General features: G+C 32.8%; 1 protein-coding gene across 3 annotated transcripts; it reads left to right on the forward strand.

Moving 5' to 3' along the window:
• Window positions 1-25,501: 25,501 nt before the first annotated feature.
• On the forward strand, window positions 25,502-59,526 carry LOC118189233 (uncharacterized). Of its 3 annotated transcripts, none has more exons than XM_085815861.1 (8): window positions 25,502-25,640; window positions 30,820-30,929; window positions 35,574-35,726; window positions 47,915-48,178; window positions 50,210-50,335; window positions 50,729-51,058; window positions 52,836-52,979; window positions 58,732-59,526. In XM_085815861.1, exons 2-7 carry the CDS (start codon window positions 30,836-30,838, stop codon window positions 52,949-52,951), a joined length of 1,083 nt encoding a protein of 360 aa, XP_085671987.1. In that variant the 5' UTR covers window positions 25,502-25,640; window positions 30,820-30,835; the 3' UTR covers window positions 52,952-52,979; window positions 58,732-59,526. The 3 variants fall into 3 exon arrangements, with proteins under 3 accessions (XP_085671987.1, XP_085671994.1, XP_085671982.1); XM_085815868.1 differs by having other exon boundaries at window positions 25,585-25,640; window positions 30,823-30,929; XM_085815856.1 differs by having other exon boundaries at window positions 25,620-25,759.
• Window positions 59,527-61,388: the final 1,862 nt, after the last annotated feature.

The following is a 61,388-nucleotide window of genomic DNA, read 5'->3' on the forward strand; positions in this document are numbered from 1 at the left end:
TTTTCCATATGTGAAACATGTATGCAAGCCAATTTCCGTTAGGCAGTCGTCGAACGAAGGCGTCCTTCACCTTAGGCAAATAACCATCGAGTACTTTGCCATAATCAAATAAACCTTTATCCATAACATGCTTCAAATATTTTTATGTTGAAAAAATTTATGCGCCAAAGTTGGGCCCCGTTAAATGAAGTATGTTGTTTATTTTTTCTTTGTTTTTTATAACAACAATGTTCTTGTTTTCAGAATCTAAAATATCAATAAAATTCTTTTAATAATATGCGATTCTATTTTGTTTTTTTGTTTAATGAAAAATTAATTTAAGCGACAAATCTCTTACATTTAGAAAAATTTTCGATTTTCGAAACGAGTTGCTGTCAAAAGCGCATCTTCTCGTTGCTGCAAGCATTTATTTAAAGCAAACTGCTTGGCGCGTGTGCTTTTATATTTGAAAAGATTCAGAGAATTTTCAACAGGGAAATAAAGTTATTAATTTTACTGAATTTTGTGGATTCTTTGTGTTTTGAGGTAAAAGTCAAACCATCAGATATGTGACAACCTTAAAATAAGGGTATATATATAATCAGGATTTTGCGGCCAGACTTTCGAAGCGAAATAGATTACAAAAAATTATCTATGTAGAATTAATGTATATTCCGTTTAGTATTTTAATTTATCAGTGTTATTACACATTAGTTTATCAGTGTAAGTTATATCAAGTTTTAGTTGTGTTCGATATAAGAATTTTATTTGGTTTATATAAATCCGATTCGTTTAATAATATTATATTTATTAAATACTATTTATTAGGTTTCCAAATCTGTCAAACCCAATCAATGGCCTCCTGGCTAAGATATCTGATTATCGCTATTTCGACTCATATTCGAACCCAAACAAACGAACTGGTTGAATTTTGTGATTTCCCCTATGTGTAACATGAACATGAGTACGTTTTACTTAGAAAGTCGTCCATGGAGACATTCATTGCCTTCGGCTGATAGGTCTCGTTTCCTTTGCCATACTCAAAAAAATCTAAAAATTTTTCAAAAAGACTAACAGATGCATATAACAAAATAAAATTAAGTAAATGCATATAAGAAAATAAAATTAAGTAAATGCATATAAAAAAACTGAAGTAAATGTATATAACGAAAAAAAAATGAGGTAAAAACAAATTTTCAATAATTTTTCAATACAGTAGTTTTTAAATTGCTTGTTTTCAAATTTTATTTCATTTTTATGTATGTACTAATATACAGTGTATGTGTGAGAAAGTGTGCTTTTTCGGCATATCCATATATATTAATTAAATAAATCTGATTTGAAAATGCATGCACTAACGCACTATTCTCGTAATTTGAAAAACACTAAAGTATTGTCTGAGAAAAATATTTATAAAGAAAATTAAATTTCGTCTCCTTACTCGGTGCTGTGTAAAAAATTTAAATAAGCTTATTAATTTTTTTCTTCTTTATTAAAAACAAATTAGTTTCTTTTCATCTATATATGAAAAATAACAAAATCTTGCTGTCAGAACGAAAATTCTTAAAAATATAAAACTCGTTTTTCTCGAACAAAAGTTTCTGAGAAATTTCTCTAGGTCAGCAGGTAGTAACAGGACCACTGACTGCTTTCTTTGAAAAACCCGATGATTTTACCCCCAAAACGTTTGCTTTAACAAAGCAGATGCGGTCCAAATGGCTTTACTGAGAAGCGTTCGTATCTTAACAGCTTGAAGCTTGAAAGCTTGAGTTGGAAGACGTTTCCGAAGCAATCAGTCAGACAGCAATAAAATTTGTTATAGACATTTCTCTCTCTCTCTCTGTGAGTTCTTGAAATCTTGGAATGGGTGAAAGTTTATTTTGTTTTACATATATAAGGAAACTGCATGTAAAGCAAAATAATTCAAAGCACCCAATGTATGTTAATCATTGTACGTCCCCTCAGCTCTTCGGTTGGGTATTAAGAAAAGAAATTCCTATACTGCTTTTGTATTACTTGTATAGTGAAAGATTTGAAAAAAATAGCTTCATATGAAAAGTTTTTCTCCGATGAACGAATACAGCTGAAACATGTTTCTGTCTTCAAGTATATCCACAAAACATGAAATAGTATTGTACTCTTTTGTATTCTATTGCATTTTTATATTACTTCGTGGTAAATTTTTTGATTCTTAAATTTCTCTCTCTCTTTTCTTATAATACACAAGTATTCTTTCAAATATGGCTGACCTATGAACCTAAATTTTTATACTATAAAATTTTATATAAAAATTAGCCGTAATCATTAGACACAGCTTTGTGTATATTATATTCTTGAATACATGCCTGCAATTAATACTAAGAATACTATTGATAAAATTCGTGATATAATTAATAATGAAAATACTGTTTAAGCTAAAAACCGATTTGAATCTTTTTTTTCATTATAGGGTAACATGAGCCAAACAATTTTCGTTAGAAATATACAATTATGCTAACTTGACACATCATATAGAAAATATTTTATCGTCATCATCGGCTATGATAAAAGATTTATACCCTTAAGATTTAGGATTATAATAAAGCACATAGGACCTATTTGTCTAAGGGAAAGGAAGTCTTCAGGGTAGTTTTTTTTTTTTTTTTTTTTTGTGGGAAACAAACTGTTAATTCACAATCAATTGTACTTATGAAAAACCCCTAAGCCTCCCATGCAGCCGCTAGAATTTACCGGTGCTCAGCTATCTTTACCGCTTGGAGACTAGTTGGCTTTCTGAACTTACGCAATATCTATCTGAATTTGAATATTTGCATAAAAAACGAGCAAAATAAAATGACACATTGTAAATAGTACATTTTACTGAAATCAAACGTTCTTTGAAAAACGAAAATTAATTGTAAGGAATAAGATGGATGCATTTAATTAAACGGCGCGCAATAACAGCGCTGATCATATGTTTCGTATAGGAAATAATTTTCTTCGTGTTATCGTATAACGGAAAATATCCACAGATTATATTTTACAGTTTTTAAGAAGTCATGGGTTATCTGCTTTAAGAGAACACCTTCGTGGGCAATTTTCTAAATAAAATTAGCTTGAATTCACGTTACGCATCGGGAAAATCATAAAGACCACAAGCAGCTAAACTGTTCGGTTGCCAACAACAAACTACCGACATCCAGCAATCCTATTCACTGAACTATAGTGAACTTAACCTAATGTTTGTATATTATTAGTAGTATTAAAATAACGAAAATATTTATTCTAATAAAAATTTTGTTTGAATATCCTCCCTAGTAAGGTATTTCCTTTGGTTGGAGATTTGTCAACAATAAATGCTATGTTCAAACAAGACATTTATTTAGAGAATAATGCTTCAAAAATGTATGCTGGGATCCCTAGAAAAAAATAACCCCGGAAAATATATCTCCGAAAAAATATTTAATTATTCATATTCTTATGATTAATTATTAAATAATTAATAACTTTTATAATTATTAAATGAAATGCTTTTTTTTTACTTTACCAAATGTACAGCAACACTCTTTCTTTACAAAAATACCATATTGAATAAATTATATTGTAAGCTAATAAGTAACAACATTGCTTTGTTTAATTAAGATACAACAACAAGCCAAACAAACATTAAATTGGAAGTCAAACAACAAAAATCAGCGTTATATTTTCAAATTTTCACAATCTAATTTTCATTATATCTTATCTCGTTCATTTGCGCTTTTGCAGCTGAAGATGATGGTTCGGTAAAACCATCGAAACTAGTCCTGTTAAAATTTGAAAATATAACGCTGATTTTTGTTCTTTGACTTCCAAATTAATTGCTTTGTTTGTTATTAATATGTCTCATCTTTCCTATTTCAGATAAAATTTACTAGTGTTTCTTGGACAGGAAAGCAAGAATTTTTATTTTGAATCAATGAATTTATGATACACTGAAAACGGTTTCAAGTTATAATTCCCTTTCTGAATATCTTGAATGTATATGAAAAAGTAAAATGCAAATTTAATATTAATATTATCACCCTTAAAAAACATCCAAATGTTTCGCTTATTACTCTCTTAAAACTACGTAATAATTAAGGAAAAAAGAAATTATTTAAAATAATTATTAGTTGCATGCAGTTGAAGAATTTAGGAAAATGCTGAAGATTTTAAAGATTTTTAATTAATGACAAAATTACAGAAAATCGGAAATAATACGAAATGTTTCAGCAATATCTCAGAAAGAATGAAAGTTGCACCAGATATTTGTCAGAATATAATTTTAGTGATAGCAGTTTAATCAGTCTGCATTGAAATTCCGGTGATAATCAGTGACATACAGATTTAGGTTACTTAGGTTAAAAATGCGTAATAATTTAAAATATAACCAGGTAAATTTTAAAACCAATTTATTTGAAAACTAGCAGCTTCGCTGCGAGCCTTCGTCTGGCTTTTAAATGTACCGAAAAAATGGCTGAAGGGAACTCCAAACGTTAAATTTAAAAACTGCGTAGGATTTTACTCTGCAGATCAACTTCATAAAAAAAGTTATTACGTATAACAAAATTACAATGAAATAAGCAATATCCCTTAATACAAATATTAATTATCCTAATAAATAAATTAACCAAATACCCTTTGCAAAATCTTAAGAACTCAAATGGTATAAAGGAGGTTAAGAACTTTTGTTTCCTAAAAAAATCAGTCAAAACTTTTCAATATCTTAAAAACAGTGAAATGAGCAATAAATAAAATAAAGGAATGCAAAAAACAAAAAATTCTGAAAAGCAAAGTATAATTAATGATATTTTATCTTATGTTTTCAAGGGAAAAAATTACAATGAAATAAGCTATATCTCTTAATACAAATATTAATTATCCTAATTAAAAAATTAACCAACTTTCCGTAGAACAAAAATCATGCAAAACTTTTCAATATCTTATAAACAGGGAAGTAAGCAAAAAATAACATGAAAGCAACTCAAAAAACATAAAATTCCGCGCAGAATTTTACTCCACAGAACAACTTTATCAGGAAAGAAAAAAAAAAAAGAAAAAAAAAAAAATCCAATAAAAATATATTATATTTATATAAAAATGAAAATGAAATATACCAAGATCTTAAAAACAGTGACATAAGAAATACGATGAGAAATTGTTGCCAAACCCATATTTCTAAAAGAATGAAACTATTCAAAATGATGCGATTTCATCAAAAATCTATCAACAACAATAAGACAGGAAAATTGTTGCCAAAATCACATTTTTAAAGACGTGAGATGTGAGAAGTGTACTCGGAAGCTTCATTTAAAAAATCTTTTAAAAATACAAAATATTATCATTTTTCCAAAATTCTTTTTGTAAAAGCATTCACAAGGATGAAAGGTTAACGTGTCCAAAAATCAAAGAAAAATAAACTGTACATATTTAAAAATAAACTTTTTTAGAAAAAATCCCATTGAAAAAGTGTTAAGCTCCCTTTGTTAAATAAATTCGTATTTAATCGATTTATTGAAACACGAAATTTATTTTAAGTTCGTAATAGAGCTAAGTGCCTACGTTTCATGACGATGTAAAAATGGAGTGTGTAGAGTAAAATCTCGCTTTCCTATAGCCCATTAGGTTTCAAAATGACACGATTTCGTCACAAAACATGAAATAAAAAAAATTCGAATTCGAATTTCGAAAAAATCGCTTCGAAGTGCACTGGCTCTTGTGTAGATGTACCTATGTACCAAATTTCGTAGCCGTGAGTCTATTAGCTTACGCGCAGCGCGAACGAAAGGCACACACACAGACAGACTCTTTCTTTTATTATATGTAGAGAAGATATGTAGAGATAAGATTGTTTAAGGGAAGGAAACTTTTAAGTTTCGCAGCTGTACCCTGATCCTTAAGACGGTCATCATGGAGAGTCTAGCCTTTTGCAATTCTCTTGAGAGCTCACATCTACCGAACAATATCTAGTGTAATCAATCTCACTTAGCGAAATCATTGAAATAAAATTCTGGGAGGGATGGGAAATAACAAAAGAACTGCTTGACAATTTTCAGAGGTTTAGGGTTATTTTCGCGACATTTTACGGGAAGTTCGGTCCAAAACTAGCGACAGTTTTAAAGGGATTCGCAGAAAATCACTCGACAGGCTAAGGGTTAAAAATAACGAATCGCATTCTACATCTGAGGACATAGCGTTATTTGGAGTCAATGATGAAGTTAAATCTGTCCATAAAATCATAGCACAAGACAATATCACAATACCGGCAAGAACAGAAATTTTACTTCCTGGATCCATAGCCGAAAACAGAAATTTCCGCTACGGCATCATAGAATATCCCAATAACTGTAATAGCCCAAAAGGAGTACTAGTAGCCTCAACACTCGTCGACCTATCCAGAACGGTTATCCCGGTGAGAGTCGCCAATGTAACTGAGAAGGGGAGAATTATTAAGAAAGGTGAAGTGGTTGCAGCATGTACTCCAGTAACCACCGTTGAAAGAAAGAGTAACATCCAAGAATCCGTGTCCTCAGAGAGAATTACATTGGAGTTATTGCAGAATGCGCAATTAAACGATAAAGAGAGGAATGCTGCCGATCGCGTCATTAAAGATCTTCAAGTTGTTTTCTCCCGCTCGTCTTCTGACGTGGGTCGAACTAGTTTGACACAACATAGAATAGATACCGGCGATCATTCCCCGATCAAGCAACATCCAAGACGTCTACCGTTTGCTAAACAGGAAGAGGTGCGAACACTGTTAAAAGATATGGAAGAAAGCGATGTCATCGAGCCTTCAGTAAGTCCATGGGCATCTCCCATCGTCCTAGTCAGAAAGAAAGACGGCTCAACAAGATTTTGCGTCGACTATCGCCGGTTGAATGAGGTTACGAAGAAAGACAGTTACCCTCTTCCTAGAATTGACGACATTCTAGACACTCTTTCTGGCAGCAAGTGGTTCTCAACACTTGATTTAAAGAGTGGGTATTGGCAGGTAGAAATACAGCCTGAAGACTGAGAAAAGACGGCATTTACTACGGGACAAGGGCTTTGGCAATTCAAGGTGATGCCGTTTGGACTGTGTAATGCGCCGTCAACATTCGAACGTCTTATGGAAACTGTTTTGAAAGGCCTTTCCTACGAAGCCTGCCTCATGGATGATGATGGACGACATCATCATCGTCGGAAAGAGTTTTGAAGAACATTTAGAAAATCTTAGGAAGGTGCTTCAGAAACTGAAAGAAGCCAATCTGAAGCTGAGTCCCGCTAAATGCAAATTGTTCCGAAAGGAAGTGACTTACCTGGGACATGTCATCTCTGCAGAAGGTGTGCGCACGGATCCTGAAAAGGTATCAGCCGTTAAATCCTGGAAACGTCCCGAAAATGTCCATCAGCTGAGAAGCTTCCTAGGGCTTTGCACCTACTATAGGAAATTCGTGAAGGACTTCCATCGCAAGACCCCTACACAAGCTGACAGAGAGCAACCAAAAGTTCTTGTGGACAAAAGAATGCGAGGATGCATTTAACAACTTAAAGGAGGCTTTAACATCTGCTCCAATCCTGACGTATCCTCAGCTTGACCGACCATTTATTCTCGACACCGACGCGAGTAATGAAAGTGTTGGTGCTGTTTTGTCCCAAGAAATAGACGGCCAAGAACGTGTAGTGGCATACTGGAGCAAGTGCCTGTCTAAACCGGAGAGGAATTATTGTGTCACCAGGAAAGAGTTGCTCGCCATAGTCAAAGCTGTAGAACAGTTCCATCACTATCTATACGGCAGAAAATTCCTGATCCGCACCGATCATGCATCATTGACCTGGCTTTTAAATTTCAAGAATCCTGAGGGTCAAATAGCCAGGTGGATACAGAGACTCCAAGAATATGACATCACTATCCGTCATCGTAAGGGATCATCACACGGAAACGCCGACGCCCTGTCTAGAAGACCTTGCCAAGAAAGCTGCCGATATTGTTCCAGGGTGGAAGCGAAATACGAGCTGCTGACTCCGGTCGCAAGACAAATTACAACATCAACATCGGCTGATCGAGAACCGTGGAGTGATGATGAAGTCAGGAAAGACCAGCTGGAAGACCGCGACATTAAACCCATAATTGATTTAATGGAGTCATCAAACAGAAAACCTACCTGGCAGGACATTTCTATCTGTAGTCCTACAACCAAACAATATTGGGCACTCTGGGATTCACTTCACATTCGAAACGGCGTCTTATACCGGAAATTCGAATCGGATGATGGGAAGACGTTCCGATGGCAACTTATACTTCCAAGATCCCGCATTCCTGATGTCCTTAAAGAGTTACATAGCACCCCTACTGGAGGTCACTTTGGAATAATGAAGACCTTGCAGAGAGTTCGTGAGCGCTTTTACTGGAATAATGCAAAGGATGACGTGCAAAAGTGGTGCCGATCTTGCGATGCCTGTGCAGGTCGGAAAGGACCGAGGAGACGCAGCCGAGGCAAGCTGCAACGTTACAACGTAGGGGCGCCTTTTGAACGTATCGCCTTTGACATCCTGGGACCTCTGCCACGAACTGCTGATGGCAACAAATACATACTCGTTGTCATTGATTACTTCACCAAGTGGCCTGAAGCTTATCCTATTCCTGATCAAGAGGCTGTCACAGTAACTGAGGTAATGATACAGCACTGGATTTCCAGGTTCGGAGTGCCTCTTCAGTTACATTCCGATCAGGGAAGGAATTTTGCCTCGGCAGTAATCAAAGAACTATGCAAACTACTCGGCATTGACAAAACTCAAACGACGCCATTGTATCCCCAGTCGGACGGCATGGTAGAGAGGTTCAATCGAACCATCCTCAATAACCTCTCATTAGTGGTTTCCAGAAACCAACAGGACTGGGACAAGAAATTACCACTCTTTTTACTGGCTTACCGCAGTGCTGTCCACGAGACTACCGGCTATTCTCCATCACAGATGCTCTTCGGTCGTGACCTTCGTCTGCCTTGTGATCTATTGTTTGGCCGCCCTCCGGATGCTCCTTCATCGTCTGAGGAATATATTCAAGATCTCCAGGCCCGGTTTGAAGTGATGCACAACTTTGCACGAGAGCGAGTCAACTTGGCGACGGAGAAGATGAAGACCCGCTACGACACAAGAGCTACTGAACATCAGTTCCACGAAGGAGACAAGGTGTGGTTGTGGAATCCGACTCGACGGAAAGGACTTTGTCCGAAATTACAGTCACCTTGGGATGGCCCGTATACAGTCCTAAAAAGGCTGAATGACGTCGTGGTTCGGATTCGTAAGTCTTCGAACTCTAAACCTAAAGTCGTTCATTACGACAGGTTAGCTCATTACTATGGCCATAGTACGTAATGTAAATAATTGTAAATAGTATCAGACCATGGTCCTTTTTGTTTATAAATGTGTATTTGATTTGATTTGTATTTATTATTTGATTTGCATTTAGTAGTTGATTTGTATTTAGTATTTGATTTGCATTTAGTATTTGATTTGTGTTTAGTATTTGTTTTGTATTTAGTATTTGATAGCATTTGATTTGTTTAAGTTAGTTATTGCATTTATTGTTTATATTGTTTGATATTGTAATGTAATGTTTATGCCTCAGTTGCATTTATGCCACAGTTGTAAGTTTAGCTTCCTGTCCAGGGATTGTACTGTCCGGGACGTGCAGTCCTTGGGAAGGGGGCAGTGTTACGAATTTGGTATTTAAAAAGCTAATGTTAGTTCAATTATAAATTAAATGGTTTTATTTCTCGCGCAGTTCAGCGCGTGACGAATATTAAAAGAAAGCTAAGCCGGAAAAATTAGAAATACAAGAGCGCGTGCGTTAAATAAATATCTCTTTTTGATTTGGAGAAAATGCTGGAAAATTCTAGCGCGTGATTTTAAAATCTTATAAAAGGAGGAAAACATCTCAGTTTGTAGTAGTTGCTTAGTTTGTTGTTGTTTAGAAAACTGCCGTTGTTGATTATAGCGAATTCGCGGATTAGCGTTCTTTAGCTGTTTTGAATTACGTTCTATTGTACATTTAAGTAGTTAAAAGATAACTACTGTGAAATATAGTGATACTGCATGATAATTTGAGAAAATTTAAGAATTTCTGTTGTGATAATAATACATTTTTGTTCAATTTTCATCGGACTTGTGCATTCATTTCATAACGAACCCGTACGCACGCAACAATATGCTAAAGAACGAGAGGGAAAAATTCTGATGTAGAAATCACATGATTTCCTCGTTCGGCCTGTTAAACTATACACATTTTTTTCTCTGCTTCAATTCTCCGAATTGTTCTAAATTGAATAACCGATTCCTCAAGGCAAATTGAAAATGGCATCTGAAACTGCAAATTTTGAAATTAAATATCCCGGTCAGTTTTTGTCATATGGGAGTCAAATTTCCTCTTATGTTATTTTTCATAACTAGTATAAAATTTTCGAAACATAAGCATATGAAACTGGAGACTGCACTTAAAGTTAGATTTCGTTATTTGTTGAAATTTTTTTAAAATTTGACATTGCCAAAGCTTGAATATTTTTGTTATTTAAAACATTTGTGTATTTGGAAGTATATGACTACGACCAACAATTACGAAAATAAAGACCGGCTAAGGGGCTGGGTATATATACTCGTATATATATAATGTTGTATGATCTTAAATTCACTTAAATATATATATATATATATATATTACACGTTCGGTAATGCCTATTGCAATGAAAAAGAGAAGTTCAGTATTAAATTTTATAGCATTCCATATTCAAAATTTCAACGTTCTACGACTAATCGTTTCTAAATTATGTGAGATACATACGTACGTACCTATGTATAAATAGCAGAGAAAAATCCCTTTTGAATCCATTTTACAATCCGTTTTGAAAAAAATCTCATGTGGACGTCACAGGATTTGCTTGTACAGCCTATTAAATTATATACAATTTTTTTACTGCACTTGATTATATTTATTTCCTCAAATTTCATCAGAAATATATTTCTCATTCAATCAATTCAGATCGCACTCCGCGGCAAGGCTACATAAAAATTCAAAAGATCTTCATTAAAAATTGTAAAATACACAACAATCTAAAACATCAAATACAGTTAAAAACAGTTAGCAAACAATTTTTGCAGCTATAATTAAAGTCTCTAAGGGAAAACAAGCAATTTCACCAACGTAGACAAAGTTTTCGGTGCACAAAATTGAAAGATAACTTTGGCTACCGCTGGCCAAAAAGGCACTGAAGTGCTGGACCAGCTGAATTAATTCTCTATTCTACTAAGAGTTTCAAATATAAACAAATGGCAGATTCGTTAGGCCTAGTGCCATTTGAACTTTTAAATTGTCGATAATTTTACAGTTATTGCGTTTTAACTTACTCTTTACAATTTTATAAAACCATTTAATAGTTTGCATCGTATAAATTCAAATTCTCTACCCTGCTCTCCAGCACTGTAATGCGCGAAAGTGCATGTAAAATCATGCAAAGTTTCAACAACTATCTGTAAACCAAACTCCTACATTGTTAATATAAATTGTTAATCCTACCCCAACAACATCCTATTTGCATACCTAATCTTCTAAGCTCAGTTTTTATTAAATCTATAAGGGTTGGCCGGACAGCCTAACTTTTAAGTAAACTCAATAACACTATGATAGCGTTTATTTTAATTCAAGTCATTATCATTTCCTAGCTGGTACTTTAAATTTACCACACACACACACCAGAACACTTACCATTTTCAAACAGATGACATGACATACTTCATGGAAAACATTGAAATTCATTTACATTCCAAAAGTTTCTCAGTTTCAGCTTCACATCACAAAGCACAGAAACTGTTAATATCTATTCTGCAATCCTTCCAAAATTTTACTCATTACAATCTCATTCAATCACAAAATCATGTTCAACCCTTAAAATAAATATCTTTCAAGATAGATACATAACTGAACTGAAAAATATCTTGCTGATTAAAATTAGGATGTCCTTGCCAAAGCGAAACTAAAGAAAATATAACAATCGTTACACTAAAAACCTAAAATAAATTATAAATAAAATAACGTTTAACATTATCTTTGTTTCTGTGGAAATCTTGCATTCATTTCCAAAGAAATTTCTCTTAAGATGTTAAAGCACTGATGTGATAAATACTGATTTTCCTACTCAGCTGCTGATTCCTCTGCTCCTCCACTGGTCGCTTGCGTTTCTGTGGCCGATCCCTCATATATACAGGTTTCCGCTAGGGCTACGGCAACACCTCCTTACAGAAGGGAGGGGTTGGCTACGGAAACTCCGGCATAGCAGGCCACTTCTTGGTTAATTTATGCTTCGTCGGAGATCTCCTCTGGATGGTCTGGAACTTCGACTGCTGGTCTGGTTCTTTTTCATAGACGGAGATCTGCTCTGGTTCATTGAAGATCTCCTTTCGTTGGTCTGGAACCTTCGTCGGAGATCTCCTCTGGTTTTTCTAAAGCTCAGACTGCTGCTTTGGCTCCTTCGACTCCAGCGTAGGTTCTGGCTTTGCTGACCTGAATTTCTCTGTAACTGTAAGTTTCATTCGTAGCTGGGCTTCTCGTTTGTGGACATCCCAACAGTCTCTGCTTAGGCTGGTCTGAGCATCTGAGAGTTTTTGTACTTTTCTTTAACTTCTAGGTAAATTCCATGTTCTTTTCTTTCTTCATGGCCCCGCTTTCTCAGTAGCTTTGTTGTATGAAGGCTCGTCGATCTTCTGCTTTTTGTTTTCCTTTCGGATCTTGTCTGGATGTTGACGCTGTGTCCACCGCATTCCTGGATGGCCTTCCATCGATCACAATAGGTGATTCTTGCAAAGCTTCTCTTAACAATGACATATCAGCTCGCTCATAATAGCGCCTGATCTCGTCTGCATTTGCTTTCGTATGTTCACCACTCTGATCTTTCAGAAACACACTGCTTCCCTAATCCGCGCAATTAAAAATGGGTCTTCGAACTTACTGCAGAACTTCCCAACTTTTCTTTCTAGTGCACGAGAAAGGGAATGCTTAATTTTCAAGACTTTATTTTCCATCTTAAAATTATCTCCTTCCCCCTGACTTGATCTCCTTCCTTCCTGTTCTTGTGACAATAATATTTTCCTCTCAAGCCATATTAGAATTTCTATTTGCCTCCTCCATTAATTTCTGAATGTCTGCCATCTTAAATTCTGTAGACCTCTTTTAAATCGAAAAATTTCGAGGTCGTAATTAATTTTCTGCCAAGAAATAATGCAGGCGGTTTCTACAGTTGCATCATGTCTGGCCGATCTCAAAGCAAATATGAGTTCACTTGCGTAGTCATCCCGATGTTGGTAGTAATTTCTTACATAATTTCGGATAATTTCAACTAAATTTGCATTCAACTTCTTTGCAGTATTCGACTGTAGTCGTTAAGGAACATCTTAAAATGTTTTTATGTCAAGACCTGTAGACGTATCCGCAAAAGTGTAAATTGTTTTCCATTGTCTGAGATTATTTTAACTGAAGCTCCACACTTTAATATAAATTCATTTAGAAATTAAACTGCATCAGTTTTAGCGGAAGCTCTTTTGAGAGGTATTACCTCATCTCACGCTGAGAAATGATCAGCGATCACGATCAAATACCTGTTTTTATTTTTTCACTATGAGTAATTTACAAATTTTGTAGCCGTGGAAAGTAAACAGCTTCCTTTATTTTCAGGACTGTTTTTATTACTCCCAGAGGGCCTGAAATTATGGCCCCATGCAATTCCCGTAGAATACTTAATCTTAAACGTGCTTGTATAACCGGTTTTAATTCATCATTACTATTTGTTACTAGGAATAAAACAAATCGTGTGCAATGATTTCTTAATTTGCAGCTGTGTTTCAAATATCCTTCATATCATAGTGTTCAAAGTGGTCGGGAACTTTCAAAGACACATAAATATTTTAAAATTCCGAGTCTGTTTGTAGTTTTGCTATAACTGTTTCTAGAGAGTCCAAAATTTTGATTTTAACATTGCACGTTTCATCTTGCTTTTCTCATCATCTACTTTAATTTCTTGCAATCTAAGAGCCCATCGTATGAGTCCGGGTGATAATTCTTCCGGGCATGCAGGCAAACGATGATCATATTGCCCGCATATGCGGTAACCGAAGCTTTCCCAGATTCAAAAGTTTAGATTAATATGTTATAAATAGTTACTATTTTTAAAGAAAGGAAGGACACAAAGTAAAATGAAGAATAAAATGGACTATTGCAAATTAAAATTAAAACTTTGCTTTACGTATTCTTATTTTACGCACACACATTTGTTAAATTAAAGTTTTTCCGCTTCCATTTATTATTTACTAAGAACTTTGCTCGCTAATTTGTTTGTGCATGGAGGAATTCCTGGATCAAGAATTCATTCCACTTTTAAGGTAAAAACATTTTAACTCTTCTATATCTAACTGCATTAAATGTATTTATATTTACTAAATATATAGTATGTTGGCTTGAACATTATTAAAAATTTTAGGTCGATTAACACTAAATGATTAATACTTAGTCACTAAAATAAATATGTACAAATAATTCAACCCTAACAATTTGCATATGTTAGGGTTACAGTAAGACCCCGCTTAACGCTGTTTCGTTTAGCGCTGTTTCGGTTTAGCGCTCTTTTATTTCAACCCGGGGATTCTCCGAAATTGTGCGCAGCGCTAGGTTTCCAAATAACATATCCGAAACAAAATTTGTATAATACTATAACGATTAATACAGTGACAAATATTATGATCTTTAGTTTTTATCATGGGTGATAATAAAAAACAAGAAAAGAAAGCAACCAGAAAAAGCATTTCACTGGAAACTCAAATGCAAGTGATTAGAAGATTAGATTTTGGTGAACGTCAATTTCAAATTAGTGCTGCATTGATTTTGGCAACTTCAACAATAAGGACAATTCTTAAGAATAAAGAAAAAATACTGTCGTCGGCAACTGCAACTACGTCAAGCTCTGCAACTAGAATTACCCGTTCTAGAAATAACATTATAGAGGAGATGGAAAAACGACTGTCTATATGGATTGACGACGAAATTGAACGCAATATGCCATTAAGCCAATCTATCATAATGCCTTCTTGACAAAAAGGCAGAAAATTGGAAACCCAGAATAGACTGAATGATCTGACTGAGAATTTTATTTGTTTTTAAAAGTATATGCGTTTATATTGTTTTTATTTTTGTAAGAAATAAATGTTTGATTTTATTTTTATTAAAAAAACATTATTAAATTTAATGCCTAACCATTTTTTATCCGTCTTCCCCTAACCCCATTATTTACATGTTAAGATAGCCTCGCTTAGCGCTGTTTCGCATTACGCTCTACTTCGATGGAACGTATCCCCCGCGTTAAGCGGGGTCTTACTGTATATTATTTTTACAGATTTATTCCTGTTTTCGAATACTTTTTAATTATTAGATTTATAACTCAAAATCTTTTTCTTAATTTACATGATTTGTTTGCACTTTTCATGCTCATGTAAATTAAATTTAGTATTTTAGTATTATTATACATTAATTTATTATTGTCAATACGAAATATTAGTTCCTTGATTATAGTTTACTATGTTCTACTCGGCATCGAAGTGTTAAAGAAGCTCAGCACAGTAGTTAGACCTAAGTTCGATTCCAAGTGAACGAACTGTCTGGATGGACGTTTTCATGGATTTCCATTTTGTATAAAGTAGATACAAGACATCTCTCCCCTTAGGCAGTCTCGCATGCTTTGCCTTAATCAAATGAACCAAGATAAACGTACTATTAAAAATTACTTATATTATTTTTTAAAAATACAGCTTTGTATTTCCAAACACATTATTATTCATTTTTTATTTTAAAATATTCATTTTTACTTCCTTGTACGAAGTAAAAAGGAAGTATTGTAGTCGCGAAAAGTTTCAGGCAGCATATTTCATCGAAAATATCCATTTTGACCGCTATCGAATGCAATTTAACGATGTTTTCGCTTGACATCTGTGCGTAAGGACAGAATAAAAGACTCTTTACCTCCAAAAAAATTATAAACTGCTTTAAAATGAATTCTGAAGATAACTTTTCGTGGTGTCTGTACGTACGTACGTACGTATCTCGTATAACTCAAAAACGAGTACCCTCAGAACGTTGAAATTTTGCATATAGGACTGCTATAACATGTAGATGTGCACCTCGTATTTTTGAATGCAATCGGCTGCACCAAACGTATATAAAACCCGGCTCAGTAATTTCAGTTTCTTTAATTTTATACGTATGTCTGTAATTTGTGCATTTTTTTCAAGAACAACATAAAAATGATTGAATTATGTTGTTCTTATCTTCCGATTAAGGTTTTTATGCCTTTCGTAATTCTGGAAGCAATATTTGTAGAATTATCAACAATTTAAAAGCTGTTTAAGTGCGGTTAAGCCTAATTTTTAAATAATATGGCGGACATGCTTGTTTACATTTGAAACAGCAGAATAGTAGATTTCTTGCCGATCTATAGAGACTAAGCTTCACAACAACAAAGATAACGCCTTCATTTATTATTGCGAATTAAGTCATGCTTAATTCTTTCCGGAATTTTTTCGAGGAAATAAGTGTTTAAGATTTACTTCGTAATTTTTTATATAGATATTATGAGTTTTTATATATTTTAGCCCTGAAGTGAGGACTGAATTAATTGAATGAGAAATACTGAATCGTCTTTGAAAAAAACTGTTTTAGAACATGTGGCAATTATTAGATAATTCTTCAAGTGATATGAATTTTGCGCATTCTGAGTTATAATATGAACGAAATATAATGCTGTTAAGTGAACTTAACGCCAGAGTGTCGCTATGGTAAACAAATACAGAGAATTTTAAAGAGTGCATTTATTCTATTGTGGTTTATGCACTTTTGACGAAGTAGATTTAATTCAATCCAATAAGTTTAAATGAAATTTAATATTCCGTACAAGGAACTCATGTGGTGTACATATCAGATTTTTTAATTTTAAATTAACCTTCAAACTACATATTTTTATATATTTAACTTCAGATCCTTTTTTTCGTTTGTTTCATTATTTTAATTAAATTCAAGCAAAATTCTTCTTCGATTTCAGAATGTCGGGGCTGCGTTAGTAAACGCACAGTTTGGTTTCATTATATTATTTCCTGTAGTTTATTTAATTTTCTGAATTGCGAATTTGTTAGCTCAGAAACAGACCATTCACTTTGACATTTCTCGATACCCAAACCCCTTGATGAAGATGGATCGAACAGTGCAAAATCCATTTGATTTTATTTTTTGCATTTTTCATGCATTTGAAGAGATAATTTATTCGAATTTCTTTTAATAACGCTTTGGTGTATCTGGTAATTTTGGAACTGCTCTCGTTTTTTTTTTTTTTATTTTAAAATTATAATAAAAGTAAATTTTCCACAAAATTTTGATTTTTACAGTTTTCTGTATCGTGTCAATTGATACGGTAACTATTTACACTTTTTGCAATTTTGCAGTTTACATGGCATTTCATTTCCTGCTTTGCGAAACTAAATATGATATTTGAATCTTTGATTTTGTCTTAATTTTAATGATCATTACCACTTAATTATTGCAGCTTACAACGCGTGATTAGCATTAGGTTTTTGAAGTTAATTTTTGTTTGTAGCAAGTTATTATTTTGTATTTAAGTTTTTTATATATGTGTGTAATATTTCTTTGGTAAAAATTGCTAGTTTTGAGAAACATTTGCATGGACAGATACGTAAGAAATATTGAAACATCAACAAAATAAAAAAGCGTTACCATAAATTTCTGCTATGACATCAGGGAGCATGAGAATATCATATGTCTACTCTATTCTTGATTTAAAAATATTTTTTCAGATTAGTTTAGTTCTGAAATGTATAAAAGCAACACTACTATCATGTATTGAAGATTGACTTTAAAAGAAATATTTCTGATGCTCGTGTATTTAAAACATATAACAGCTGGTTAATAAATATTTAGAGCAAGCAGAAATTCTAACATCCTGTAATGTAAATCATGTTCAAAACTGAAGTGAGAGGACTCTTCGATCTATGAGTAAACGGGACGTAATAATCGTGAATAAACGTTCGATCGTGAGTAAACGCTGACGTTGTTGTGTGACGTATATAAAAATGTTTCAAAACCTAGAATAAAAATGTAAAATATCAAAGAGCTGGATCACTTCCAAGCAAATGTGAATGGTTATGATTAGGTTCTGACTGATTCAAAAAAGCACAAAAGCACAGAAGTAAAACAAATTTCGAATTTAAGAATTCTATAGAGGATGTTTAGGACAATCTGATCAAAAGCTGTTCAGTTATCGATTTTTTTGAGTTAAAAAAGTTCAGCATGTTGAGAAGATTTACCACGAATTTTTAATATGTTTCATCTTCGGTTCGATTTAACTAAAATTTTGAATTTTCGAAGTTTGTTTAATGGACGTTATATCGTATTATCGAATCTTCCTTAAAATTTTAAATCATTGTTGTTTCTTTTACTTCAATAAATTAAATCCAGCTCTTTTTAAAGTTTGTTAAAAATGTTTGTTAAATTTAGCAATTTCTAGCATAATAAAACTAAGACAAAACTGGATATCTGAGTTCTTTTTCATTGCTAAAAATCTCTATCCTCATTTACATGTTGCAAAATTTCATTCATGAATGTAATATGACACCTTCTGGAATAATTTTCTGAACTTTAAGTTCCTTATCCGTTCTTGTTCAAGATATCTGAAAGCATAATTTTACATCTTTGATGCTGTCATTTATCTAATTATCTCACAGGTAGACCTAGAAGTGTCGGAAGAAGCTTTCGATGCAAACTATAATCCTTCCAGCTCTGAGGTCACACTTCCTATTGCTACAGCTGTAGAAGAAGCCTCAACCGCAGTTAGGTCAGAGTACATTACGCAGCTTCTTCCAGGATTGACACAGAACCCTAGTACTCCATTATTAGAATGTTGTCTGAAGGCGTAAGTAAAATTCGACGAAATGAGGTCGAAATTATGCAGATGATTCTTCAGCAGATTTTTTTTTTTTTTTTTTTTTTTTTTTTTTTTTTTTTTTTTGGTATCCAGATCGATGACTAGCGTATGGGTGGGTTGCGTTAATACGGAACTGTCTCTCAATCTATCTGCATGATGTTCTCAGCTGTCATCATTGCCGACACGCACGCAAAGGCGTTATGAAAAATGAGGAATTGGTAAAAAATAAGTAAGAAAAGAGTAATATAATGACTTCCTTTACGCTGCATAAATTTCGATGAATGGTACTATTGTAGGTCACTGTGTTTTGGAGACGACTGTCTGTCTTCATACTCTTTAAGGACGTGTTATTTTACTTGCTGTGTTTCATTAACGCTGATAAATTCTATTTGAGTTGAAACTTTTACGCTTTAAGAGGATGCCTCCACTAGTGCTAATAAATGTCGTAATAACTGACAGGCAGAGACACACACGTCTTAGTATCCATTAATTATTTATTATTTTTCGTACTTTAAGTAACATGACAAATAATAAGCATATTGGCAATGGAAAGAAAGAATCTTCTTTAGAATTACCTAGGGAGGAGAACATTCTGAAGAAAACTGGCTACACTTTACTTTCCCTATGTAATAAAATCATAAAAATAATTCTATCTCCAATTGTTAAAATAGAAAACGAGGATTACAGTGCTCGATGACTAATAGTTATTGAAATTTGAGAAAATTACCGAAATTATTACAGCCCACGTAGAATAAAACTTATCACTTTTTATGCGAAAATACGTAGATTATTTTATTATTTATTCTCACTTCATTTTTCATATCTCTATTAAATTATTTTTTGAAATTAAACAATGGAACCTTGAAATTTAAGAATCTATTCATTCTTATAAAAAATACACGAAAACTATGTCATGGAAAACAATATATTAAAGAAGTATCACAACTTTCCAGCAAGAGAATGTCGAGAATTCAGGCAACACATATTAGTACATGGGAGCGCATTAACTAACAAAAGTAATAAACTAACGAGAATGGAAATCACGGTGAAAGGTCAAGTATGTAAATCAATGAAACGGAGAAACCTCAGACCACTTCATATTGGAAAACCTCACAAAAAGAGGAAATTTCTGCTTTAGCGAAATACGAGAGAGAGGCTGTGATAGAGTCTCACTCATACCGCGTGACAGATATACCAAGTGAATTGTAAATCCTGCAAGAAAGCATAACAAATCCGTAAAACTAAAGAAAGGATCCGTAAAACTCTGAAAGCGTTATGCATGTATTTTAAACTTTGTTATATGTTTCGGAAATTGCTCAAAACTCAACAGAAAGGCGACCGACGGAAAAAGCGATCAGTGTCTCAAAAAGATTGATAGATATTTTGAAATATTTAACATCGTAGTTACAAATAGAAAACAAATATTCAAGGAAGATAACTCAATTAGTTTCTTCCATATTATTGCAGTATTTTATCTGATTATTGTATGTTCAAGAAGCACTGCTTTTTGGTATTTTTTCACAGATTTATTCATTTGTTTCCAATAACATCGAAATTTTCCTTTTTGACGTTTTTATTTTTAAGAAAGATACCATTGTTTAATATGAAAATTACGCATCTCTGATAACTCGTATCATAGTTCAAGCTACCATAATAATTACAATTTTAAATTTATATCATATTAAAAGCAAAAGCAACATTTTGTAAATAAATTAAACAATAATATTAGGGTATGCAGTAGGGATTATGTTAAATAAAACTCAATTAATTTTTTTAGCATGATATAAATTTTGTTTAAAAGATAAAAAATATTAAATTTTTAATATTTATTATTTAAAATATAAAAATATTATTAATTTTAATTAACGAATAAATAAAATGAAATATAAGCTTACGAATCAAACCATTTCTGAGATATTTACATTTAAAATTCAAATCCGAACTATTTTATATTTTAATATATTTTCATAAATTTTGAAAATTTAATATATTTTATCACTTTAATGAACTTTTTATATAATATAGAAATTTTCAGAAAACGCTATTGAGTCATTTATAATTTCTCAAACTATTAATCAAAATTAATACGATATCTAATCATATTACTACAGAAACTTCGTCAAAATTTCTGCAACAATAACAGTTTAATTGAAGTAATAAATTACGAATCATGTATTATGAATCACTTCAAAGAATTTGTCCTGAAGCGGAAAAAGGGATTCACAGTCGGGCAAAAGGCAAAACTCTCAACTTGTGATTGCTATCTTTAATACGATAACTGAGACTGATCTGCATTGATGACGTAGCATAAAATGCTCCTAAAATACAAATGATAAGTTTCCCTATTTACTTGTACATAACGCTTGCAATTCTGACGCCAAGCAGCCTCCAACGTAAGAAAACTATTAGATCCAATTCTACTTAATGTTACTCTTTTTATTCAGGTAAAACACTTATAACAGGGTTATTAACAGTTGTTCAGTTTAATAATATGATAAATTAAGATGTGATATTACGAAAATTTCACACTACGAAACACGATATGTAACATAATTAGCAAAACAACAAACGCGATTTTGAAATTTTAAGAAAGATTTAAAAAAAGGAAAAAAAAATAAGGAATGTAAATTATTGAGAAAAATTTACTCTATAATTTTCATAAACGGCTTCTAAAAATGAAAAGATAAATCGTTTAATTAAAAAGAATATATTTAAACTATTCGAAAGGCCCTTTTTCAGCATTAATTCTTTAAATTATGCCTGTCGGCCATTTAAAATCAGTTCAAGTTGAGACATGAAGCTCAAAATTAGACAAACCTGACTTCGGGTTGGCATTCATTTCAGAACAGATCTCTGTGCTTTTCTAAAGAAGATGACTCAAATTATTTTCTTCAAAGAACAAATCATTTTAAGCTGCTCTGTCTGTTTTTCTTCTTTAAATAAATGAAATTTAAAAATAAATAAATAAATAAGGTTAATATTGTTGAGAAAGGTAAAAAGGAATACAGAATTTGTGATATTTTATATTAGAAAAGGCAAAAAAATGTGTGCGTCATGGCCCAGTCAACTTATCTCTGTTTATACAGAATATTAAGTGTTGCCATACCTTTTTACATAATCAAATTACAAAGCAAGAACAGCTGGTTTATTAAATGAAAGAGACTGAAAATATGAACATTAGATTAAAATGAACTAAATGAACATTACATTGCTATACAATTTATATAGGGATTCAAATTAATGAACATATAAAAATTTGTTCATGTTTCTGTCGTCAGTTGTAATTGCGCCAAACTTAGCAATCTTGCACTTCGAATTTGAAAAAAAATTGCTATCGCTTGGTTAGAAAAGGCTTAAAACTCTTGGTTAATTTATTTTTTATTTATTTATTTATTTATTTATTTTATTTTATTTATTTATTTATTTAATTCATTATTTTATTTATTTATTTATTTTTCCTAGCATGTTTATTCACAAAATTTACACGAACTATTAACACAAAAAAAATGCTCATTCGATATCTAAAAACTCTGAAAAATGTCAAAATGTTCAATTTAATTTTTTTGTTTGTTTTGGAGTGGAGTATGGCAACGATTTGCAAGAAAGTTTAAAATGGAATTCTATGTTTTAAGACATTCGTTTTCTGAAACAGGTAAGATGTTATTTTTATATACTTAAAAGGATACTCTTTATATACTTTAAAGAGTCTAATACTACAATCAATTGGATGTCATAAACCTTATCATTATAATTTGATTTCATGATTTGAAATGTGCAAACTGTTTGGATTTTAGTTTTAAAATATTATGAAATGAACGAAGTTTAAGATATGAGTTACCTATTTTAGTTATTATCTTCATTATTATCTGTTGTTACTTTTGTTATCATTTCTAGCGTTAACGATAGTATCAGAGCATCTTGTTTAATATGATTCAGAAAGGCAAAAAGAAAAAATACCGAATTAAAAAGAAAGGCAACAAGAAAAAAATGTATATGGCATGGACGCACTCAGCTGATCACCGTTTACGTTTGCAATTAATGCTTTTGAAAGTGAGAGTAATCAAAAACAATCTGAAAGAGATCACTGCAATTTTAGTTCGCTCCGTGCTCTGAAGAATTTAATATCAACACTGGTTAGATATGAATCTTTTTTTTTCCTCTTAAAATTAACATGAATCTCACAAATTTAAAAGTTACTTATTTATCTTTTAAATTTTTGTGGCTCATGTTTAATTATTGGGTTGTTTCTTGCCTAGTGTTACCTCTTAATAATAACCATACGCCTCTGCACTTAAATGTAATTCCTAACAAAAGTGCACATCTTCAGCAGATTTCTCATTGCAAAATAATATGAATTAATCAAAAAGCAAATTAGAGCTGATTTTAATATTTCCTTTCCTTTCAAACAAGATTTAATTCATTCTTTTCTTAACTAGGTGTATTTCCTTTCGAACTGAGTGGCCCAACCATTATCCGAGGGGTTTGAGAAAGTTGAAAGTTGGGTCGATTCCAGTCAGAACGGTTTGGATTTTGTGGTTTGCTTAGTATGTACCGTGAATACGATCCAGTTTCCTTTAGAAAGCCTTACATGAAAGCATTCTCCAAGGCAGATAGTCCTTTGTGTGCTTCTCCATACTCAAACTAACTTCCTTTCGAATCGCTACGTTTATATATTGGATGCTGTAAATAGCGTTACAAAATTTGAATCACGATTTATATTGAAAGCATTTTTACAATAACAAGAAATTCAACATGATTTAGTAATAAAATCACATGCATTCGATTTTCATTTTGCTAAAAGATATGTAAGTAAAATATTATAAAATTACAGAGCAAGAAAAGCTAGTTTAATAATTGAAAGCGACTGAAAATATGAGCATTAGTTTAAAGTGAACTGAATGAACGTTAGATACTTTCAAGTTAAGATTCATTAAAGTTCATAAAAATGACTTAAATAAAGGTGATTTAAAAGAGTTTAAAACATGTAAATTAGAATTTTCAAATTATGTGCATTTTTTTTTTCTTTCCTTTCTCTAATATATTGTCGACCACACAGAAAATAAGCCATATATTAAAATTATCTCCTGTTTATTATAACAATTGGCAGCAGAGTAACGAAACTTTATATAAAGATAATTAGAGAATCGTAAAGGGAAGTACTTAAAGTAATTAACATTAGATATATAATGTTTTTACATAATTTAATCGCATAAATAAGTAGCACAGACATGTAAGTAAACACTGCAAGCGTTATATAAGTATCGTCCCCCATATCAAAATAGCAATTTTATAAATGAAAGTATGATATGGGAAAAAAAAAAAAAAAAGACATCATAAAGGCAAAAATATTCTGATCTGACTTATCTAGGGTTTTAAAATTTAATTCGTTCGGGAGTATAGAAAGGGGAAAAAAAAAAAAAAAAAAAAACTTTTCTAAAAAAGAAGCAGTAATTGATTCCACGCATTCGAACCACTTACTGTCGTAATACATTTAATGAAGTAAGGTGTTATTTTAAAAACAAATATTCTTTAGGTTTGGAATATATATTGGCTCTGAAAAAATATTCAACATAAATTTCATAAACAGTTCTGTTTTGAATTTTTATTGCCATTTTAGTTGCTTATTTATTTTTGAGGAACAGTAATCAGTTATTTATAAGATATTTTTAATATTAATTATTTTGTAATGAAAAGATAGGAGAAACAAAAGTTTAGAAATCCGAAATATATTAATTAACTTCCGGAAGTACTCCACGAGAAGGGCTTATTCCTTACGGTTTCAGGGGTTTTCCTTTTTTTCATTTGATTCACCAAGAAAGCTATTCAAACGCAAGATGCCCTTTCTTTTTACGGCGATTCAAAAATATTCCTCGTTAAAGCATGCTCTGTTTTCCTATAATCACGATGGAAAGTACAAAGCAAAAACCAAATGAAAATAAGGTCTTTCACTTAATCAGTTTCCGAGATAGACGAAAGGCAAGAAAGCGTAAACAAGCTCAGAAAGTGTTAAAAAATAAGAAAATTGAGAGAATAATAACATGAACAGCCAAAAAAAAAAAAAAAAAAAAAAAAAAAAAATGACGGACAAGGCGTCAAGTAGGCTAGACATAATACGAGAGGGGAATCGAAAAATAAAAAGTAAAAAAGGCATTATTCAATCTTCCTCCCTTCGGATTGTCACTAAGAGTTGAAAACTTCGAACGCGCCGCCATATTTTTGAAAAGTGACGTCTGTCATGAAAATAAATAAGTAAATAAACAGAATGAAAAGTAGCTGACATCTATTTCGAAATAAACACCCTCCGAAATGTGGGCTATAGTGCTTCCGAAAAAAATACCTACCTACCAGCTGGCTTTCCCTGGATTCATGCAGCCAGCCCATCCTTGCTCAAGGTGAAGGAAAGACTGGAGGTCACGAGGCAGCCGGAGGGGGCTTACCTGACCCCGACGGGGCCAATGACCGAGATGGTTCGTTGAAGATACCGCAACCCAACTCCAGCGGTATGGTGGGAGGGGTGGCAGATTCAGCATCCAACCTGCTTTAGGCGAAGTATAAAGCAAGGTCAGGTCATACTTCCGGATTTCGAATACTCTACGACTGCTTGACGTGTGGCCCACACACCTTCACATCGACTTGAAGCAGAAGGATCTTTTCTGTTAGGTGAGTAGGCATATCTTCAATTGAAGTTCTTCAACGATTTCGGTAATCGTGTCGCTTGAATACTGGGTAATCATACCAATTGTAAGTTTCATTTTTTCGTGAGCGTCTCATAAAAGCAAGTAAGTGCCTTTTTTATATCGGCCGTTTTATGAAATCACATCAAAATACTGTTACCTGACTTTTTGATCTTTTCTCTCATTTATACGAAAGTGGGTACAGTTTTAAAAATTGTGATCCTTTCTAGAAGTCTAACTCAATTTCTGTTAATGTTAAGTAAGATATAAATTATATAATAAAATTTCAAATGCAACTAAGATATTAATGTATTTTTTATTTTTTCTAGTTTGTTAAGTGTTGTTAATTTATTTTTTCCTCTGTTAGATGATAAATATGTGTATGAAGTATGTGTTAATTTCATCAAAAACATGTAACAATTAAACGAAATTAAAATTTAAATATCGTAATAATAAATTATAAAATTGCAATTAGAGAATTTTCAGTTTTTGCAAAATATTACACCTGATAATAGAATGCTTTGCCGACGGGGAAAGTGTCGAAAAAATATTATGTCGTTTAATTGAAAAATACGGTTATCTGTATGAAAAAAAAATGAAATTTTATGTTAACTAGAGATGCATCAAAGAGTAACTTTTTACTTGCTAGAAAAAATTAATGAGTTTAAGAATTATTAGTTGTCATTAATTATTCTTCAATTAAAACAGTCACGCTGAAAAGAATTGTGAAGGGAAGACTGTTGAAAAAAAAATCGTAACTGAAAAAAATATTCTTTTCACTATAATTTTATATAAATATTTTTTTAATTGCATAAAACATAAATCTTTATTTAAAACGCTAAACCTTAATTCCTGCAAAAGTTTTATACTTATAATAAATATTAATTTTATAGTCTCGAAGGAATACAGAAAAAAATCGCTCTCACAGATTCTATTGATATTTTAATGCATTATTACAATAGCTTGGGAATAAATTGTTAAGTTCTGTTATTTCTGCTGAAAGTAGCTTTCATTTTCAAGCAACTGATTCATTTCTAATACTTGTCTTCTGATTATTATAATGGCTCAAATATAAAATATCACTAGTTTTAAAACATAGCCATTCAGAAAATAGTTTCATCTTAAAAATTATTACCGAATGCTTTGAAGTAAACACCCATTATTTTTCTTCTCTAGCTTCCTTAAAAACATTAATTTAGGCTTTTAATATTGGCAACTTCTTGAAACGTGAAAAATTGCTTTCTAGTTAGACGATGAAACGAAGAATTTTTCTTCTAACCGGTTACAACCAGTGTTAAAAAATATTCCCTTCGGCACACGTGACTTAAGCTTCAGCTTCCGTAATCAATGAGGCATTCCTGGCCTTGAAGGAAAAAAAAAAATCTGATGTTTTCGGTCAACGATTCCTGGCTTTTCTGCCTGCGTTACCACAAGAGTTAATAACCTCAGTTTTCTCAAAAAGTTTTCAAATTTTATTTCGTTTATGGCAGTAATAATGGTAATGAATCTAAGATAAATCTTTCTTCTCTCCCTCCGAATAATGTTTCAAAGATCTCCCTGCAAGTCCTTTCTGAAATGTTACACATTTATTTAATTATATAGTGCCACAACTGGGAAAAATCGTGATTCATGAAACGTGAAAATACTGTTGTTCTGTGCTTAAACAAATAAATTATGAACACTAGTGAAAGTACTCTCGTCTTGAACACTAATTTAAAAAGCCGGAATTAAAATTACTGCATGTTTATTTTTATGCAGATAAGCAAAAGGGCTCAAGCTTTTCGGTATCCTGCCCCCAAAATAAAATTTAACATTTTACTTGAGAGATGATAGATAGATATAAATGAAATTATCGGCATTAATATAAAAAACTTGTATAAACTGCAGAATAGGATACAAAAGATTATCGGATTCAAAAAGTGCTTTCATATTATCTTTAGGAAAGTCTAAATAAGTAAAGATAAGGGTAACGTAGCTCCTCCTTCCTGGTAAAATTTAAATTTTAATGTCTTGGGTTTATATACTTTGTTTTTGAAGTTTTCAGATAAAATTTTATTTGTTTTAAAATTTAAACTCCCTTGCGGACATTTTTCTAATATTTTTAAGTTTTAGAAAACCAGTTAGTAATCCAACAAATATTTTAAGTAATCAGTCACGTTAAAATTTTCAACAAATTTAAAGACAGAGTGCTTGCATTTAAATTTTTCCTAATCAAGGTCTTCTGTATTTCTAACTGACAGTCTGAATGATACTAAATTATTCAAGATTAGCATCAACAGTTGGGAGGACAATAATCAACAATGATGGAAAGAGTTGTTTTTCATAAATCGTGCTATTCGATGGAAAACGTACAGAAGCATAAATAACTCTGATAACGAAATATTAAATTTTCATTTTATGAAATTGAGAAAAAAAATTATTTCTGCAAGAAGTAGCTTCGCAGTTTCAAATGCGTTCATTCTCAATTCATATTCTTCGAACAAATTGCAAACATTTAGAAGAGCTTCAGTGTGATTGTCCTTGTTTTGGCCAAGAACTGCAAGCAACCGTTACAAAGTGTACTCAATTGTACAGCAAAATGTAGAAACTCCAGGAGAAATGTTCATCATCTGGTAAATTATGTTGTTTTTAAAAGTATCGGATGAAAAACATAGGCAGACACTGATTCCGAGGTGGCCACACTGGCAAAACTCGCTCGGTGTAAACAAAGTATCCCTGGTGTCCCATACAATGAGAAATTACAGCCATATCATGGTGACTGATGTCAGGAAAACTGCTGCGCTGACCTCATGACTTGAAACTAACTGTTAAAATAAACTCATCCAGGCATCTTGCGCTTTAGTGTTAAGATGATATTTTTGTTGTTGTAAAAGCAAGTTATTTCAATTAATAGTTGTATCTTCATAAAAGACACCGTGGAACAAACATGAAATCTTATTTTCAAGCCGCAACGAAAAAGGATTTCCAGAGACTAGAATAGAACTAGAGGAACAATATGATATAAAGCCCAAATTCGGCAATTTTAAATGCTGAATGCATTGTTAATATAAAAGAAAACTAAACCAACAAGCAGACAAAGAAAGTATCCTTCAAAACATTTTGCAGAAAAGAAGAAGCATCTTTTTCACAGAAGGCATCTTTAATTTCTGTCAAATACTATCTTTCATGAAAGGCAATGTACTGTTCTGATTTAGAAAAAGCCATTAGAATAATAATTGTTTCTTTTCGGCATCACTTCTTTGCATTTGCTGCTGGTGAATAATTTTCTGAAAATAAAAGTAAACTAAATTCCAAGAAATGTGTCCTGAATTTGAATGTAGCATTTAAGTACTTCACAGCTTGATTCAACTCTCTTATTCAATGACGAATACACAATAACGAAAGAAAATTCTCTTTTTCTAATGTAAGATACATAATTTTAGATTTAGCAAGAAAGGCTCCATTCATCTTAGGATTTTTGGTCATTTGTGTAACATCAAAGAGTATATCTATAAATACTGTTTATGCGCCGAATGTAAGTGAGGCATCTGCCACACTCCATTTACTACCTTATTATGATTTAACAATCAGAGAACAGTCGCCCAGACGGTATAGCGGTTAGTGGAGCCTGACTGCAATACCAAAGGGTCCGGGTTCGAATCCCGGAGAAGGCGTGGATGCAAAATTGTCTGTCCCTTCATAGGAGGTAACGGTGGCCGCCCATTAGGTGCATCCACAGTAAAATGGTCGCCGCTTCTGCCAATGCCGTTATAGGCAAGTGCTCGCCATTCGTAAAAAAAAGAATCAGAGAACGCGTTCAGGCATTTTAATGTGGAATTATGACCAAAAAAGGCCTGTGGTAACATTTTGCAACTTTATAGCTATTTCTTCAAAGTTTTGCAAACTTTCTTTCTAGCGCTTTAAAAACAGATCTAGAAAGTGCTTTTTCCCCCTCATTTGTTATCTTTTCTCATTTACTTTTCTCTGAGTGGCCCTTTTACTTGTTACGTGTGTGACAACGCCATTTTTTTCTGATTAGCATATTATAAATCTATTTAGTGCATTTCTTCTTTTAATCCTTTGAATATTATAGTCTGAATAAATTTTAATATCAGTCCGTGGATTAGTAGCGCTATTTTCTCTGAATAAAGAAATTTTACTGAGCTTTAATTACCTTCTGACAAATGGTTAATGCTTGAACATTTTTCATGCATATTTGTTTCATATTCTGGATCATTACGTTAAAATGATAACTTAAATTATCATAATGGTAGATTACAAAATCACTCTGTTAAGCTATTCTTTTATAGTGTAATTTTTGCAATGCTTTAAACTAATGCAAAAATTCTATACTCATTAAAAGAATAAGCAATCTTGAACAACTATACGCATCGGCTTTTATTAAAAACAAGTGTATTTGTGCTTCCAAATTATAGTCACATTGTATCTATGGCCTTCTTTATCAGATAGCGAGGGTTTTCCTAACATCTTGCCTACAATAGTTATTTGAAACTCTAAATGAGAAATTCCATTTTGAAAGTACAAGAAATGTTTCTGTCCTTGCTGCGTACTTTTGCTGTATGACGGAAAGGACGTCCGCATCAGCATTGAGAATTCCGGAGTTTGAATCCTGGTGTTGATTATTCCTGTTTTCTGCTTTAGAAAGCGTAAATAGACTATAGATGTGTTTCTGTTAGATCCGTTTTACAAAATTTTAAAAAAAGTAGTAATAATATTGATTCGTAAGTGCTGCTATGTCGATTCTTTCTATAATAGATTTCCGTTCAAATTATCCTGGTATTTAGCTTTAGAAGTAAAAAGAATAAACAAAATATTTTACACAGTGAAACGCAGTCTAACAGTCTCTTTTCCAATCCTTTACAACATACATTATTCTTTTATGTCATTGGGACGGAGACAGGTGTTCTGAAATAAGAAGAATTCTTAAAATCACCGCATATACTTATCAGCATGCAGACGTTTTAAACTTTTCATGACTTTTAATAAAACGTTGAATAGCTTGCAAATAACATTCAAATACCATAATGTTAGAGAAAGCTCACAACGCAAATGATCTCATCAAATTTCTAGAATAAATATATTTTACCACTAGAGAGCTTTTATATTTGTTCTTTTTAATTTCTGAAATGCATTTTACTTTAGCAGCATTAATTTTTCTTTTCTAGCAGACATCTTCATAGGATGTGGAGGCAACTCGTTGTTAGGGTGGTCTTCACCCTGGTGGCTTTTCTGATTCTAGAATCAGTTGAAGCACAAAACAGGCCAGCGAATCTTGGTAAGTTGGTATCAATATTAATCTTCATTTTCAACATCTTTTACTTCCCAAACTTAAAACAATGTTATTAACCTAAGTATATCATGGATTTTGTTTCATTTTTGAAAGCAATTATTTTACAGGTACTGAAGTTTCTTCCTCTAAACAGCGTAATATTTAAATTAGAAAGTAACACAAAGAAGTCTTTTAAATACTCAGAGGCTTTGGGCGCATATAATAAACTGTTGGAAATAGTCACGAGATAATTATTGCATAGTGTATAATATGTTATTTATTGCAAAATATAATAGAATGTTATCAGAACTTCATATTTGAATCTGTACATTCTTTCGTTTCAAGCTATCTATAATAGCTATTTGAAAAATAACATCTGAAACTGAACTAAACAACATTTTGATCAGTTTTTTTCCCCCGAATAAGAGGCTCTTCAGTTACAGAGGAGCTAAATTCACGAAACGCTAATGATCAGCCTCCTGTGACAGAACGAAACGGAGGATCTCGTGTTTCTCTTGTATGCAATGAAGTTACTACTCTCCTGAAAGAATCTCATACAATATTTCTCTTCTTGCACATTTGAATACTTTGCTGTAAATCAATTTGAGCTATGGAGTCACTGTATTGTTTTTGTGTGATTTTAATTAATTACAGCGATATCCCCCTACCATTCCATAATGATTTTGCAAGTTTTACTTGTTCTACTTCATCTGCTGTCTGATAACTTGTTTAGGTTCCAAGTTGCAGAACTTATCAAATTCTGTTTAAACAAAGGGATCCAGAAAACGTCGATGAGTTTTATTTCGACCTAACTTCGGAAGACTTTTGTGCCGAATTAATTAGTAGTGTTTGAAAACGATCCTGTAAAGGTTTACAAATCCGAATATCGCGAAAAATAGACACCAACATTTCAAATAACTGTTACTGGAATTATTTGCTTTAAATCTTCTATACGAATCTACACTCATGTCCATAAATTAAGGATAATTCGGAGTCACGCAGAAATCGAACTCTAAAATAAATATATCCTCTGTAAAATCACTACATACATCTTCAAGAATCATATGCGAATTTCAGGAAGTAACCAGATGACACCGATGGTACGTCACAATGACGAGAGTGTAAGAGAGTGATATATAAGGAGTACAGGCAAAGAAGTAAAATTGTTCGCAGGTGCTTTATAAGCATTTCAGTGCAATAACCGAATAGTTATGACACAAAGGACGCATTTGGATGATTTTTTACTTGGTAGAATTATCGGCCGTCTGGAATGTGGGCGTATCCAACTGGAAGTATCAGACGAACTTGTAATTGCGCAGAGTGTCATCTCCAGGCTTTGGCAACGATTCCAAGATGATGGTAATGTGGTGGTGTAGTGGTGTATTTAATTATGGCAAAGCACACGAGGGCTATCTGCCTAAAGGGAGGGATGCCTTTCGTGGAGGACTTTCTAAGGGAAACTGGCTCGTATACACGTTACACATGGGGAACACCACGAAAACGCCCATGCAGCCAGCCCGTTCGCGGGATTCGAACCTCAGACCGAACTACCAGTGTTCAGCGTCTTTACCGCTCGGCCGCTGGTGGGCCTGATGGTAATGTGAATAGACGTTACAGCACAGGTCGCCTCAGAGTTACAACGCCGAATGAGGACCGGTATTTGGCAGTTACTGCCAAAAGAAACAGGCGTAGCACAGCCTCAGACCTGTCTCGTCAGCTCTCTTCAGCTAGCGGTACGACAATTTCAAGGCAGACCGTGTACAGACGCTTAGGGCAGATTGGTCTACATGCTCGTAGACCTGTCAAATGCGTTCCACTTACTGCAACCCAATATCGCCTGCGGTTAGCCTGGAGTAGAGAGCATGCATTGTGGATACCGCAACAGTGGGCTTGTGTGATGTTTTCCGAAGAGTCCAGGTTTAGCTTGCAGTCTGATTCTTGCCGGACTTTTCATATGGAAAGCTCCAGGTACCCGCTACCACCAAAAAAACATCATTCAACGACACCGTTACGGTGGTGCAGGAGTGATCGTTTGGGGTGGAATTATTCTGGGTTCCAGAACTGACCTGCATGTTCAAATTGGAACCATGACTAGCCAAGTCTATCGGGACGTCATTCTGGAACAACTTGTACGTTTGTTTCGGGGCGCCATGGGCGCACAATTTGTGTTTATGAATGATAACGCCCATCCTCACCGTGCAAACATCGTAAGCGAATGCCTTCAATCGGAGGATATCACCCGTATGGACTGGTCAGCATTCTCACCGGAATTGAATCCAGTAGAGTACGTGTGGGACATGTTTGGCCGACGAGTTGCAGCCCGTCAACCTCCTCCTACATGTCTACCGGAACTTCGGAGTTCTGCGTTTTGAGTGGTGTAATATCCCCCAAGATCAGATCGATAATTTGATACTCAGCATGCCTAGGCGTTGTAAGGACTGTATTGCATCGTCTGGGAGACATACAATGTATTAACAATCATACCAACCATGTAATATTGTTTTGTTGTAAATAGGTTTTTTTTTGTAATTTGCTCCAGGGAGAAAAAATCGCTAATTTTTTTAATAATATCAAACATATACCATCTTTTTTTTTTTTTTTTTGCTCTTTACCTTTTGTTTAATAAATAAGTTTTACAAATATGTCAAATTTGTTTTGGTTCTAACTCTTCCTTTGCCTGATTTTGCATTATCCTTAATTTATGGACGAGTGTAATTCAAGTTTGCACAAATTACGAAGTATGCATAATGCAATAATAAATCAATGACAGAAATAAAGCTACTAGCAAAAAAATAACATGTGGATTTAGTATTAATGATTAATGCAGTGGGATATGTGTAATTGGTGTAAAATGTTGGGTAAATGATGAAAATTTATCATTAGCTTTTCAGGTACTATCATCGAAACTTAAAATTTGTAAATGAGTAACAACAACAACAGTGTTGTTGCTTAATCTTGTGTAGACAACTACTGATTTTTATTCCTAAAAGTATTTAAAAGTATGCGCAATAAAAGCATTTAATATTTTCAGATAGCCAAAATATATTATCCTTCGAAAAGGAAGGATATAAGTTTCAAATGAAAAAAAAGTGTCATATTAAAACGTACACCCAAACAGCTTTTCAGGAAATGACACTCGTCATCTAGCATTAATTTCCTTACGGTCCGGATATAACCACGATGGTTGTTCCAGACATATCTCATTGGTAAATTAAAACCGCAGAACGAATTCTATTGTGCTACTTTTATGGGAGATGAAAGGTAATTTTTTTCTTCTAATCAGTACGTTTAACATTGCCTTTCTGTGCATATTATTATCTCATGCTTTTATTTCACATTCGTTATGAAGTCTGAATAAAATAGCCGCTTTTAATTTTAACGTTTCATTCAGATTTACTTTCATTGCAATAATAAAGCTTATTTCGAATATTTGCATTTTCTTTGCTATCTAAAAGCGCAATAAAACTTACGCACATCTAATTTCAATAGAGTTTAAATTCAACGCAATTTTTCTGAAGCATATCTAATTTCAATAGAGTTTAAATGTGCTTAATGAAATTGCAGCATACAGCGGTAAGAAACATTTTCCTAGAATTATATATTCAATAAGGCCTCATATGGAGCAAAATCTAATTTTCTTATATTATAAAACTCTCCTGCTGTGAACAACTAATCAAATTTCCCCATCATCCAGTCTAATAATAAATATCCAGTTCTAATTTACATATTTTTGAAAAGAGCGATGGAAAAATTCGATGAAGAGCGGACATGATGGGGAAGGAAATGGCTAATTGTTAGCGAAGAATAAAATCTTAAAGTTTATTTTGCAAATTTATTTCAATTCATTACCAGTAAAGTTGCCAAATATAAATTAGTGACAATGATTTTTCACGAATTTGCGTGTTTAAAATATCGTCTCCGTATAGAAAATATATTAAATAGAATACTTTTGTTTATGCAACCGATCAGCATTTACCTTTACGGATTCGAAAGTTGGGGGGGGAAAAGGATTAAGAGATCCATGGGTAAGAAAAAATTTATCTCGGCAAGTGAACTTTCGCTTCTAGACGCTAGAGAGAGTAATCAAAAGAAATATTTGCTTAAAGATCAAGGCAAGAAGCAATAAATCTAAAATCTTAAAAGAATTCATCATGGTATTAGGCTAGAATATCGATTCGATTAGTAGATGGATGCTTCTGTCGCTTTCGCACATTGCAATAAGCGATAAGCTCATGATTGAGAAGAATAAAATAGTCTATATTAATAATTTTTATATTTTCCAGAATTTGCATTTCGAACTATTTTTTGCTCTATAAAATAAAATCTTACATTGATAGATATCATTCTGACAGGATTTCAAAACGGTTCTCTAACATCCAATCATATATTGAAAGATATTTTGACAGCAATCCAAAAGTTAGGAAAATGTTAAGAGGATGATAAAGCATTCCAATAGTTAGCATCTATCTGTAAAAGCATCCAGATGTTCTGTGAACTTACCGAGAGATATACAGCATTAAATCGAATGTGTATAAAAGGAATAACAGTGTTGAAGTTTTCAAATACATTTTATTTGTGAATCTTAAAATTTTGAAGATGCATCACGTATTATGTAAAAGCAATATCAGAATATTCTTCTTTTCTTTTCAGGTGATCTCATAACAATTATTCGATATCAAAATTCTCCTTGCAAAGGCATATCTGGGGACGAAGGTATCTGCTTAAGCGATGCCAATGATTGCGAACGTCGTAAGGGAACAAATATCGGGACATGTGCACGTGGATTAAGTACCTGCTGTTTGTGTAAGTATGCAAAGTACTAGTGTAGTTTATAATTAATAAATTTAAATATATTTAATTTTTTTCAAATTTATTTAGTAAAAAGTACTAACTTTTCTCTAGTATAGCTTAAGATAATAGTAGTTTTTAACCGAACGCAAACTGTCTCAGTTGACTTCGAGGACAATTTTTGCATTTCCCACATGAAATCCCAAATTTATTTCATGAAATACCAACCGATTATAAATATTTTACTGTTCTGATATCTAACATTCAGTAATTTTTTATATAGCTTTACTTCATTTTATTATATTTCGTTAACGCATACGGTTGAAGTATTCCCTGAAATTTAACAAATCTACAAAGCTTCTTTTTTACATTTCTTCGGTTTTTGAAGCTTTAGTATTTTTCTGACATTCATATAACCATTCTGTCTTTCAGATTTGAAGAAGCATTTTATTTAATAGAATCTAAAATTTGCCGTTAACATGTGTAATTAATCTTTCATCGCTTTTTGATCTGCTGTAAAGTCTTCCAAAATTTCGGAAACTTTTATTCTATCACGTGAAACTACTGTTTTTCCATAATGTATTCCTTACGAGAGTAATTCTCAACCTTTATTGCTTCCTTTTCCTTCCTTTTCAGCAGGTGGCAGATTATCTTTTTCCTGAAACATTTTGATAACAATGTAATAATTTTTCGATGGTGGGTGAGTCTACATGCTTGAGAATATAGCGGAATAGGATAGGAAAAAATGGGCGGGATACCAAAATTTTACCAGTGGCATTACAGGTATAATTCTCATCGCACTGACTGTACAGCTCCGTCTCACTGTTGATGGAGAACACCCTGAGGGACTGATACGAAAGTCACCCATCCCGCTTCATCTATCGCTGTGCATGTCTACATAACTTTCGCTCAGTATTTTAAATGTCCCTTTCCCGTACGGACACTGTACACTTACAAATATCCAAGCTTTATCCGGGATTCGAAACAGGTCCAACAGAACGGCAACTAGCATTGCTAACTTATTTACTACTCAAGGTTAGTGAGGATGTAGCAAGACAAGACAGAAAAAGGTGGAACTATATTTTAATTTTTTCTATGCAGTACAATTTTAATAGTAGGTAAAAATGAAAATTTTTAGTTTAGCATGTCATAAATATCCAAATAAGTTTAAGGCTTTTTTATATTTGATAAATATATACTTTTATATATTTATTAATAATATATAAATTATTTCTAAGCTTTACAAATTTAATAATTAAAGAAATATTTCTATTGATTTCGCTCAACTTACACAACACCTAAATTTAACTTTTTTCCAAGCCCTTCTGAGTGGATTTATCTGTTCGCTTACCAACGCCAGAGTGGTGAGGTCAACGAACACTGCAGATTCAACAGACCTGATAAATGGATCTGATAAAGAGACCTGATAAATGGACTGGTTGCAATGTAGCTTTACGAACAATATTCTCTAAAAAGGCCTGCACGAAGTCTTCTCTTCCTATAGGCAGACAGCCCACTAGTTACTTTGCTTTAATGAGTCAAGTAATTTAACCTGTCTTGCTGTTAATCTATGAGTTTTTTTACAGTTTGAATCCATCAGTTTAAGTTCTAATAATCCGAGACCATGAAATTCACTACCGTTGGGGGGCGGAGAGAAGAAAGAGACTTCCTGACCGGTTGAGAATTCCTGTTTTGCATTTTCAGTAATGAAAAGAATTTGCAGCTTTCTGCTTTCGTTACGCTCACACTCTCCCAATATTTCTCAGACATTGCAGCGGGCACCCTTTAGGCATCAGGCATTTGTTCCGATAGATTACTGCAGTGAAACGTCGGTTTACGTATTTAATTTGTTTCCAAAGGCCGTTTGTAAACCAAAATGTTCATAAACCAAAACATTTTTTCCAGTTGGAATAAATGTAAAATGCATTAATTCGTTTCCGAGCCATATACGATTGGTTAACCTTTCAGCAGTACTTCGTAAACACGATCGTAACCCGAAATGAAAGGAAATCATTAAATCTAAAGCAAAAGAATATAAATACAATATAAACGCAGATAAATTAGACAAAAACTTATTTTATTTTTATTGTACCTGTACGAAGAAAAGTAGACATCATAAATGGAAAAACATGATGAAAATTGTTTGGATACAAAAGTCTCTCCCATTAAAAAATAAATAAATAAATAAATAAAAATCATTCTCTAAGCGCCGCTCCATTGTGCTTAAGACCCAATGGACTCTGCTTCCATCGAAATTTGTCCAATGTCATTTCTTGCTGCCTGCGTTTTAAAATCTTACTGAAACGAGACATGGTGTTGTCATTGATGCTGTAGTTTACTGCTTTATCAGGGCCATTTCCTATGTGAAAACTTTGCAATTTATCTAATTTTACACAAATTTCACAGATCAGAAAACTAGGATTATATTATCTCTATTCCTCCTTTTCTGAAGAAGAAATTTCTTCCACAACCGCCTTTCGTTGCTGCTTCTGATGTTGTTGTAATTCTTTCTCATTGAGCTCATTCTGATGATCCTCTAGCTCATTCACATCATTCTTGTCAATTTCCTAGTCCATGGTTTTACCTAAGGAAGTGTATGTGTGTGATGTCTCTCTTCATGAGTCATAAGTTCAAAGATCGTTTCGTTTCAGGAGTCAAGGTTGGGAGAGCATTAGAATTTCAAAGCAAAACTTCAAGATTTCTTAGAACATAGAAATAACATTTATTAACGATAAACTTATATTACTTATATTACTTCCGCCTATAGCGGCCATGAAACATAATCAAGCATCAAATAAATATGACATGCGTCATTCTTCATGTTCAAGCGTCAAGTGATATATTTTTCATCGGCGCGCATCAAGAGCGCCACCTATCTACCAAAAAGACGGAACATACTCCACCCCGATGAACATTGGTTCATTACAACATTATTATAAAAATCTTCAATTTTAGATTCAAACAAGTTTTCCAAAGTTCAACAGTATATCATATAAAATAAAAATGCATAATGACAAATTTAAATTGAATAACAACATTAAATTTAGCACAAAATTTTACAAATAAAACATACTTACAATCTCTAGAAGGAAAACAAAATAATGAAACTGCTAAATTACCATAATCCACAATTGTGGTCCATTCTCTGAATCTGAAACATAATTAAATTATTAATAATAATAAAGACACAAATTATGAATATACAATTAATGGTTTTTTTTTTTTTTAGAGTCTTATTCACTCAATGGTAAGCGGGAAAGTTTATGTATAGGACGCTTCATTTCGCCCAATAAAGTTTTTAGTTTCACAACACGAACTTTTCCATCAGCACCAGGATATAGTTCAATTACTCGTCCAAGTCGCCACTTTAATGGAGGCAAATTTTCGTCCTTTATCAAGACTAAGTCATTGAGGGCTAGATTTGGTTTATCCCTCAACCATTTGGTACGCCCTTGTAATTGCGAAAGATAATCTCTAGACCAACGTTTCCAAAAGCTCTGGAAAATTTGCTGTGTCAATTTCTATCTTTCAGCAGGGGTTAGCTTATTATTTGTAAGATCAGGTTCAGGAATTGCGGTTAATGTAGTCCCAATTAGGAAATGTCCAGGTGTTAAAGGATTAAAATCTTCAGGGTCAGATGAGATGGAAACTATTGGCCTTGAATTCAAACACGCCTCGATCTGTGTAATTAAGGTGTGAAATTCTTCGTATGTCAGAACCTGGGTCCCAATAGTCCGCTTTAAGTGAATCTTCATTTGTTTCACTCCAGCCTCCCAAAGGCCTCCAAAGTAAGGGGCAGCAGGAGGATTGAAGATCCATTGAATATTTTCACCGCTCAGGTAGTTTTGAAATGCTTCTTCAGAGGAAAGTGTAGCTTTGTATCTTCTTAATTCTCGATCAGCCCCAACAAAGTTGGTTCCTCTATCGGAAAAGATTTTCTTGGGTTTTCCTCTGCGTGACACAAATCTTTTCAGAGATGCTAGGAATGCTTCAGTTGTTAGATCACTGACCACTTCTAGGTGAATGGCCTTTGTGGTGAAGCATATGTAAAGGCAAACGTAACATTTATATCTCGTTCCTCCTCTTCCTTTCCTAGCTTTAATTAAAAAGGGGCCTGCAAAATCTAGTCCTGTATTCGAGAATGTTCTATCCGGCAATACGCGAGAAGCAGGTAGGTCGCCCATTATCTGACTGGATGTGCTTGTTCGATTTTTAAAACATTTTATACATTCCCAAATTATTTTTCTTACAATTTCTCGGCCATTAACGATCCAATATTTCTGTCGCAGAGCAGATAATGTTAATGTGGCTCCTCCGTGAAGGTTCACTTCGTGAAAGTGTTTGACTATCAATTCAGTAACATGGTGACTTTTGGGAAGAATGATTGGATACTTTGTGTTTTCTGAAAGATTCGAGTTACAGAGTCTACCACCGACTCTAAGGATTTCTTCTCTATCAAGAAAAGGATTTAATTTCAGGATTTTACTGCTGAGATTCAATTTCTTCCCTGCTTTCAAAAGTCTAATTTCTTCTCTAAATTCGGAATTTTGCATGATTTTAAAAATCAAATTGCTTGCCTTATCCAATTCTTGAACTGTTAAAAAAACCCTTGAGTTTTACAGATGTAGGTTTAATATTGTGGCAGAATCTTAAACACCATGCAGTTACGCGTTTCAATTTTTTCCAGGATGAAAATCTGGATGTCAATTCAAATTCAGCCTCTTGGCTAATAACAGAACATACAGTAGTTTGACGCTGTTCTACCTGTACCTCTTCCACCATAGGCTCAATCAAAGGATCAAAAGATGATGAAGGTACATTTTTCTCTTTTAACCACACTGGTCCATTGAACCAAAGTTTATTTTCCACTAGATCAGAAGCTCTTAATCCACGTGAAACTATGTCAGCCGGATTGTCATTTCCCTTACAGTATTTCCATTGCGAAGGTGATACAACATCTTGTATTTCCCGTACACGATTAGCAACAAAGGGTTTCCATTTATCAGCGGAACCCCTGATCCAGTGAAGAACAATTTTAGAGTCACTAAAACAAAATACATTATCTTCTTGGATATTAAATAATTTCCTTAAATATTTAACTATTCTTGCGGCAATAATAGCTCCCATAAGTTCTAAACGAGGCAAGGTTAATTTTTTAAGTGGGGATACACGGCTCTTTGAAAGAACAAAAGACGTACAGCAAGAATCAGGATCACGAAAATATGCAACAGCTCCATATCCCTTGAGGCTGGCGTCACAAAAGACAAAAAGCTCTATTTTATCGAAATTTACACATTCATCATTTAATATGTATTTTCTAGGAATACACAAGTTGAGAATAACTTCAATTTCAAAGTACCAAGTTTTAAATTTTTCACTCAAATAGCTGGGCAAAATTGTGTCCCAATCAATACCCAATTCCCATAACTCTTGTAATAAGAATTTTATTCTGATAACAAAGGGTGCAATGAATCCAACTGGGTCATAAATTTTTGCCACAATCTGTAATACCTTTCGCTTTGTAACGTGTTTCCAGTCAACTGGTTGTAAAAGTTCTTGTACATCTAATTTCAATGTATCCTCATCCAAATCCCAAATTATTCCCAGCACTTTTAACGTTTTCTTATCCAAATTATCTTCCTTATTAATTAAACCAATATCTTGCCAATGATTTTTTAAAGATACTGAATTTGATTCAAATTTTCTTAAGTTCATACCAGCGTCTTGAAGAATTTTAACTGCATCAGTTGATAATGAGAAAACTTCTTCAACGGAGTCTGCTCCATGGATAAGGTCATCAACGTATAGGGACTTATTTAACATGTCAACAGCTTTGCTATATTTCTTTTCATAACCCTTAATATGATGTTTGATAGTGGCGGACAAAATAAACGGACTTGTTGTCATTCCAAACGGCACTCGGCACATTCGGAAAACCTTAAAGCCTAAACTATTGTCACTATCGTCGTAAGAATGATCAAACCACAAGAACCTTAAAAAATTTCTATCTTCACTATCAATTTGAATTTGGTGAAAAGCCTTCTCTATGTCTGCACAAAATGCAACTTTATGTACGCGAAATTTTAAAATTATATCCAACAAGTTAGGATTTAAATTAGGGCCTGATATCAAACATTCATTTAACGATTTAGCTCCTTCAGACTTAGAAGAGGCATCATAAACTATTCTTGTTGTTACTTTTCCTTCACGTATAACGGGCCTATGAGGCATATAATAACAGTTAGGTTCATTTTCAACAAACTTACATTGTTCAACAATCCCCCTTTCAACTTGTTCTCTAATTATATTATCATATTCATTATATAGGAAATCATTTCCCTTTAATTTATGCTTTAGTCCTAGAAATCGTTGTTTAGCAACGAAAAAATTATCAGCGAGTTGTGATTTATTGTCCTTCCAAAAGAGTTTTGTTTCGTATCTGCCGTTATTAAATTTTAAAGTGTCGTTAAAATGCTTAATAGTATCCAAATCAGTTTCCGAAAATGTTTTGTTTTCATTTTCAATTCCTATCGAATCCAATTTCCAAAATGACTGCAAATCAAATGTGTTTCCTTCAACGGCAGATAAAAACAACGCATTAATTCGAGTATTATTATTTTTTACTTTACCCATCACTGTGTATCCAAATATGGTCGGTACTATAAACAAACCATCATTTATCATTGAATTACTTCCTGTTTGTATATACCAGAAATGCTCCGCGCCAAGCAGAATATTTATGTTCTCATTAACGGGACTTGTATCCGAAAGTTCCAAACCCTTTTTAGTCATAAATTCTTTAATGTTTTGACATGTTGATGGCGCCTGGAATTCTATTGATGATATTAATTCTATCCCTATAGCTTCTACAACAAGGCAGCGATCATCGTTTTTATTTTTTATTTTTAGACTATATACATCAAATTCTTGCGAGTTACCGCGCTGATTTCCAAACGAATAAATTGTTAGAAATTCTTTTCTAATGACTTGCAATTCTAAATCGCGCGCTAACTTGTGGGTGATGAAGTTTCGTTCACTACCTGAATCAATTAATAATCTTACGATTCTCGATTTATTTTTGCTTTGAGCAATAACAGAACATGTCTGTAAAAGCACACTATTTTCAGGTTTTAGAGTGTTACAGTGGGAAGTAGATACTAAAGTTTTATTTTGCGTATCTGCGGAGTTAACATCTTCCATTTCTTTCGATTTCAAACGGCAGAAAAGTTTATTATGATTTTTGTCGTTACAATTTTCGCATGGTTATATTTTTGAATGACAAAACGCCGACAAATGTTTTAGAAAGCATCTATAACAGCGACCTTCATGTTTCAATTTCTTTCGTTTTTGTTCGTCGGAAAATTTCAAACATCCGGCAGATGTATGTTCGTTTGATTTGCAGAATATGCAAAACATTTTTACCGATGTGTTAAAAGCAGAAGCTTGTGATTTGACTTTATAATTTTTTAACCCTTGTTTAGGATTAACCCCTGTGTATTTATTACCTTTTGTGCTATTAATCAAATTACTTGCTTCTCGGCATTCAGTTTCTATTTTAATGAACTCTATTAATTCACTTACTTCTATATTTTGGTTAGATGTTCTTTTTCTATGGAATTCAAGAGCTAAATCTTCAGGTAACAATTTAAGAATTACTGGGTTCAATAACTGTCCGTATGAACCGCTAGTAACATCTAAACTACTTAAATTTCTAACGCAGATTTGTAACTGATCATAGAGCTTTCTTAACTCAAAAACATTTGAAGAACTTTTAACTGGTTCTAACTGTAACAACATCTGCATGAATTTTGATATAATAACATCTTTACGACCAAACCTCTCTTCTAAACTTTTAATACATAGATCATAATTTTCTTCAGATAAAGCATAACCAGAAACACAATTATATGCTGAACCAGATAATAAACTTTTCAAATATGTAAACTTATCTATTTTAGATAAACTTGGATTAGAATGAATAGCATTATCATACGAATTAAAGAATTCGAGCCATTTACTGGGATCACCAGCAAATTTTTCAATATTTAATTTAGGTAATTTTACTGAAGCACTACTTGTAACAACATTATTACCATTTAGAATACTACTAATACCATTACTAGTTGTAATTATACTTCTTTCAACAACTTCATTACTGTTAATTTTCTTTACTAACAATCTTAGCTTTAAACGTTATAATTTTTTCATCATACTCTTCACATACAAGTAGTTCGTTATCATATTCTTTTTCATCAATCATGAGAGCATCGATCTTTGAGTCAAGAGTTTTAAGTTTCTCATGGTATTCAATTAACAATTCATATGATGAATTTAGATCTTCTACATGTTCTTTACTTAATGCTTCCGATAATAATTTCTCAAGTTTATTTAGAAGTGTAGTAACTTTACTACGTACAATAGCACGTTTCTTTTTCTCTTTTGCTAAATCATCCATTATGTTTCGTTTTCAAAGATCGATACCAAGAACAAATAAATCAAATTTCTTACCTTTCAAAAGGTAATTTCCCTTGTCGCGGGTTTCAGACACCAGAAAAATGTATGTGTGTGATGTCTCTCTTCATGAGTCATAAGTTCAAAGATCGTTTCGTTTCAGGAGTCAAGGTTGGGAGAGCATTAGAATTTCAAAGCAAAACTTCAAGATTTCTTAGAACATAGAAATAACATTTATTAACGATAAACTTATATTACTTATATTACTTCCGCCTATAGCGGCCATGAAACATAATCAAGCATCAAATAAATATGACATGCGTCATTCTTCATGTTCAAGCGTCAAGTGATATATTTTTCATCGGCGCGCATCAAGAGCGCCACCTATCTACCAAAAAGACGGAACAGGAAGTATAAGCTTTGTATCTGGCCATTTCTCCAAGCCAAATTCATAGTCTTTTAAATGTTATAATTCTGAGGCTGTTGTAATTCTTTCTCATTGAGCTCATTCTGATGGTTTTCTAACTCGTTCACATCTTCGTTGTCAACTTCTTAGTCAATGGTTTTACCTAAGGAAGCATAATTAACAATAACAAAATGGTAGCTGGCCATTTCTCCAGGTCAAATTCCTAATCCTGTAAAGACTATCTGCGACCAGGCATTGTCAATAAAAATTAAGCAAGCGAAAATATTAAAATGATGTTTTTAGAAGGTCTTGAGGTTACCTAAACACAACTTTGAAAAATCATATGTTGCCAAATTCATGTTGGTAACTTGAGACACTGTTCGTTATCCAAGGCAATTTGTTCAGACAATTTGTCCGTAAACCGGATTGTTAGTAAAGTGAGGTGTTCGTAAACTGGAGTTTCACAGTAATTATAATTTTTTTTATATGAAATGTAATTGAAAAAATACATCGGTCACGAATGTCTGTTGTCTGTTGTCGGTCACAAATACTTTGTATCAAATTCAACCGCAGTGAAAAATTTAAATTCAGCATTAATTAGTTCTATAATGGTTGGTAAGAAATTAATTCACATATAAAAATGAAATTTTGTATTCCATTTTCCTTAAATTTATAAAATTAAGAATACTTGAGAAAGAAATTTTTTTGATTTCAAAATTAAATACTTAAAATTTTGTCACTGATGCCTTTCTTTTAAAAGCATTTTGTACATTCAAGATTATACTTTCTGTACTAATGCCCCTTTCAAGTCTTCTAGCCTAAAATAAAACAGTTTCCATTTCTGAAATTGTTTCTCGATATTACATTTTATTATATTATGGAATGATTGAATATGTATTTTCTTGTATTTCTTAGAAGAAAGGGGGACGCGCAAACCTAAAATCGAAAATGATTGAAGGAATGATGAAATTTTCCATAAATACTGTTCTTTAAAAGTTTATGCTCTTGCAGACTTTTTTACCTATAAATGATTTTCTTTCTCCGCATTTTAATTGTAATTGTAGTAAATTTAAATTCTTAATTAAAATATCTAAGTCATTTAAATTTTTAATTATGATTATAATTTAAAATTTTAATTTAAATTATTTTAATGGTTTTAATAAAAAATTGACTAATATTGGCTAGAAAAAAATTAATGCTGTTTTCAAATTGTATATATAATACATAATATTATGTATTATTTTATATACATGGATTATTGTATTGTATGCATATGTATTACATATTATAGTATGTATTGTATATGCATTATTTTTGAAGTCCTATGTATTATTTTTATTTACGCTGTTACGAATGGCCATCCAAAATAAAATTACTCTTTATTAAGATCGTACTTGTAAAACTGTTTTGAAACATTCTTTTAAACTATCTCAGTTTCAAATTATTTAGTGCATTAAAAGTATAATGTAACATTCTTACGAGTACCCGTATATTCTGATCTCGAATCACGGGAAAATTATAAAATCTGTTTGATAGAAATAAATTTTTTTACAGTCCCTTAACAATGAACGATTTTTAGAAAGAAATTAGGTACTCTAAATTCACGTCTGCTTGCCGGAAGCACTTTCTAGGATTTATTAATAAATTATTATTCCCCTTTGAAATGTTTTTAGTCTCTAGAAAACAAACAAAAGGGCTAGTTGTCAGTTATTTGGTTTTGAAAGATAAGGGGATGAAGCTAAAAGAGTTTGAGCTTTCAGCTTTTTGTCATTAATTGATAGATGCCTTCACAGAACAAGAGGAACTGCTTTTTCCTTTGTTCTGACTGGATAATGATTACTGACTAAAATTACAGGGTGAACAATGTTCTGGTACGATCAATAAAATAGTTTCTGAAGTGTTCGTGCCGAGATAAATTGTAGTTGAACTGGAAATTAGGAAAAAAGAAAGAATATTTTAAAAACCGAATTCAGTTTTTTTAACATTTATTATTTTATCGTCAAATAAAAATCACCGTTTTTTATGACATTTTATGAAAAGATGATAAATCTTCTGCAAATCTTGTGAAAGGCATGTATTAAGAGGTAAAAAAATTCATTTGCTTATTAAGGGACAGTATATTGTTCTATTAAAATAATATATTTAAATTCTTAATTTGCAGTTTACATACATATGTACTACATTTATTGATACATGCATATGTACTACATTTATTTAACATAAACATTCAACTTGTGTATGTAATTATTACCATTTAGATCACTTTACTCTCATAACTGAATAAAAAAATTCTCATAACTGAATGCTCATATAATTCATTAAATTGTAATTGCTTTAAAATTTTTTGTAGATGTCTTAAGCGCTTCTGTAATAGTTTTTATAACATTTTCCAAATTTCAAGCGTTTTTTTGCATGCATGAATCTTCAACATAACAAAATTCATTAGCACATTTTAGCAAAATTTGTTATCAAATGGGAAAATAAATGATATTATTAAATGTAATTAGCTTGTTAAATTATTGAAATGTTATGAACTAGTTTATAACACTTCACAATACTCCAAAAAAGTAACCTATCTGTGAATGTAAAATAGTGAGCTACAAATAATTTTTTTTTTATTTAAGTTCTTATATTTAATTCTATTAAAGATTAAAAAATACCAGATTTTAGTCACAAATTTTTATCAAAAACAAACATAATAAACATAAACATAAGCTAAACATTCATTCATAATAAAGTTGAACATTAATTAAACATTCATCACAAAGTTGAACATAAAGTAAACATTAAGCTAAACATTCACAACAAAGTTGAGCATAAACTAATCTTTCATTCATAGCAATGTGGAACTTAAATTAAACATAACATTAAACTAAACATTCATAACTACACTTTATTGAATACTGTTGCTATAAAATAATAATAAATATTGTTTTAAAATATTTTCAGAAATACTTGCATTGCAGAATGAGATAAATGCAATTGTGATTTGTTACTGTAATATACTATACAAAGGTTTGTAATAAGATTGATTTTTCAGAGTACTGTTTCGATTTCGATATTACTTAATATTAAGAATGATAATTAAGGGCTTTCTGCCCTGGTTGCAAATGAAATGCCATAATTTAATTATTTGAATACAATCGTTTCTATTGTGAAGAGTGATTTCGTAATACAAATATCGAAATTTTGTAATACGTATAATTTAAAGAAATATACGTTTACTCTAATGAATATGTTTGTGATATGTTATCATTACTTATAAAATTAGCTTATAATTTTCAAAAATTTAATTTTTTTTATTTTAACTTCCAAAAGGGATTACTAAAGCTATCTATTTTTACAGCAAAATTCACTTGCGGTGACATCACGAGTCAGAATGAAACTGTATTCGTTAACAGAAACTATCCTAACCATGAAAACGGGACGGACACTTGTCAAGTGACCATAGAAAAGCAAGATAATGTGTGCCAATTGAGACTAGATATGCATGAATTCTTCCTTTCCGAACCAGACGAGATGGGTCTCTGCACTACAGATTCCTTCATGGTGCGTACTACAGTGGGAGAAAGACTTCCAATATTATGCGGAGAAAATAAAGGGCAGCACTGTAAGTTATTTAAAAAAATATTATTTACAGTGTCTTTTAATCACTCTTGCCTGAAGGCCTATGATTATCTTCTCGACAATCGAAATTTTATGTAAAGAATAAATATAAAATATCTAGTTTTATCTTCTAAATTATTAATGCAGTCAAAGAATATCATGAAAATACAATTTTGCAGCATTTTCAACTGACTAAAATAGAATAAAATGCTTGTACTGAATTTATGGTTTAAAGAGACGTTGTAAGTAGATTTCATGTAATATTCAAAACTGTATGAATGATATTTTTTTCGGGCAATCTAATCCTGGCTTTTTTGGAACATAGGCTAATAAACCGTGGAAAACTATCATATCAATACACGTATTTTAGAGGAGTTGGTGTGTAGAATGATCAGTGGAAATACCAGTTTTGAACACAATGATCTAAAATTTTAACATTACATTTCTATTATTATTCTTAAATGTATGAGATTCCCAAGTCAGTAAAACAGGAAAAATCGCTGCTTTTCAAAGTTAACCTTTTTCTTCTGTTGCATTCTTTTCTTTCGAGATACGTATTTTACAAAGAGAACAAACGATTTCACTATTATACTACGCAAAATAATGAACTCTGAAGAACCCTTTTCCAGGAGATGACTATTTTAGTTTGACAAAACTTATCTTTAAACAGTGGAACAGCATAGTTAATTGTAACCACTGCAAGAAAATACTTAAGGTTTTAATTATTTTCAATAGTGTAGATGTGTGAATGTACCATAATGCTTACTTTCATTTAACAATTTATTCATTTCTGCTTTTGCTACTGAAAGTGCTTTCCATCGGTTATTCAGTAAAAAAGTATATTTTTGAATTGGCTCCATTCCTTTTAGGTTTCAGCTCAAGTATTCGGGTTCAGCGATTTTTTTAAATTTTTAGAACATTTAGACAATTTTTTGTACACATTGTATTGTACAAGTCTTACAGAGGTAAGTAAAATAAAGGAAATAATACAACAACACAGCATAAATAATATAACAATAAATGAACTAAAGTTTTCTTCTTTTCGTAAGCTTTGAGCAGTAAAGCAACAAATGTTCTACTGTCTGACATTTTGACTCCCCCGCAGGTACAGGAACACAAGTCCATATGAGACAATCCAAATCTCTTCAGATATGAAAGGAAATTACCATGCCCAGTCAAAAATTTAATAATTTCTGAACTGCAGAAAAATACTTATTATTGAGTCTGTGTGGAATAGAACGGAGAAATTATTCAATCAGAGAGGCAATAATAGAATACTTAGGCATATGGTAGAATGTATAATTCAGTATTAAAGCGGTAGAATACATAATTCATTCTGCTTGAGAATTGCTTTAGTCTAATTTTGTTTCTTGAAGAATGACTTAAGCAGTGTCATTTGGTGTTAACTTGAGGATTCCAAACAGCGTTGCTGCTTTTAGTTTGGATAAAAGTGTTATGCTGTACCTAAATTTTACAAGGTGTAATTAAACACCAACTTAGTTAGGTCTCCAAAAGGAAAAAAAAGTCATAATTTTGCAAATTTGAAATTTTGAAACATTTGAAATTAAGTTGCTTATGTTATTTTGAACATATTAATGAAACCTGAATCATAAACCTAAATATCTGCAACAAACAGGGTCATTTCTTAGTTCAATCTTAAACTCTTGGTAGGTCATGTAACTTATGGGCATACTGGTCTACAAAATTCTTCACAGTAACACCTTTGATAATTCAAAATCAAGAACATTTTCATGCTTTTAGCTAAGACAGAATCGGCGCAGCAGCCATAAATGAAACAAGAAATTTTCCATAATTAAAGAAGAGATTAACGTCGGCAGAAGTATAAAAATTATTATTCTGCGTATTCTATACGATGCGTAATATATAATATTTGTTATAAATAATTTTATTATAATAATTACATTTAATAAATTACAGGTATTTCAATATTTAGAATGGAAATCGTATTGTATCATAACATTCAAATAATGCATATTGTGTTTTTCTTTCAATGTATTATTATTTTATTTACTAGTATACGTTGATATGGGACGAGGTTCAGGAAATCCTGTTGTCCTCAGCGTCGTGAGTAACGGAGATAAATTGTCCAGGAGATGGAAAATAAAAATCTCTATGATTGAATGTGGAAGTCTTAATATGGGTAAGTGAAGAATTATCATCAAAACGAATTTCATAAATGAGTAAATTCGACTGTAATTTTTTTTTTCAGAAAACTGTTTATAAAACTATGCATTAGCATGGATTTAATCAATTTTTCATTGAAATTACGAAAATGCAATCATAATGACATGAGTTTTAAAATTCTGTACTTTTTGCTTACATACTTCTATGACTCTTGAAAATTGGGTCGTTCGAATTTTCTTTTCTCTTAAGATAGATTGCACTGCAGGATAATTTGTCTAATTCTTTTTAAATAAAACCACCGTAATTATTTAAATTTTTAAAATAAAGCAAGTATCATTCCGTAAAACCTAAAATTCATTTGACAAATTGTCAGTATTTGCGAGAATACATTGGCCACCTTCTCTTATAGCCCCAGCGGGTTGCCTCCAGTATTTCCGAAATCCCAGCGACATCGTAAGGAGCTTCAACTATGGACCAAAAATGGACGGTCAAGTACGGTACTTGAGCAACCTGCGCTACACCTCGTGTGTTAGGGTTGAAGAGAACTTCTGTTCCATCAAATGGGAGACTGAAAGTCCAGGAGCCTTTTCTTTTGGTGCACCCCACGATGGTGGAGCTAGTGGTTCCATCTGCAATGAGGATGACTTCGTTGGAATCGATCAAGGATCTGAAGATGGAATGGGACCTGGAGAGGACCGTTTCTGTGGTACAAAGCTTCATGACAGGGATGTACTTATATGTAAGTATCTCTATGAATATATTTGATTCGAATGTATATATTGCAGTCTGATTATAAATACAGTTTCTCCAAGCATTTTTTTAAAATCACCTATGGAGTTTTATAGCAATAAGTAAAGAAACCGAATATATATTAAGCAACAAATTACGACTATCAGATAGTACGTTGTAGGGTCACTTTTGGCCTTTATTATGGGTAGAAATTTTAAGCATGACTTCTCCTAACCACAGAAAATGTTTTAAATATAATGAGATGAAATGTCATGAATAGCATTTTATAGAGACATTTCCATATTTTAGATCGTTCTTAAGATCTAATATAATAAGTTCTCGGTTTAAGTGAAATTTGAGGACTGAAGAAAGCAGAGGAAAGATCTCCATTGAAGCTGCTCTAATTATTCTCATGCATTGTAAACAACTATTTCATAGATCATTTTCGTAGCAGAAGTAACCGTGTCTGTTGGAATAAAATATCAAGATCTCTCAGCAGACTGAACCAGTGGCACTGTTGAACGGTCTTCACTTATCAGTCAATGCATCACATGAGTCAAAAAGGAGTGATATTGCCATAAAAACCTGTTTTACGGAACAGCATTGGTTTTGCCAAATCTACGAAGTCACTATAATTTGGGAAGCGTCCATACTCTCGTACTATTGTATCCACATCCTTATTATTAGAATGGCTTAGCCAAAATGTTATAATATTAACCTACCTATCTAATATATTTCTATATTCTTGCGAAAACTGAAAGTGTTTCAACTCTTTTGTGATAAACAGCAATAGCGCAATGGAGTTATTTGCTTCTGTAGCTTGTACGTTACAATATGAGGCGCATTGTTCTGAGAAACTCTTCTACACACACACAGGTATATATATATATATATATATATATATATATATAATGTTGTATGAAAATTCTCTAAGTTCGTAAATAAGTTATTCTAATACTTGCGCAATAGCTGCAAAGTAAGATAACATTAATTTATATACTAAAGAAATATTGATTATATTATCTCCTAATAGTAATTTTAGTAGAAGTATCTAAAAAGAGTGAACCCATAGGTAGGATGTTTAATTCCGAAAATTGTTTTAAAGTAACTTTAATGTAAATTGTTAAAAACGTTTTACGGGGGACTTGAAGTAAATCATGAATAACAAAATTTCAATTGGAAAAAGAAACTAAATTAAAAGCAAGCAATTATTGCTGTATGTATGTATGTATGTATGTATGTATGTATGTATATACATATACATATACTATATATCTGATTTAGATTATTAGCACTTTTGAACATTCTTACCCATTCGGTGGAAAGTGCATGAGAAGTCTTCCCTATGATTGAGATTTTTTAATCATATGCCTTGTATCCAGATGTATTATCCTTCATATATAGTGTCTGTATTCTTTAAAAAATTACCTTTTTGATGTGTGTGTATGTGTTTATGGCAAAGCCTCGAGGGCTATCTGCCTAAAGGGAGGTATGCCTTTCGTGGAGGACTTTCTAAGGGAAACTGGCTCGTATACACGTTACACATGGGGAAAACCACGAAAACGCCCATGCAGCCAGCCCGTTCGCGGAATTCGAACCTCGGACCGAACTACCAGTGTTCAGCGACTTTACCGCTCGGCCGCTGGTGGGCCACCTTTTTGATGAATTTACTGATGCTACTTAATTTCAAACTCTCCCATTGCTATTACGTGCACCAGTTAATATTAATTCTTTCATTAATTGTGTGCCTATAGTCTTTAAACTGTGTTTCTGTTTTATGTTTTCAGCTCGTAGTAAACCTTTTATGATTCGAGTCAAGAGCAATCACGATGCGCTTCTGAACAACCAAAATTCGCAGTATGGATTCTCCCTACGTTACACTCAGCTTCCTTGTATGATTTGAAACTAGATATTTCATCTAAGAAACTCAGGTAATATTTTCATATTTAAGATAAGAAAATTGAATTATGCAATACTATTTTTTTTTAATCTATAGAATACTATTATTGGAGAAGTTAAACAACAAGAGTGAACGTAATGTAAAGTAATGGAAGCGCAAAATGGAAGTAGCTTCCATTTTCTGCAGCCAAAATTATTGAAAAAACATCTTCCGTTGGTGAATTAAATTTTCTAGAGGCGTTTCATCCCCCCAAACAAAACCCTTTCTGTTTTAGTTAACAACCCTAATTCCAATCCATCTTTACCTTCAACCTTCAAGGAAATTATCTTTTAGTATTCTTGTTTTATCAATAGATGGCACCAGTAGCTTGATTTCTTTCCAGTCATTCTTATCTAATCACCATATTCTACCTGTTCATTTGCATTTAGGCAACTAAAGAAGATGGTTCTGAATTTAAACCATGGAAACTAGTCCTGCAATATTTACAAGCATTACACTGATTCTTGTTGTTCTTCAATAATCGTTATTCAGCGTGCTATTTAAACTTAAATTATACAATACTGCTCTTATTAAAATATCATTTTAAATACCAGACATCAATTTAAATAAAGACATCAATCAATTTAAATATACGCAGTTACTTTAAGCCAGTCTTCTGAAGCCTTTAAAGTCCAAATGGTAATGTTCTTTAAGCTTTAATTCAAATTTACACTTGTGAAGCTGTGTCTTTGAAATACGATCTGCAATCATATATGGCTTATCTGTGTGTCAAGTATATAATAAACTGTAATACAAATGAGGGAATTTTATTTCGGCGTTTACCGATTTTGATTCAACAAAAGAAACAATTGAGAAAATTAATAAAAAGCTAAAATAAAAAGATTCTTTAAACTGTAAAGGAAAATATCCTATTTTAGACAATTTGAGCAATAAAATTATACTTTATTTACCTAATATAAAGTAATTGGACATTTAAATTGGAATAAACCAACGCTTCTTAAAACTTTTTTCAATCGCGACCCCCTTTTTTATCATTGAGATTTTTTTCGCGACCCCAGGTATTAAATGTAAAATAAAGATATAAAAATAAGTATCCTCTCGTAAATAATTTACTTTTTTGGTAAACAATATATATAAAAAAGTAGTTTTTGGATTTATTTCAAGCAAACAAAAATTAAACAAATTAAATTTTGGTGCGATATTGGAGACTGCTGAACATAAAGTATCTTCAATATGTTTCAACATTGATGAGAATTGGTTTTGATTAGCGTTAAATCTCAAAAAGTAGTTTTATATAAATATGTGGTGCTGAATGAGAGAAGAACACGTTATGCCATTTCAGAAATAAAGAGAAATCTAATTCTAGCTCCGATCCAGAATTCATGAAGGATTTTTGAGAAAACTCAAGTTTTAAGTTTAAATCGCTAGATATATTTACAAATTCCTTTCGCATTTTATAGAACAGGTAATTAATCTCATTTATATCATTTAATGGAATGTCTTTAAAAGTCTAACCTCATTAATGTCAATTAATGTAATTTCTTTAAAAGTCATATGAATGAAGTTTCTTTAAATACATCTATCGAATTGAATTTTCGCGACCTCATAATTTCGATTTGCGACCTCATTTGGGATCGCGACCCATAGCGTAAGAAACGCTGGAATAAACTGTTAAAATTCATTTGTATTACTGAATACACTGTATTTATCGTATATGTCTTGTTTTTATTTCGTTTCTTGTATGTTAATGTTAGTTAAAATTCGACAAATTAATCAATTTCAAATAAATTACAAGTAATTTATTATTTGTCATATTTATATATATGTATATGTAAACCTCTGAATTATACTTAGAATAGTATAATTTAGATAATAATACTCATAGAATTAGCGATAGCCCCTTAATTCATTCTTTTGGTTTGGGCCCTTTCCCCTCTATTCTAAAAGTGATAATAACTCTTTCGATACTGCGTCATATCTGATAACTAATTCCAAATTATGACATTTTAACCTTCTGCATTGGGTGTAATTTTTATCCAATCAGATTAACGAAATATTTTATTATAAATACGGTTGCAATTCAACTATACGAACATTTTAAGGGGTCATTCTCTCGACTTCGGACATACCATGTAATTTTAAGACTGTTTATTCCTTTATTGTGATTTTTGATTTATTGGACTTTACATGCCACCACTCAGCTAGGCAATCTCCTGCCTCCAGTAGCCTGAAAAGTAACAGCCATTTCCTCTTAGGTGGCCTCAGGCCACGAAACACGGATTCCTAGGTCGGAAACCTATCCCAGGCTAACAAGATTTGTGATAAACAAAGCATGAAAACATAACTTATAAATAATATAATATTGTATAATAAGCAAAATAGTCCTTGTAGCAAGTCCTTCTAGGGTGAAAAAAAAAAACGAAATGAAGCATGTCCGTCGATGTCGAAGCTAGTACAAAAAGCACCGATGGAGAAGTCGAAGCGATGAAATGGATAAAATGGTACACGTAATTAGAATATTTAATAATTGGCAGGCGGAAGCATAGTTATTGGCTGAAAGTAAGAAAAGCACCAGAGCTAAGAAAATTACAGGCTTGTTCCAAACAATAAAATACAAATAATAACACAAACAGGAAAAGCATGTTATAACAGTTTATGACAGCATACAAGTAAAATGAATAAAACCACAACAAATGAATACAATAATCAGTCTAAATGTCTGAGAACGGCTCCATGCCGTTTTCTGTTAACTGCATGATGAGGATCATAATTTAGCATTGGAATTGAGGGATTGTTAAGACTGGAAATTCTGTTTAAAATTTTTTGGAAATTTTTGCAATAAATACTATAATAGGTTTTATGCCAAGTTCTTTACATAGTTGCATTACGGTAGAACCAGCGAGCTCGAGCAATTCGGCGTAGTGTAATGTTTTGACTAATTTGCAGTCTCTGAAACGTGTTTTTACATCTTACTGTGAACCTCAGAGGCACAGGCATAAGTAATAATAGGGCGCAACACAGCCTTATAGATGAGTAACTTGTTGCAAAGGGATAAAACCAGAGATCCAGCGAATTAAGGAATGAAGAGTGGCTTTACATATCCGGAACTTAAAGATTACATGTGTAAATTGGAACTTCAATGTTAATCTTTGGTCAAGTATAACATCAACCAATATAGGTTACTTGCTTGGACCACGGGATAGCAGTAGAATTATACATACAAATATTAAAGATGATAGCTCTTCGGTATGAAAACATGACCGCCACGGTTTTTTGACGTTGATCTTTATTTTCCAGCTCTGAAGCTAGGACTCTTTTACGGACATACGGAGAATACTACTTACGGACAGTGCATGAATGTGAATTTGTAGTGCATGTTCAACTGAATCCAGAGATGAGTTTCGTGCGAGGATCGCAGTATCATCTGCATACATGGCAAGTGTTATGTTGTGTTGGGAGTGCAGGGTATGTCGTACACATCAGGTAAGAAAATTATTGGGCCAAGGATTGACCCTTACGGTAACCGACTTCGATTTGCCGGTTTGTGGAATATGCATTTTTCAAGCAAACAACAAAGTGTCTATCGGTGAGATAGGAATTAATTGTGTGTGTGTAAATAGTCTGGAATCCCAGAATAATAAATGTGTAAGTTATTCCCTCCAACGATCAAAGGCCTTTGAAATATTGAGAAAAAGTCCACCAGTCGGTTCTGGGTGTTTAACTACATCCGAGATACCTTTGTCAACACGTAGAAGTTTAACAACCATTTCATTGCTGTTCTTAAAAGAACATTTGCTCACCATGTAAATAGTATACATAGCGATTTCTGAATATTTCATGTAATTATTTTGAATTATATGCATATATCTTTTCAATTAGTGCAGTAGTTGGCAAGCCACGCCCCTTCATGACATTAGATTCGCTGCTTTAAGCCATGTGACCAGCTAAACAGTGCCTGACCGCAACCTCTTCTACAGCTCCATCTAGTCTTGGCATTTTCTCGCAGGAAGCAATGGGCTTGAAAGTTTTTCCCACCTCAGCTTATACCTCATCTGGAGAATACTATTTATGGACTTTCTCAAAAGTCAGGCCCAATTCGGGATTCGCTCAGGAATCTGAAAAGAGCAGGGATAGGAATTCCCCGCTGCATGCCAGAAGAATAACAATAGTGTTACGTTTTTCTTCTGACACCAGTTGTTACGTTATTTTCTTCCTTCACGTTCTTACACAACACTTCTTGATGAAGTATCGAAACACACACTTTATTGGCCGGTATTAATCAAGACAGCTCCAATAACACGTTTACACAGTCGTCGAGGAACTACAAAAAACACGCTGGAACAATCAGCGACACAGCCTTTGGGCTATCATGATGAAGACCGCTTCACAGCAAAGCACCAGAGTACAGCTTCCGACTCTGCTCGGTCATTCTCGGAACTCTACGTACTCTCGAGACTCTCCACGCTACATCTCGCGATGGACTCGACGAGACGCAGAGCACAGCTCCCGTCTCTTCGGTTCAGTCGTTCCCGGAGCTCAGCACACTCTCTCGACGGTGCGCTAACCGAAATTCACTAAGAGACTCTATCGGTGCACTCGACGACCAACTCGGCGCTAAACTTCGAGACACTTGTTCAATGACTGACTATCAGCTCGCTAGACGAGGCACACACACACATTGCGGACCAGCAGAGTTTATATAGCTTTCCGCTTGCTTTGAGAACATTGTGGGCTAAACAGGTAAGAATTCGTTCCAGAAGGTTCTCCATCCGTCCATGGTATATCGCCAATTATCGCCAAATGGGCGATTTATCGTCAAATGTGACAACCCTGCCTTCCTTGCTATTTTATGAAAACCCTGAAACTGTTTTGTGGGGAAACCATCTTACCGCGCCTGTACATTTCGTAACAATAAGATCAAAGTACGCTCTCTTTTTCTCTGCCTACGCTTGCTAGCCGAAAAACGTCTCTTGCTTGGCTGCTTCTGTTAAAAATGTAATGCGTCATCATCAAAATTGTGGGGTGCAAATTACCTCCATTGTGCTGTGCCATTTAGCAGAGTGTCAAACGAGTAATAAAGATATATTTGGATTATCAAATGATTTTGTTGATTCTCCAAAAGTTCCCGGCATCTACTATGTAATCGATATTTTCGGTCATCTAATCTCAATCCACTCGAGACTGCAAAATAATGTCTTCCCTAGTCAAGCACTCATCTCATATAAAATTGCTGCAATGAACAGAATTATATCATCACATATATATGACAAATAATTAATTCGATTTATAACTTTCATCTGAGGTTTATGCTTTAATATAAAATGTTAATGGAGAATGAAACTGATAATGTTTGACGCAAATTATTGCTGACGTATTAATTTTGCAATAATATGAAAAAGTAGTCCGTTTGCTGCTTTTAACTCCCAATTCTCAATTTTCTGAATTTTAAATCGGTGTTTGATTAACATTTTCACAAACTGTTCAATACTAATTTTAGTTAACAAATATTTCGAAAGAGAAGTATCGAAATCCCTTGTAATAATATCTCCTTGTTGTTCATCACTTGCAATTTTCGTACGAGCTACGTCAAAAATAGGGTTGGGGGATTGAAATATGGCTTCTATGGGCTGCCTGAATGACAGCTTGTGAATATTTTAGGTTATTTAATATATAGCTAATATTGAATATTATAGACGAAATATTAATTTTGATGACATTATGAAATCTCTACAAATAAAATTGCAGATGAGTGGTGACACATTACTTTTATTCTTGTTTTCTAGGTCTGTGACACATGGCACTTTTTATGTTCCGGAGCTGGCTTTCTCCGGCATCACTTTGTAACATCCGAAAGAAGAAGCGGACTATTTATAATTCACTATTTAAATGACTCATCTTATTTTATTTCTCATCTGTATTTAACCTTGGACTGAGACAGGATGAACTGATGTTTATGACTTTATACCATATTTATTTAAAATCCGAAATTTATTGAGCATTCAAAGGAAGATTTAAGTTAGTCTCCAATGCTAAGGTAATATTGAACGGTAATATTTATACTTCAGCTCTACTTTAATTTTTTAAAAAAGTATTGGAAGATTTCAAAATTATATGATTTAAAATATTTGCTTTAAGTCTCAAATGATTTAATTAGTGCTATGCAGTGTTCTTTAAGGGATCGAAAGCTTTTTGTAAGTGCTTTCTCAAGCTTTTAGCATTAAGTAGCTTAGAATGATTTTATCAATACGAATGCAAAACGTCATGTCATCCGTCTGTTACATATTCCCACTTTAGGTGTTCACTGCAACAGTTCTTAAAAATGCACTGTAGCAGTATCACTTAATATGTTCAGTTGTATACAGTCTTGTATTGTTTTGTCCATGTTTTGTAGCAGTCAAAGTGATTGGATAAAAAGTGTCCAAAGACGTTAAGTCTGAAACATCGAATTTTAGAACTTTTCAAAATGAGTGACCGACTGCTTAGCCGAAAAGTGTTGTGTTCTGTGAATCTTTGTTGTATTTAAAGATGTCAGTTTTTGTTTTTGTTCGATCATCATTAAAAAGGAATCATAACCATGATAGAGTTGTATTTATTTGTTTATTTTAATTTAATTTATTTTTTTTCCTTTTTGATAATCAACAACGTACGGATGTCCCATGAATTTAAATCAACGATCACTTTCGCATTTTGTTTCTTGTTAACTTTTATAGCTCTTTAGCATATCACGCATGATGAAATAATTTCATACGTAGCAGAATTATGGAAATCAAAACCTAAAATTATACATGTAAATAAATTATATGTTTAGAATAAATTTTCTATTTAAATTTTATTTTTTGTTTAAACTATAAAAAATAGAATTTTGCATTATAATCACAGTTTAATAAAAGTTTTGCATTTATCTAAGCCTCACTCTTGGGAATTTTTCTCCAGCTATACTGGGTACCAAACATTTTGTAATTTGTTAACTTTCAGAGAAATTATTTAGTACAGCGTACTTAATATTTTTTTAAAACAGTTCATCAATGAAAGTAAGCACTTAACAACCTTACTCAGGTCATACCAATATATTGTGATTATTTGCTCACATTATGAAAATATATATATATCTAAGCAGTGAAGAAATTGTTTTCAAATGTTTATTTACAAATGCCTGGAAATTATTAGTTTGGAAGCTTACCACTTTAGGTTTAGTTTTTAGTTTACTTCGTCGTGTACCATAGTCGTATCGCCGTCAATAAACAAGGCCTGTTCTAGGCTAAATATTTATCTTTATATACAACTATGTACAGATTACAATTTAGAAATACTTTGAAATACATTTTCACTTCAGTAGAGCGCGCAAACTAGCGTCCGCTCTTTTCTCTTTCACATCTCAATCTCTCTTCTTTCTCCCCACCTGCGATCAGATCAGGGGGGAAAGTCCACTCCCCTCTTCCGGCCGAGGCGAGCAGAGGGTTCTCTGCAGGTTCTCTGTCCCTTCTTTTAGGGTGGGTGACCAAGTGTTCTTTAGAGAAGGGAAACGTTACAGTCGTTCTTTTCAGCGAAGTTTTATTAAACAGGACTTTACTGTAGCTTGAAAATTTGTCTTTATAAGAAAAACAGCTAGAAAATGAACAAAACTAGCATGGTACTTATGGAACACGTTGACTCTTGTTCTAAACAGAGATGTTTTTAATTGTACCTGAAAGTGCTTTGTGTGCATGACAGTTGAAAGAATAGTTGTTACATCACATGAGTCTTAATACAGAAAATTACTTCATAGTATATTAGTGTGAGTTATTGTGATCATGATTCAGGAATATCAATGGACCAGTACCCAAATTATTCATTATTCCTCTTGTTGGAAATGAATCCCTCGATGTATCTGTCTTACTTCTACTAGAATGCTGACTTTTTCCTGCGTTGTTGGTGGTCAGCACTTCTCATAATATTCGTTTTTGAAAACTTTGCGACCATTTTTCCCTCTTTGTCTGACTGTATATTCGCTCCTGAAGCACAGAAATCTGGATGAAATGTCTTGTTTCCCTGAAGCGTAACTGTGAATCGAATATTGAAGTGTGTTCACCTTTTTTCGCATTCCATGGTGGAAGTTCTTTCGCATGTGCGCATTGATTTTACATAGGCTCTTTGAAGTTTACATTGAATGTTTCTCATATATTCTAAGAGAAGAATGAGCATTTTAAAGGAAAATTCCATAATCTTCCAGTCATATACTGGAATATAAATGGAATATCCCACAGACAGTTTTTTTTTTAATGCTTTAGGAATATTCCCAAAATAATCCAAAGGATATGCTTAACATGTTCGAGGAATGCTTGAAAAATTTAATTTATAAAGTGAATCTGTTACTTGATCAATACATAAAAATTGTGTTTGAGGTTGTACACAAGAAACCATAACAACCTACTCTTTTTCAAGGCTAGTGCTCTTTTTATGA

This window comes from Stegodyphus dumicola, chromosome 1 (genome assembly GCF_044657685.1).
Source record: "Stegodyphus dumicola isolate Sdum_Otavi_A_Nest chromosome 1, ASM4465768v1".
NCBI classification, from domain to species: Eukaryota; Metazoa; Arthropoda; class Arachnida; order Araneae; family Eresidae; genus Stegodyphus; species Stegodyphus dumicola.

Bases quoted from the DNA above. Each gene is read 5' to 3' on its own strand.
- LOC118189233 (XM_085815861.1), top strand. From the start codon at position 30,836: ATGTGGAGGCAACTCGTTGTTAGGGTGGTCTTCACCCTGGTGGCTTTT. The intron at 30,930-35,573 runs GTAAGTTGGTAT...TTTTCTTTTCAG, and splicing joins AAACAGGCCAGCGAATCTTG to GTGATCTCATAACAATTATT. The intron at 35,727-47,914 runs GTAAGTATGCAA...CTATTTTTACAG, and splicing joins ATTAAGTACCTGCTGTTTGT to CAAAATTCACTTGCGGTGAC.